Raw genomic sequence first — 60948 nt, 5'->3', positions numbered from 1 at the left:
GAGCTGCCAGAGTGGCCCGTCTGCCCGGATCAGCCAGAGTGGCCCGTCTGCCCGGATCAGCCAGAGTGGCCCGTCTGCCCGGATCAGCCAGAGTGGCCCGTCTACCCGGATCAGCCAGAGTGGCCCGTCTGCCCGGATCAGCCAGAGTGGCCCGTCTGCCCGGATCAGCCAGAGTGGCCCGTCTGCCCGGATCAGCCAGAGTGGCCCGTCTGCCCGGATCAGCCAGAGTGGCCCGCCAGCCGGGCACAACAAGGGTCGGCCGCCAGCCGGGCGACGCCAGGGTCGCCCACCAGACCTTCGGCGCGGCCAGGTGCGCCACCTAAGAGGGCGACGCCAAGGGTGGGGCAGAGGCCACGTCCCGCACCTGAGCCGCCACCGTAAGAGGGCCCACCCAGACCCTCCCCTTCAGTGTCAGGTTTTGCGGCCGGAGTCCGCACCTGGGGGGGGGGGGTACTGTAACGCCCTGGCCATAGAGAGGGGTTTTTGTTCTTTATTTTGGTTAGGCCAGGGTGTTACATTGGGTGGGTGTTCTATGTTCCGTTTCTATGTGTTTGTATTTCTTTGTTTTGGGCCGTGTGTGGCTCCCAAGTCAGGCACAGCTGCAGTTCGTTGCTGTTGATTGGGAGTCACACATAAGTTCATGTTTTTCCGTTGGGGTTTGTGGGTAATTGTTTCTGTTTCTGTTTAGTGTGTTTCACCTGACAGGACTGTTTGGCTGTCTGTTTATTGTTTTTGTAATTGTATAGTGTTCCGTTTCATTAAATATATCATGAACACTAACTCCGCAGCATTTTGGTCCACTCTCTCTACATTTAACATTTACATTTAAGTCATTTAGCAGATGCTCTTATCCAGAGCGACTTACAAATTGATGCATTCACCTTATGATATCCAGTGGAACAACCACTTTACAATAGTGCATCTCTAAAGGCAGCCGTTACAGTTGTAATCAGAGGGGCTAATATCAATACTATGCATGCCAATGAATGTGTTGGAAATTCCAAATTGTTTGGATAGTTAACTTACACACAGCACTGACACACACACTTACCCCAACATACATACCACCAGGGGTATGTTCACAGTCCCCAGGTCCAGAACAAAATCAAGGAAATGTACAGTATTGTACAGAACCATGATTGCATGGAACTGATTGCTTCTAGTGTGATTTTTTTCAAGTCCTTTTCTTTTATTGATGATTATGTTCTTTTCTGTTACCTGCTGTGTCTGAAACACACATTCCATGAGGAGGATTCCAACCAACAAACCCAGGATTCCATACAGTAGGCTACTGAGAAGGAGGAGGACCAGGGACATAAAGCAATTTAGACCATGATTAGATTAATCAGACATGGGAATTGTTAAAAGTAGTCATTACGCATAGATTTCTATGGTTTGTTAAACTTTGAAATCTTTTTTTACTTTTGGTATAATATATTGTAAAAAGAATATCTGTATCTCAGCATAATTCTGTTACCGTGGAAATGCCCCATCTGTCTTTCTCTGTCTCTTTCTCTGCCTCTCCCTTTCTTCCTTCCTTCCTTCCCCTCTTTCTCTCTCTCTGATAACATTCAAATGAGGGCCTGTGTGTCAATGGCGATTATGACATCATATAGTGTATCTGCACATTGAAAGTTAAATTAATCTGTACAGTTTTGACTTTGGTTGCATAGATACAATCTCCCTCTCACGAACATAGACACGCACAAAAGTACATTACTGTCCACCACACCTGAATGAATCGTGATGTCACTCTGTTTTCCTCGCTGCGTCAGACTAAGTAGTTCCCTCCCAGTACTGCATAGAGACAAACACTAACAAAGTAATGATAGTGATTCATGTGATGTACAATCAAATCAATCTGATTGGTCGTCTTATCAGGTAGGTTCTCCCTCTAATTACACTCTCAGTCATTACAGTAGATGACACACTCGAGTGCGCACACACAAAGTAACAGATGCCATTTAGAGGTAGTTGTAAAACCTAATTGCCTCATGAGAGAGAAATGTAACTTCAGACTGTAGTGCCTGTGGTTAGTTGTGTGTTGAGTTCTGTGTATGTGTGTGTGTGTGTGTGTGTGTGTGTGTGTGTGTGTGTGGAGTGGAGAACATCCATCAGTGACAGATTGGACACAGGGCAGATCCAAGACACACATTCTTCTGTGAGGGGTCTGGGCCTACACATTCCTACAGACCATGGTATTAATAAACACACACACAAACACATACACATACACATACACACACACACATATCTACAGATTGACAGTGCACATGAGCACAATATTTGGCTTGTGTGATGAATGGGGTGGGAGGCTATAAGGATTGTGGGACAGGAAAGAGAAGAGCGAACCCCACCCTTAATATGAGGATCAAGTTGCTTTACCTTACCTTCCCGAAATATAACATCACCTGTAGTAAAAATACAGTGAGTGGGTCTGCTTTCCACATGAAGTTTGTTTGGAAGTTTACAGTACACGTGCCAGTGTGATGTTTTTACTGTGAAGACGTATGGCAGTTTGAATTGAGATGAAGACCATACAGAAGTATCCAATATTTAGATTGTAGGGCAAGAGTGTAGTAGTTGTATAGGTATAGTTGGGTCTATCCATGCAATGAAAGTCATGAAAAGAATAAGATTGCCTTCTATTTATAAATATTATAGAGTAGTTACAGTTCTATTTATAAATATTATAGAGTAGTTACAGTTCTATTTATAAATATTATAGAGTAGTTACAGTTCTATTTATAAATATTATAGAGTAGTTACAGTTCTATTTATAAATATTATAGAGTAGTTACAGTTCTATTTATAAATATTATAGAGTAGTTACAGTTCTATCTATAAATATTATAGAGTAGTTACAGTTCTATTTATAAATATTATAGAGTAGTTACAGTTCTATCTATAAATATTATAGAGTAGTTACAGTTCTATTTATAAATATTATAGAGTAGTTACAGTTGGTGAAAGTAGTGAGAAGAAAGGAGATGGGGGAGGGAAAGGAGGAGAGGGGAGAAGGGGGAGACAACAGGATAAGTGGAGGGAAAGGAGGAGAGGGGAGAAGGAGGGAGACAACAGGATAAGTGGACGGAAAGGAGGAGAGGGGAGAAGGGGGAGACAGCAGGATAAGTGGAGGGAAAGGAGGAGAGGGGAGAAGGGGGAGATGCACGTGGGAGAGAGGAGGGGTGTGCTGGCCAGATGGGCAAACCCAAAATGTGGCCATGCCAGGTAACTGGGTCACAGAGATGGAACTCCATGGTCCCTTAATCTCTTCCTCCATCCCTCCCTGCCACATTTTTACATTTACATTTGAGTCATTTAGCAGACGCTTTTATCCAGCGCGACTTTCAGTAGTGAGTGCATACATTTTCCATACTGGTCTCTCTCTCTCTTCCATACTGGTCCCAATCCTTGCGTTGCAACTGCCACGCCCTACCAACTGAGCAATACGGAACCTGAGCTGCAACCCATTCACACCATCCATCCCTTTATCCGTCTCGTGCTGCAGGATCTGACAGAGAGAGAGAGAAGAAGAGGTAGGAGAGAGATAAAAACATCCCTTGTGTGTTTGTTTACCCTGATCCCAGAGCTGGTGTCTGACGTGAGCCCTGCTACTGAGTCAGACCAGAAGCTCTCTCTCTCTCGTACACATGCAGGCTCCCACAACAGAGCATGGTACTGTTTACACATCTCTCTCTCTCTCTCTTAGAGACCTAAGACAACAACATAGCAAGGCAGCAACACATGACAACACAGCATGCTAGCAACACAACATGACAACAACATGGTAGCAAAACATGGTACAAACATTATTGGTCACAGACAACAGCACAAAGGGCAAGAAGGTAGAGACAACAATACATCACGCAAAGCAGGGTACTAGCAGGGTACTAGCAGGGTACTAGGAACAGAGCCTTAAAAACATATTTGCTTCTGGGTATGCAGGAGTGTACCGGTATCTTTACGCAACTAACTCATGCCATGTCGGTATATTGGTTATATGATATATCCAATAATGTAGTAGTTTCTGCGTATGCACCCTGCTGCCATCCTCATGTAACTGATCCTGAGGACAGAGAGAAACATCAACAGACTCGAACAGAGAGAAATGAGCAATGAACGGAGAGAAGAAGACTCTTATATAAGACTTGGCATGTCTGTTTCATTCCAGAAGTTAGGGCAAGGACACACATCATGATCCTGATAATGACTCAGATATCACTTTACTGTAGCCTAGACGGCTTGTTCCACAAAACGTGTGCCTTTAGTGTTCCTTCAATATTTTAAGTGGAAATTGTACACAAATATTGCATTATTAAAAGCCTGTTATATTACGTGAAGTGCCCTTTAATATAGACTACATGGAAAATTCTATAAATCATCTTTTCAATAAGAATAAAGACTTGCTAAAGTGTCAAAATCCAGCATTTTGACATGTCCCTCTGCACCCAGATTTTACCCCACTCAACCCCAAAAAGTTGTCACCATCTTTGTAAAACCCTAATTATTTTGTTGCTTGACAAAGTCATTTCTGAAAAGCATTATTTATTTAATTTGATTATTGATTAAGTTGAAGGTAAAAACTTTTTTTTTTTAATTTAAAGGGGCATTTGCGACATCCATTTTGGGACTTTAAAAGTAATGATATACAGTTGAAGTGGGAAGATTACATACACCTCAGCCAAATACATTTAAACTCAGTTTTTCACAATTCCTGACATTTAATCCTAGTATAAATTCTCTGTCTTAGGTCAGTTAGGATCGCCACTTTATTTTAAGAATGTGACATGTCAGAATAATCATAGAGAGAATGATTTATTTCAGGTTTTATTTCTTTCATCACATTCCCAGTGGGTTGGAAGTTTACATACACTTAATTAGTATTTGGTAGCATTGCCGTTACATTGTTTAACTTGAGTCAAACATTTCGGGTAGCCTTCCACAAGCTTCCCACAATAAGTTGGGTGAATTTTGGCCCATTCCTCCTGACAGAGCTGGTGTAACTGAGTCAAGTTTGTAGGCCTCCTTGCTTGCACACGCTTTTTCAGTTCTGCCCACAAATTTTCCAATGGGATTGAGGTCAGGGCTTTGTGATGGCCACTCCAATACCTTGACTTTGTTGTCCTTAAGCCATTTTGCCACAACTTTGGAAGTATGCTTGGGGTCATTGTTCATTTGGAAGACCCATTTGCGACCAATCTTTAACTTCCTGACTGATGTCTTGAGATGTTGCTTCAATATATCCACATAATTTTCCTTTCCTCATGATGCCATCTATTTTGTGAAGTGCACCAGTCCCTCCTGCAGCAATGCACCCCCACAACATGATGCTGCCACCCCCGTGCTTCACGGTTGGGATGGTGTTCTTCGGCTTGCAAGCGTCCCCCTTTTTCCTCCAAACATAACGATGGTCATTATGGCCAAAACTATGTTTGTTTCATCAGACTAGAGGACATTTTTCCAAAAAGTACGATCTTTGTCCCCATGTGCAGTTGCAAACCATAGTCTGGCCTTTTTTTGGTGGTTTTGGAGTAGTGGCTTCTTCTTTGCTGAGCGGCCTTTCAGGTTATGTCGATATAGGAATTGTTTTACTGTGGATATAGATACTATTGTACCCATGTGCTCCTCCAGCATCTTCACAAGATCCTTTGCTGTTGTTCTGGGATTGATTTGCCCTTTTCGCACCAAAGTACGTTCATCTCTAGGAGACAGAACGCATCTCCTTCCTGAGCGGTATGACGGCTGCTTGGTCCCATGGTGTTTATACTTGCATACTATTGTTTGTACAGATGACGTGGTACCTTCAGACGTTTGGAAATTGCTCCCAAGGATAAACCAGACTTGTGGAGGTCCACAATTTTTTCTGAGGTCTTGGCTGATTTCTTATGATTTTCCCATGATGTCAAGCGAAGAGGCACTGAGTTTGAAGGTAGGCCTTGAAATACATCTACAGGTACACCTCCAATTGACTCAAATTATGTCAATTAGCCAATCAGAAGCTTCTAAAGCCATGACATCATTTTCTGGTATTTTCCAAGCTGTTTAAAAGCACAGTCAACTTAGTGTATGTAAACTTCTGACCCACTGGAATTGTGATACAGTGAATTATAAGTGAAATAATCTGTCTGTAAACAATAGTTGGAAAAAGTACTTGTGTCATGCACAAAGTAGATGTCCTAACTGACTTGCCAAAACTGTAGTTTGTTAACAATACATTTGTGGAGTGGTTGAAAACGAGTTTGAATGACTCCAACCTAAGTGTATGTAAACTTCCGACTTCAACTGTATAGCCATTGATTCTAGAAGAATTCCTCTCGATTACCCAGAAGTTAGATTATTTCGCAGAAATGTGTCATTTCCTGTTTGACTTCTGGTGGGAATGCCATTAACAATTGTGATTACCTTTATGCAAATAATCAATGACAAAAACCCAAAACAAGGAACTACTGCTGCTTGTAATCACATAACTCTACGTGAACCTTGACAGATTCTCGCCATTTTATGTCCACGAGAATCTGTCCATGAGAGATTATAGAAGAATATAACTGCTTCATGAGCTTAGTTCAACTGTTTTACCCCATCAGAAACCAAAATATGAGCTTGTTTTACACCAATGTTTGTAAACAATGTAATTGTCAAAACATGGTTCAAATGATCATGTTGATGTCATGGATGGTCAGTGCTTGCATCCAGAGTGCAATGAATGTTTTGTTTTTTTACCAAGATACACTACTCAAAAACCACATAATTGGTGGAACGGCCCAGACCTGTTTTCTATCCCCCTGGGCTGAGTTCCATTTCAATGACCCTGATTTTCTGTTCCCTTAACCTCTGACTAGGGCCGGGCCTCAACCTTCTCCCTGGCTGTTTGCAGTAAAACACTCAATTATATGAATATTGTGTTGCGCCACAATGAGATATGTGTGTGTGTTTGTGCATTGCCTTGCGTGCCACAGGCCGGTGCTGTGAGATGCTGGCTGTGTGTGATTGTGTATCCTAACCTCCTTAACCACATTCTTTCCAAAACAAAAGCAGCCAGGTTGGTATTTAGGAAACACTTTGTGGTTTTCCAAGTCCACTCACACCACACACTGAAATCTGTCATGGCCAGGGTCAGAAGGCCTGTTTGGGGGTACACAGAGACAGCGTAAACATTTACAGTATAATAGAGTGTATATGCGAGTGTGAGTGTTTGAGAGTTTTTGTGGTTATGATTATTATATGAGGAGAGAGAGGCGAGGCAGTTATGAAACATAGTGTAGGTAAGTAAATGTCTGTGTATATGTGTGTGCACTGTGTATGTATGGAGTAACAGAGAGAGTACATGTGTTTGTACGTGGTGGTTATGAAACAGAGAGATTTATAGTTCTAATTACACAACAGAAGACTCTGACCGTCTGACACAAGTACAACCATACTGCCCGTCTAAACTAGATAAAACCAGATAGAAAGATAGATTGCGAGGGAGAAAACAAAATATTAAGAGAAGGTAAAAATATAAAGAAAAAGACAGTGAGAGAAAGAGAAAGCAAAACAGAGAGTGGTAGAAGAAGGAAAATAGAAAGAGAAATTGAAGGAAATAGAAGGGAAAAGCAAACTAGCGAGGGAGGGAGGGAGCGAGAGAGAGAGAGGGAGAAAGAGAGTGCTGTCTGGAATGTTGAAAGAGCCATTCATTTTGTGACGGCCCTGAATGTTTCTGAACCGTCTCAGTGCTTCTCCTTCAAATAGGGCGCTATCCCTTTAATTCTCAATTAATTAGTGCTTCTCCTTCCAATAGGGCGCTTCCCCTTTTAATTCCCAATTAAATAGCCAGCATCAGCTGCGCAAAAGTGGAGTTGTGATGGAAACATGAATGAGGATGTGTTCGACCCTCAGTTCTGAAGCTTCTCTCTTCCGTTTGTTGTGTTGCTTTAAAAGTGTGCTTTGTGTAGCCTAATAGAAAATCTACCCAGGATCGGATCCACTCTTTGCGTCTGTGGACTACACCTCTCTGTTGGTTTTCGTGGCCTTTCTCCGCTGGAGATCTGTCGGCGGATTGGCTTCTCTGACTGACCGACTGACTACAACCTTTTTTGTATACGGTATTTCATTTGTTTTGGGTGTGATGTATACTGTGATGATTTATGTAGTTAGTTGTAGTTGAGGATTTATTGAAATGTGTGGTAAAATATTTGTTCTTTTCATTGTATGATGGACACTGGGTTTACGCTACACTGTATGACGGACAAACATTGCATGACTAAGGTCACTTGAGTTCCCTGAACTTGTTTACCGGGCTGGACTCTTTTTAGGCCCGAGGTACAGGACATTTCTGAAGTAACCAGAGCTGTTTAAAGCTCCTTATTGTTGTGTGTGATCATTTATGTTAATACATCCACGCAAAAGAATACAGTTGTTTTGAAGTTATTTCCATTGTTTTAAGGGTTCATGAAAAGTGTATTTCCATCCTGACATTTACATGAGTCCTTTGTATTGGTGTAGACTTGACGGACCAGATGGGACTCATTCCCTATCAAACTAAAAGGAGAAACTAATATTTTCTCTGGTAGGCACAACCTACCTGGCACCCCTATAAATTATAACCTCAAGTCAAAACAGTTACATAAAAAATGGCACCCCAGATGGGACCTCAACATTGAGAAATAACCAAAGCAAATCTTTTGTGTGGAATTAAAACAATGGATTCACCCCAAGAAAATGTGCTCATCCATATCATACCTGTCAATGGGAATACACAGGGCCATTCTGACCATCGAGCCGACAATACAAATCATAATGTTAATGGAGTTGATTTGGGCCAGAGCCCTGGGAATCTGAATGCTCTGTCTGGACCACAGGCCACAGGAGGTCTAACCAGCTACTCCCTTATTGACATGGATCTGTGTGGAAGTACTGAGCTAGCCCTCCCTCTGACGCCCAACCTTCCTCCATTGTCTGGTTTATCTCCAGAGGTGGTAGTCTTACAACTTCAAGGTGACATCCTTGATATTTGTCGGACTCAACAACATCTCCAAACTTTAATCCACCATAAATTCAAATGTCTGAGTGAAGAGCAACAACAGAGTGCCATGGAATTCAGAAATTCACTGAGCACTCTAACCCACACGCTGACAGAGCTCAGTGAGAGTGGAAGACGAGATGTTACTGGTGCCATGGACAAGCAGTTTGACTACCAACAAACCCAACTCACTGCCACTCTCCAGTGGCGCTTGCAACATCATCACACTGAGGTCCTCAAGGACGTTAATTCTGTTTTTTCTTCTCTGGTTAACACTGTAGACCACTTGCAGAAAGAGCTCTCTAATTGTGTTAAAATGTTGGCTGACGTGTCTGTTGACTTGGCCTCCATTAGGCACAACTCCTTGCACAGAGCTTCTCTGGTGTCCACTTCTGTTCAGACCACTGAGGGCCAAGCTGGCACCTCAGAACAGCTAAGACAAGGCCATGCTGCAGCCACCCCTTACAGGATGCAATCCACCATGCATCCTGGTGTTCATTTTCATGGTCCGATAACTCCCTCACCCTCTACTTCCTCAATCCCTCCTAGCTCTTTTGTTCATGGTGATTTGATTAGACGTCGTGGGGGCGATGCCCATTAAATTGCAATTTCCCACCTTTGGGAAAAAGGATGACAGTCCTGATCCGCTAATGTATCTGGAAAGATGTCGTGACTTTCTTGCCCTCAATCCCCTTGCTGACGAAGAACTCCTTGCCACATTGAGGAATGTGTTGCATGGGACAGCTCGAGACTGGTGGGATGTGGCACGTCTCACCACTACCTCCTGGGCTGACTTTGAGGCCAAGTTTTCCTCTGCATTTCTGTCTGAGGACTACACAGATGAGCTGGCAGACAGAGTCAGGAATCGAGTGCAAAGAGAGAAAGAGAGTATCCGTGACTTTGCATATGGTTACCACACCCTGTGCAGAAGGTGGAAACCTGGTATTGAGGAGGAAGAGGTCATTAAATTGATCTTGAAGAACATCAACCCACTACTAGCCAGTCAACTCAGAGAAAGAGTCACCACTGTTGATGGACTGGTTCGCCTGGGACAGCAGTTTGAGAAGGACAGAGAATGCCAACAGCAATATGAACAGAGAAAGAAACAGACACCCAAACCGTTACCCAAGCCAGACCATCAACAACAGCCAGAGTATCCAGCCAAGACACCTCCCATGTTCTGTTGGAGATGTAGCCAAAAGGGACATTCTTCAGCTACATGTCCAAGACCATATCAAGTAAACCCTTCCAGAAACCACAAATCACAACAACACACCTAACTCCCTTCGCAGGAACAACCATCCTACTCTGGGTGCTTTGACCAGAGCTGAAACCCCAAGAGTCACTGCCTACGCCCCCCCATCGACATCTCCTTCCTTTCAGTTAATACCGCACCAACTGGTGGTACCCCTGTCCATAGGTCCATGGACAGGAAGAGCCATCCTGGACACCGGGTCATCCTACACACTGCTCAATGAGAAACTGTGGAAGGAGGTTAAAGGTCCACACTACAACTTGAAGCCGTGGACAGAAGGTCCACTCTATTTGGCTGATGGTGAAGCTAAACGACCACTTGGATGGAGTGAGGTAGAGTTCCGCCTGTGTAACCACTCCTATATGATTCCTTCTGTTATCCTACAAACCAAGAACCTTGCTTTTCCTGTCGTGTTGGGAATTGATTTCATGTACTTCAGTGGTGTCCAGATTGATATCGCACACAATTGCTACTGGTTTCCATACAATCCGAGCAAGAAGCATTTCTTCCAGTCAGAAGCTACAAAGTTACATGATTGGGGTCCAAATGTGGCAGTCTTCTCTGCCATTGCTCCGGTACCACTAACCCTTGATAATCCTTCTGATGATCTCCTTTTACAGGCTGTGAAAAGAGCTCAGCTGGAACAGCCAGAGGAGTTAAGGCTGTTGGAACAACTGCAGAATAACGCTGATGTATGTACTTCAAAGCTGGGACGTACTGGGCTCCTGAAGCACAAAATATTCCTTACACAGGAAATGCCGATCAAGCAGAAGCCATATCGTTTGTCCCCAGCAAAGCTAATCATCCAAAAGGGACTCATTAATGATATGTTGACACAAAATATAATTGAACGTTCATCCTCTCCCTGGGCTGCTCCTGTTGTCCTCATCCCAAAAAAGACCGGTGGTCTTAGATTTTGTGTGGACTATAGGAAGACCAACAAGATTTCCCAGACTGATGCCTATCCTCTTCCCACCATCCAAGAGATCCTGGAGTCATTGTCTGGTGCGGTTGTGTTCACTACCCTTGACCTCAATAGTGGCTATTGGCAGGTTGAGATGGACCAGGAAAGCAAGGATAAGACTGCTTTTGTCTGTGCCGAGGGCTTGTTTTCCTTTTAAGGTGATGCCTTTTGGATTAAAGAATGCACCTGCCACTTTCCAAAGACTGATGGAGATTGCGTTAGGTGAGCTCAGAGGGAAGATCTGTTTCGTCTACCTGGACGATATAATTATCTACTCCCAGACCAGAGAACAACACTTTCAAGATCTTCAAGCAGTGTTGGACAAGCTAAGGGAAGCTGGTCTGACATTGAACATGAAGAAGAGCAACTTCTGCCAAACCTCCCTGAAGTTCCTTGGCCATATTGTGTCTTTTGACGGCACGCATGTGGATCCTGAAAAGACCAAGGCGGTACAAGATTTCCCTGTCCCAACCACACTCAAGGCCCTTCAACGGTTCCTTGGGATGGCTGGATGGTACCATCGGTTTGTGTTGAACTTCTCCCAGGTGGCAGAACCCCTCAACGCATTGAAGCGAAAAGGTGCGAAATTCCGATGGACGGCAGAGTGCCAGACCTCTTTTGAAACCCTGAAACGACACCTCGTCACACCTCCCATTTTGGGTCATCCCAACTTTGATTACCCCTTTGTTGTTTACACTGATGCAAGTGATGTTGGACTTGGTGCTGTTCTAGTCCAACAGACTGGACTTGGCACTGAAGAAGTGCTAGTGTTCGCCAGTCGAACATTGAATGGAGCAGAACGGAACTACTCCACAACCGAGCAAGAGTGCCTTGCAGTTGTCTGGGCTTTGGAAAAGTGGAGGTACTACCTGGAGGGAAGACACTTCACTGTGGTCACTGACCATTCCTCCCTTGTGTGGGTGTTCAAGACCAACAAACCAAGCACCAGACTCATCAGATGGGCTCTACGGTTGCAAGAGTTCACCTTTGCAGTAGAATACAGGAAAGGAAAATACAACACTGTTCCAGATGCCTTATCCAGAGCTCCTGCTGGTGGTAATGGTGGCCCTCATCTTACATGTGCTACTGTCCTGTCAAGCAGGCGAGACTCACCCAAAACTGACTTTCCCATCTCTGATGAGGCCATTTGGAAAGCCCAACAGGATGATCCAGAAGTACAGGCTTTGTACCAGACTATCCTTGAAGATGGAGAAAAGATGGTCAATCCTACCACCAAGCTGACCATCATTGAAGACAAAGTCTACCGAGTTGTACAACTACCTCACAAAACACTATACCAAATGTACATACCTGAAACTCTACGCCTTCAACTGCTTCAACATTTCCATGAAGACCCGTTAGCTGGTCATTTGGTCAGGTTCAAAACCTACAAGCGGTTGCAAGCATTACTGTACTGGCCACATTTGAGCATGGATGTGAAGTCACACATCCGAAACTGTCAGGTTTGTCAAATGTACAAACCAGAAGGTAGAAAGCCTGCTGGCAAGTTGCAGCAAACTGTGGTTACCCGACCTTGGGAAATGTTAGGAGTGGATTTGATGGGTCCATTTCCTAGAAGCTCCAATCAGAATGTGTACATGCTTGTTTTTGTTGATTACTATTCCAAGTGGGTGGAGCTCTTTGCCCTGCGTCAGGCCACAGCAAGGACAGTCTCTAACATCCTTACGAAAGAGATCCTGACTCGCTGGGGAGTGCCTGATTACATCCTGTCTGATCGAGGTTCCCAATTCGTCTCTGATCTCTTTGAGGAGACCTGTCAAAGATGGAACCTGAGACAGAAGTTGACCACGGCCTATCACCCACAGACCAACCTCACTGAGAGAGTTAATCGAACCTTGAAGACAATGGTTGCTTCCTATGTAGGGACCCAGCACAAACACTGGGACAAGCACCTTCACGAGTTTCGATTTGCCCTGAATTCTGCTGTGCAAGAGTCCACTGGAGTCACACCTGCAGAGCTGAACCTGAGTCGTCCCCTCCGAGGACCCTTGGAGATGGTGCTACAGCCCCAGCAGGTTACTCCAGACGCTGCTTGCTATGACCAGGTAGTCCATCTCCACAACTTGAGAGCTCTTGTCTCAAAGAACATGATCCGGGCTCGACTCAAGCAGAAGAGAAATTATGATAAGAAGAGACGAGACATGCAGTTCCAGCTTCGTGATCGGGTGTGGCTTCGCTCTCATCCTTATTCAAAAGCTGAACAATTCTTCTCGGCCAAGCTCGCTCCTAAATGGCAAGGACCATATAGGATTGTGGAGCAGAGCGGCCCTTTGAACTACCGAGTGGTGAAAGAGGACACAGGTGAAGATATGCGCATTGTCCATGTCTCACGCCTTAAGGCCTGTTACCCCTCGGCTGAGGAATTGGAGGAGATTGAGCGCCGCAAGGTCCTGGAGATCTTTGAAGAGGAAAGTGAGGAGACTTTTCTCGGATTCCCAGACCCAGAAGTCTCACGTCTTAAGGCCTGTGACCCCTCGGCTGAGGAGCATGAGCGCCAAAAAGTAATGAATATTTTTGTAGAGGAAAGTGATGAGACCTTTCTCAGTTTCCCCGACCAAGATGTGCCTTCCAGGGCAATGGTCGGCTTTTTCCAGGGGAGGGGGTGTGTGACGGCCCTGAATGTTTCTGAACCGTCTCAGTGCTTCTCCTTCAAATAGGGCGCTATCCCTTTAATTCTCAATTAATTAGTGCTTCTCCTTCCAATAGGGCGCTTCCCCTTTTAATTCCCAATTAAATAGCCAGCATCAGCTGCGCAAAAGTGGAGTTGTGATGGAAACATGAATGAGGATGTGTTCGACCCTCAGTTCTGAAGCTTCTCTCTTACGTTTGTTGTGTTGCTTTAAAAGTGTGCTTTGTGTAGCCTAATAGAAAATCTACCCAGGATCGGATCCACTCTTTGCGTCTGTGGACTACACCTCTCCGTTGGTTTTCGTGGCCTTTCTCCGCTGGAGATCTGTCGGCGGATTGGCTTCTCTGACTGACCGACTGACTACAACCTTTTTTGTATACGGTATTTCATTTGTTTTGGGTGTGATGTATACTGTGATGATTTATGTAGTTAGTTGTAGTTGAGGATTTATTGAAATGTGTGGTAAAATATTTGTTCTTTTCATTGTATGATGGACACTGGGTTTACGCTACACTGTATGACGGACAAACATTGCATGACTAAGGTCACTTGAGTTCCCTGAACTTGTTTACCGGGCTGGACTCTTTTTAGGCCCGAGGTACAGGACATTTCTGAAGTAACCAGAGCTGTTTAAAGCTCCATATTGTTGTGTGTGATCATTTATGTTAATACATCCACGCAAAAGAATACAGTTGTTTTGAAGTTATTTCCATTGTTTTAAGGGTTCATGAAAAGTGTATTTCCATCCTGACATTTACATGAGTCCTTTGTATTGGTGTAGACTTGACGGACCAGATGGGACTCATTCCCTATCAAACTAAAAGGAGAAACTAATATTTTCTCTGGTAGGCACAACCTACCTGGCACCCCTATAAATTATAACCTCAAGTCAAAACCGTTACAATTTGCAGACACAACAACCTGGTGATTAGTTTCGGAGTTGTCTTGAACTTGCTGCTCTCTGGCTGTGACTAGACTGAGACTGATCATTCAGACTGACTGTGTTAGATTATCAATCAAATCAAAAGTGATTAGAAGTGGTATTTATACAGTTCCTAGTCCCCCTCTCTCCTCTCCTCTTCCCTCCTCCCCTCCTTTTGCATTTCCTCCTCCTCCTTCTCAATTCTATATCTGCTCTCCTTTCTTTCCCCTGCCCTCCTCGTCACGTGTGACAGCCAGAGACAGTTTCCCTCAGTCTCATGATGATCTGCAGACCCAGAGGAACAGAGAGAAACAGAGAAATCTGCAGACAGAGAGAGAGACCCAAAACACCCTAGATCATAGACGGAACATTTTTACAGCTAGTTCATTTCTCAGAACTGTTTTTTACAGACAGACAAAGTAGTGAGGTCAGGTGTATATCCTCACTCTCACATGTGATGTGACATCTTTAATAAACAGAGAAAACAGTTGTTTTGTTGCTGGATCAAATTGGACAAAATCTTTGTATCAAAACAATTTACATTTATGTAATTTAGCAGACACTCTTATCCAGAGCGATTTACAGTAGGGATTAGGGTTAAGTGCCTTGATCAGGGGACACACAGATTTGTCACCAAATTGGCTCGGGGATTATGAACCAGAAACCTTTCGGTTACTGGCCCATCCTGGCCTTCCCTGCCACCCCCCCAAAAACAATGCTTTCATTTGTAGGTCAGGGCTTGTTTCCTACGTACTATTGGGAGGGTAAGTTCAGTCAGAAGGAAAAAGATTGGGGACACAAGGACAGGGGAATCCTGACAGTGTCTCTCCTAACAGAGGCTTCCATTAATTTGAATGCAAACAATAAAACATGCAACACCGATATCTGCAAAGTACTGCAGTAATGTGTTTATTCCTATGGTACTGACGCGTTCACATACACATGCAACACACATACATGTCACAACAGTCCAGTCAGTCAGACAGAGGTGATGCAGTCAGTAATTACACTGACAGATGAATGATTAAAGATCTCGACAGGTCCTATTACACCACAGGTGCTAAAACCTGATCGGGTCACACAGACACACCAGTTGATCCCAGGAAGGGTTTATATGTCTCACCCTCTCAGGCCGTGGCTTCCTGTGCTGCTCTGGCAGGATGATGGTGTGAAGGACTCCAATATCATTTACACTGACACACCCAAACTCACACTGTCATCTGAGATCTGCCAGCTCCACTATGTGTGAGTGTGTATGTGTACTTTCAGAGACTGTTAGAGATCCCTTGGCACTTACCACACAGTGCTAACCCTGGATGTTGTCCTGGCTAAACTCTTCACCTGGCCACTCGCACTCAAACTCTCAACCTTACATAGATCAGTCCAACACCTAAGCCATTAAGACCAGAGTTCTGAACCTGTTCATAGGGTTGCTGGTATTGTGAGGACACTACCATGTTTAGAGGCCTGTATCCCCTTGTCTTGACTCATTCTCCCAGCAAAACATACCTACTGCTTATAACATAGCTAATACTGCCCCCTAGCGCCCAATGTCTGCAACACTACCTATATCTATACTGCATTCCGTCCACTCTCTCTCTCTCTCTCTCTCTCTCTCTCTCTCTCTCTCTCTCTCTCTCTCCCCCTCTCTGTGTCTGTCTCCCCCCTCTCTGTCTGTCTCTCCCCTCTCTCTGTCTCTCCCCCCTCTCTCTGTCTCTCTCTCCCCCTCTCTGTCTGTCTCCCCCTCTGTGTCTGTCTCCCCTCTCTCTCCCCCTGTGTCTGTCTCCCCCCTCTCTCTCCCCCTCTCTGTGTGGTTAGGTTATTATATTAGGACAGATTAAGCACAGCTGTTGGTCTTAATTAGTCAGGTTTAATTAAAGTAGCTGGTGTGGAACTTATACAATGCAGTGAAGACGTGTTTAACGGTAGCTTTAATAGACCATGGCCTCATAAAACACTAAAATACAAGATCATACAAGATAGAGACTTTATATGCCTTGCCATGGAGTTTCTTTTAATCAAACTTTCTATATTGGGTTTTCATTTATGTGCACCCCACATGGCCTATTCATACAGACGTGATTCCTGAGATCTTTAAAATAAAGAGATTGAGACAAAGATAAACAAACAATGCATTATTGTATTTGTGTGAGGATACAGTATTATTTTGGTGGTGCTATCGCCACCTTCTGATATATCAGATTTCCTGCTACTGTATTTCTGTGGAACCAAAATAATGGAACCAAAATAATACTGTATCCTCACACAAACACAATAATGCATTGTGTATGAATAAGTGTTTGCATATGAAGTGAATATTCATGGGAAGATTAATCATATCTGGAATGTACCGCTTTTATTCTGCATGCAACTTTACCACAGACAGATATGGCTACACGTGCATTTAATATACAGTACCAATCAAATGTTTGGACACACCTACTCCTTCAAGGGTTTTTTTTTTATTTTGACTATTTTCTACAGTGTAGAATAATAGTGAACACATCAAAACGATGAAATAACACATGGAGTCATGTAGTAACCAAAAAAGTGTTAAACAAATCAAAATATGTTATATGTAAGATTCTTCAAAGTAGCCACCCTTTGCCTAGATGACAGCTTTAAACACTCTTGGCATTCTCTCAACCAGCTTCATGAGGTAGTCACCTGGAATTCATTTCAATTAACAGGTGTGCCTTGTTAAAAGTTCATTTGTGGGACTATCATTCCTCATGAAGCTGGTTGAGAGAATGCCAAGAGTGTGCAAAGCTGTCATCAAGCCAAAGGTTTTTTACTTTGAAGAATCTCAAATAAAAAATATATTAAACACTTTTTTGATTACTACATGATTCCATGTGTTATTTCATAGGTTTGATGTATTCACTATTATTCTACAATGTAGAAAATAGTCCAAATAAAGAAAAACCCTGAAATGAGTAGGTGTTCTAAAACCTTTGACTGGTAATGTACATAAATTAATTCAGTGTTCTGAACTACTGAAACAGTCAGTAGTTCCTGTTTCGTCCATCCACAGGAAGCCCATCTGTGTTCCGAAGTCAAGCCCGTCCCTGACGTGGGAGAAGAAGGCCTCAGGGTGACAGGAGGTGCACAGGGTCACGCTCGGCCTGTCAGTCACTGTGTCATCATGGATATGCTCAGGCAGGACCCCTTCCCTCTGGAGAAGTATTCTGGAATGGAGAACGTGGAAGTTTAAAAACACAGGAAAAGAAGAGACGCTGATCTAAACAATGTAGATTATTCTACTTTAATTATTCCATGGTCAGCATGCACCTAGGATGAAATATGTGTTCAGAAGAAATACTGCCCCTTTAGTTTGACTCGCCATCATTCTGCTGGTTAGATTGGTAATCCATTATCCTGATGGGACTAATGATCATTTCAATAGTATCACCCTACACAACCAGTATCCAATCACAGAGATCACTCCCAGGGCATGACCTTTGTCTTTGCAATCAGATGAGTGGCTGGGGGGAACTGCCTCTATGGTAATAAATCAGGGAGAGCGGTAACCCGGTAACACCCTATAGGAAATCATTCAGGCGACTCTCCAGCCTAGCAGCACCTATCATAAAAACCACATCATAGTTTGACCTCATTATTGACCCTGAGAAGTTATTTCAACTGGGAGTCAATGCTTTTCTTTTTTATTATCAGTGATTTAAGGACATTACGTCAGAGAAAGAGTGGTAAGGCTCAAGCAACTGAATGTTTATTTTATTTATTTATTTATTTCACCTTTATTTAACCAGGTAGGCAAGTTGAGAACAAGTTCTCATTTACAATTGCGACCTGGCCAAGATAAAGCAAAGCAGTTCGACAACATACAAAAACACAGAGTTACACATGAAGTAAAACAACATACAATCAATGATGCAGTAGAAAAAAATAAGACTATATACAATGTGAGCAAATGATGTGAGATAAGGGAGGTAAAGGCAAAAAAGGCCATGGTGGCAAAGTAAATAAAGTATAGCAAATAAAACACTGGAATGGTAGATTTGTAGTTTGAAGAAAGTTCAAAGTTAAAATATAAATAATATGGTGCAAAGGAGCAAAATAAATAAAATAAATAAATACAGTAGGGGAAGAGGTAGTAGTTTGGGCTAAATTATAGATGGGCTATGTACAGGTGCAGTGATCTGGAAGCTGCTCTGATAGCTGGTGCTTAAAGCTAGTGAGGGAGATAAGTGTTTCCAGTTTCAGAGATATTTGTAGTTCGTTCCAGTCATTGGCAGCAGAGAACTGGAAGGAGAAGTGACCGAAGGAGGAATTAGCTTTGGGGGTGACCGGAGAGATATACCTGCTGGAGCGCGTGCTGCAGGTGGGTGCTGCTATGGTGACTAGTGAGCGGAGATAAGGGGGGACTTTACCTAGCAGGGTCTTGTAGATGACCTGGAGCCAATGTGTTTGGCGACGATTATGAAGCGAAGGCCAGCCAACGAGAGGGTACAGGTCGCAGTGGTGGGTAGTATATGGGGCTTTGGTGACAAAACGGATGGCACTGTGATAGACTACATCCAGCTTGTTGAGTAGGGTATTGGAGGCTATTTTGTAAATGACATCGCCGAAGTTGAGGATTGGTAGGATGGTAAGTTTTACGAGGGTATGTTTGGCAGCATGAGTGAAGGATGCTTTGTTGCGAAATAGGAAGCCAATTCTAGATTTAATTTTGGATTGGAGATGATTGATGTGAGTCTGGAAGGAGAGTTTACAGTCTAACCAGACACCTAGGTATTTGTAGTTGTCCACAAATTCTAAGTCAGAACCGTCCAGAGAAGTGATGCTGGACAGGTGCAGGCAGCGATCGGTTAAAGAGCATGCATTTAGTTTTACTTGTGTTTAGGAGCAGTTGGAGACCACGGAAGGAGAGTTGAATGGCATTGAAGCTTGTCTGGAGGGTTGTTAACACAGTGTTCAAAGAAGGGCCAGATGTTTACAGAATGGTGTCGTCTGCGTAGAGGTGGATCAGAGATTCACCAGCAGCAAGAGCGACATCATTGATGTATACAGAGAAAAGAGTTGGCCCAAGAATTGAACCCTGTGGTACCCCCATAGAGACTGCCAGAGGTCCGGACAGCAGGCCCTCCGATTTGACACACTGAACTCTGTCAGAGAAGTAGTTGGTGAACCAGGCGACGCAATCGTTTGAGAAACCAAGGCTACTGAGTCTGCCGATGAGGATGTGGTGATTAACAGAGTCAAAAGCTTTGGCCAGGCCAATGAATACGGCAGCACAGTATTGTTTCTTATCGATGGCGGTTACGATGTCGTTTAGGACCTTGAGCGTGGCTGAGGTGCACCCATGACCAGCTCTGAAACCAGATTGCATAGCGGAGAGGGTGCGGTGGGATTCGAAATGGTCGGTAATCTGTTTGTTGACTTGGCTTTCGAAGACCTTAGAAAGGCAGGGTAGGATGGATATAGGTCTGTAGCAATTTGGGTCAAGAGTGTCACCTCCTTTGAAGAGGGGGATGACAGCAGCTGCTTTCCAATCTATGGGAATCTCAGACGACACGAAAGAGAGGTTGAACAGGCTAGTAATAGGGTTTAGATCAGGTTACATCGCGACGGAGGGGCCAGTTGGATAACTCCCTCGGGCAGATAACGTCGGTGGTCCAGTCGTGAAGGCCCGATGGGGCTCCGCATCGGCAGTAAAACGGGTCAGGATAGGTGATTGTAGCCCAGGAGACACTTCAGCTGGCTAGCTCAGGAAAAGCCCACGAGTGGCTGACGGAACTCTTCAGCTGGCTAGCTCCGGAATAATGTGTGTTAATTCCGGGACCGACGTTGCCAATGTAGACGAAAGTCGAGGAGCGAAGTCGGGTGAAGTGCAACTGCGACAGCCAGAAGTCTGATATTTATAGACTTTTGTAAATTCTTTTTTTTACCACTTTTTCTCCCCAATTTTCTGATACCCAATTGGTAGTTACAGTCTTGTCCCATCGCTGCAACTCCCGTATGGGAGGTCGAGAGCCATGCGTCCTCCGAAACACGACCCTGCTAAGTCGCACTGCTTCTTGACATACTGCTCGCTTAACCCGGAAGCCAGCCGCACCAATGTGTCGGAGGAAACACTGTACAACTGGCGACCGTGTCAGGGTGCATGCGCCGGTCCGCCACAGGAGTCACTAGAGAGCGATGGGACAAGGACATCCTGGCTGGCCAAACCCTCCCCTAACCCGGACGATGCTGGGCCCATTGTGCGTCGCCTTATGGGTTTTCCGGTCGCGGCCGACTGCGACACGGCCTGGGATCGAACCTGGATATGTAGTGCCTTAGACCGCTGCGCCACTCGGGAGGCCCGGAAGTCAGATATTAATGTGGTTTTCCAACAGCAAGGCTTAGATCAACATGGCAGTGTTGCCATTGTTTAAAAAAGTTTTTCTTTCTGTCTCCAACCCCCATATCGCACACTCACAAACTGGCATACTATATGTGTGTACATTGTACAATCAATTTGTGACAGAGGGACTCAAATATCACATTAATTTGTATATATCCAGTGTATACACGAATCGCGGCAAAGATGGTTCCTGTTTCAGTCATGTCTTTGATCACGTTTGCGTGGGTAAAAAAAACGAATGATTGGTTGACAATAGAACCTCCCACAATGCAGGCGATGGCTGCAGGATGAAGTTGGTGAAGAGCAACTGCAGAAACTTGGTCACAAGATTTTTGTAAAGTTCATGCAGTCGACATATAGGCACAAGTCGGACAACTTTTATCCCCATAATGCAACACTTTGAAAGGCAGTGACCAACGATGTTCACCGGCTTGAGAAAAGGGACCCGCTTGAATGCGCTATTTGTCTATGTGTTGTATAGTTGGCCAAACTAACCTGGTGGCTAGTCGTATGTTGACATGAGGCCTGGTCTCGGCCATGTCAGGAACACAATCAGGGTGGATAGAGAAGAAGTCTGCAGCCTGCTCTCTCTCCAGTGTAAAGCAACAGGCCCCCACCGACGGCCCAATCACCACGGTGACGTCACACGCCCTGCTGCCAAATCCCATCGCCATGGCGTTGACTGTAGCCATGGCAACACCCATCAGGGTTCCTTTCCATCCTGAGAGAGGGAAACAAAGGAACACTTTATAATGATGCACCAGCAGACATCTTTCTATGGAATATTAATCCTGTCTTGTACTTAAAGTGTATGTCTCACCAGCGTGAGCTACTCCGATGACCCTGGCCACGGGGTCAGTGAAGAGGAGGGGCATGCAATCAGCTCCTGGCGCAGCTATGACAACACCTCTCTGATTGGTTACGATGCCATCATAGTCGTGTGGCTCCTCTTCCTTTCCCATCACCCATACGTCACTGCCGTGGTTCACCTCGCAGAGACAGATATTCAGCATTAACCACTTAATGATGTCAGTGATGTTTTCTACAACCCACTGGAGTGAGTGTTACACGATGTACAGGACATGTGCACTACCTCCCTGTGCCATAACGGTCTAGACCTCAATCAATCAAATGTATTTTATAAAGCCCTTTTTACATCAGCAGTTGTCACAAAGTGCTTTACAGATACCCAGCTTAAAACCCCAAAGAGCAAGCAATGCAGAGGCAGAAGCACAGAAACACTCCCCAAAAGGCAGAAACCTAAGAAAAAACCTAGAGGAACCAGGTTAAGAGGCGTGGCCTGTCAGAGTGCAAATTATGGGGGGCCCAGGGGTCTCAGACCCTCTGAATGAGACATGAATGCCCCTAAATGCAACAAAGTCAACTTTGGGGGGGTCGATAATTAATTCTAATTGAACCATTCTCCTATTTATTTAAAATGCATTTTTTTCTGCTACAGTGGTAAATATTAAAGGAGAATTTTCCTATGTCTGAAGTAAATCTAATTTTTGAATGTAAATAGCCCGTTATAGAAGGGTCCAGACCAATGTTTCCTCTCATTTTTGTTCATCGTCAGCAAATTTCAGGTCTGCTGAGTGCAAACTTGAACGTTGTGAAAATTCTGTGCAACTTCCTGCGCGTGTTTACTGTGAACACAGGCTGTACCTGTTTTAAGTTAAAACTAACAGTGGTCAAGTAGGCTACTGTGGCTATTTGATCATAATGTAGGCCTACCAGAGTGGCCTACCATTAAAAAAAACTATGGAGAAAATGCATCCTATGTTGTTTATGAGAAACGTACCCCAGCCGCGATTCACTTCCTCATTGCTTGTTGTGCAGTATCAGGGCACGCAAAATACATGAACAAAATCTCAAAAACACCCAGATATGTCTTTTTAGAAACAGACACATTCTCAGTATAGTGATGCAGGTCTTTAGATGTTGTACTGTTCACATGAAACTGTGTCATTCTGAACTTTATCCACAACGTTATATTCCCTTTTGTGCAACTCGAGACGTTTACTATAGCGACACGCTCGGCCTGCACCGCTGTGTGCGGGAAACTTGACCAAAAGGGATTATAACTTTAGAGATAAAGTTAAGCGTGTGCACACATATGAAGTTCCGTGAAAAAAATAGAGACCCTCTGAATGTCACAGTATAATTCACACTCTGTAGCCAGTCTTCTTCTGGTTGACCTCTTGAGGCTGTGTTACACTTACATTCAGGGAGGCTACATTCATGTTATTTTCTGTGCTGTGGTACCTTCACCAGGTGCAGGAGTCGGGGGAAGAACCCAGCCTTTTGGGCTAGTCGGCGGATGTTCTCGGCTACGAGGGTCCTGGGGTCTCTGCGTCTGGAGCTACTGAACAGGTTGAGAGAGGAGAGGGTGGAGATGGAGGAAATACCTCCTGTACGTGTGGTGAACCCATGGGAGAAACAGTCTACACACACACACACACACACACACACAGAGAGAGAGACAAAGTGGAGAGAGAGAAAGAAAGAGAGAGAGAACGCAAGTATTTCCCGTGACTGTGCCTCAAAACCAAATGTTTACCTGGCCCACCACTCCACCCTGGAATTGAACAGCCTTCATGACCAGGTCCACCTAAATCAGCTCAATGTAATTGAAGAATCCAAAAAAATCTAACCACTTCTGGGAAAATTAGAAACCTCTAAACAAACAACAAAGAGTTATCTATTTAAAACGGAGATGTATGGATAAACCTCTTCTCCAATCTTTTTGTCTCTATAACAAACAGCAAAACATATACATGATCAAATACAAATCTTAGAATCAACTATTAAAGTCTTCTAGAACCCACTGGATTCTCCAATTACATTGAATGAACTACAGGACAAAATACAAACCCTCCAACCCAAAAAGGCCTGTGGTGTTGATGGTATCCTCAATGAAATGATTAAATATACAGACCACAAACTCCAATTGGCTATACTTAAACTCTTTAACATCATCCTTGGCTCTGGCATATTCCCAAATATTTGGAACCAAGGACTGATCACCCTAATCCACAAAAGTGGACACAAATTTGACCTCAATAACTACCGTGAGATATGCGCCAACAGCAACCTTGGGAAAATCCTCTGCATTATCATTAACAGCAGACTAGTACATTTCCTCAGTGAAAGCAATGTACGAAGCAAATGTCAAATTGGCTTTTTACCAAATTACCATACGACAGACCACGTATTCACCCTGCACACCCTAATTGACAAACAAACAAACCAAAACAAAGACAAAGTCTTCTCATGCTTTGTTGATTTCAAAAAAGCTTTTGACTCAATTTGGCAGGTGGGTCTGCTATACAAATTGATGGAAAGTGGTGTTGGGGGAAAAACATACGACATTATGAAATCCATGTACACAAACAAAATTGGCAAACAACACACACATTCTTTCCACAGGGCCGTGGGTTGAGACAGGGATGCAGCTTAAGCCCCACCCTCTTCAACATATATATCAACGAATTGGTGAGGGCACTAGAACATTACCCAGCACCCGGCCTCACCCTACTAGAATCTGAAGTCAAATGTCACTGTTTGCTGATGATCTGGTGCTTCTGTCCCCAACCAAGGAAGGCCTACAGCAGCACCTAGATCTTCTGCACAGATTCTGTCAGACCTGAGCCCTGACAGTAAATCTCAATAAGACAAAAATAATAGTGTTCCAAAAAGGGTCCAGTTGCCAGGACCACAAATACAAATTCCATCTAGACACCGTTGCCCTAGAGCACACAAAAAACGATACATACCTCGGCCTAAACATCAGCGCCACAGGTAACTTCCACAAAGCTGTGAACGAGCCTAGAGACAAGGCAAGAAGGGCCTTCTATGCCAACAAAAGGAACATAAAATTTGACATACCAATTAGGATCTGGCTAAAAATACTTGAATCAATATCATTGCCCTTTATGGTTGTGAGGTCTGGGATTCGCTCACCAACCAAGAATTCACAAAATGTGACAAACACCAAATTGAAACTCTTCATGCAGAAGAATTCACAAAATGTGACAAACACCAAATTGAAACTCTTCATGCAGAAGAATTCACAAAATGTGACAAACACCAAATTGAAACTCTTCATGCAGAAGAATTCACAAAATGGTCATGTTAATCCCAATCAAATCATGAGAAAACAAAAAAGAGAATTACTTGACACATTGGAAAGAATTAACAAACAAAAAAAGAGCAAACTACAGTGCTATTTGGCCCTAAACAGAGAGTACACAGTGGCAGAATACCCGATCACAAAGAAAGCTTTGACTATGTACAGACTCAGTGAGCATAGCCTTGCTATTGAGAAAGGCTGCTGTAAGCAGACCTGGCTCTCAAGAGAAGACAGGCTATGTGCACACTGCCCACAAAATGAGGTGGAAACTGAGCTGCACTTCCTAACCTCCTGCCAAATGTATGACCATATTAGAGACACATATTTCCCTCAGACTACACAGATCCACAAAGAATTGGAAAACAAACCCAATTTTGATTAACTCCCATATCTATTGAGTGAAATACCACAGTGTGCCATCACAGCAGCAAGATTTGTGACCTGTTGCCACAAGAAAAGGGCAACCAGTGAAGAACAACACTATTATAAATACAACCCATATTTATGTTTATTGATTTTCCCTTTTATACTTTAACTATTTGCACATAATGACTTTTGAAATGTCTTTATTATTTTGCAACTTTTGTGAGTGTAATGTTTCCTGTTTATTTCACTTGTGTTTATTATCTAGTTCACTTGCATTGGCAATGTTAACATGTTTCCTATGCCAATAAAGCCCTTACATTGAATTGAGAGAGAAGAGAGGTGTATAGAGGGAGGGGAGAGGGGTGAAGAGGAAAGAAGGGAGGGACTGTTCACTGGTTGCTGAATGATAGTCCTCAGATAATTCAGCCTAATATTACACTACAGTAATAGATACTGTATTACACACACACCTACCTGAAATGAAAGTGGACCTCAGTATGGTGACGTCTCCTTTAGCAGGTAACTGCTGCAGAAAGCTTCTGACCTCCTCTCTGACCTCACTGACAGGTGGAGCTAAAGGTGAGTCGCATTGCACATGACCAGGGCACGGGAGGTCATTGGATGTGACGTACTCAAATGTATACACCTCCGTGAAAAGTTGCACAATGTATGCTTCAAACATCGGTCTCCTGTTTTTTGAGGTGAACACCCGAACCGTTCGCAAGTCCAGTTGGTCCACTGCTAGTTTGAAACGGTACCAAGACTCCGTAACAGTGGTGTAGTCCAATACGTGGACGTTTGCCTTCTGACTGAAAAAAGTTTCCAGCAAAGACACCTTGTTCTCGCCGTTTGCATTACAACGTTGACCGTGTGGTCCGAATAGTAGATATATTTGAAAGCCGACATCTCTCCTACCTGTGACGCTTTTTACTTGCCTCTCCACGCACGAGCTGTGCTGCGGACACCGACAGTGAATTAGATCTATAATGAAGACTTCTGACATGTTGTCAAGTAAATGCAATAATGATATCCAATAAACGGAAATAACTTAACTACTATATAAAAGCTTCTCTGCAAGTGTGTTATGAATGCTGTATTTCCAGAGGCGATGTGCCTTTTTACGCAAAGAGGAACATATTTTCATGCGTCAACACGCCGCTTTCAGAAACTCCAGAGTTTGAACTTCCTCCTTGAATAGCACTGTTCCCGCCCTCCGGGTTTGTCACTCGTTACCACCGCCACAAAGTCAAAATTGTCTCTATCGTACAAATTCATGAAAACAAAAATGTGCTTTTTGGTCTTAATTTAATGTCAGGGTCAGGCATAATGTTAGCAGTGTGGTTAGGGTTAGGTTTCAAATCAGATTTTAAGAAGATAAATTGTAGAAATAGGCGGGGGTTTTGCCATAATTATAACTTTGTAGCTGTGGTAACTAGTGACGTCCGCCCTCCGCGGAAATTCCAGCGCGGGGTTTCAGCGACGGACTGTACACCGGTAAACAGCGGTAACCCAATATAATCTTTGACCTTTCTGACTGTTCCTCTTCAATCCCTTTTATTGTTTTGAAGACGCATAACTTCCTCATAGCCATATCATATCATTCATACTGTATCAATAATGTCTGGCCATGTTTGTGCTGGTCTGGTTTAGATGAAGAGGAAGTAGGCTACTGTAAATACAAACAAGACAACAGACAAGTACAGCAGGTGTGCTGCGTCAGGTGATTATGACTCAGCTCATCTGTCTTCTCCAGGTCTCAATTGCAGGATTTCAAATTTAATGGAAAAGTAGTGTACAAGGCCTATGGAAAGTCTACACCCCCCAGGATTTCTACACCTTTTATTGTGTTACAAAGTGGGATTGATTTAATTTTCAGTTTTTCCCAACAATCTACACAAAATATGCAAAGTGGAAGAGAAATTATATTTAAAAAAAATTGTATTAATGAAAAATAAAACACTAATATACCTTGATTAGATAAGTATCCACCCCCCTGAATCAATACATGTTAAAAACACCTTTGGCTGTGATTACAGCTGTGAGTCTTCTTGGGCAAGTTTCATAAGACCTTTACACACTTGCATTGAGCAATATTTGCCCATTATTCTTTTCAAATTTCTTCAAGCTCTGTCAAGGTGTTGGGGATCATGGCGAGACAGCAATTTTCAAGTCTTGCCACAGATTTTCAAGCAGATTTAAGTCAAAACTGTAACTTGTCTACGAAGGAACGTAGGAACATTCACTGTGTAGATTTGGCTTTGTGTTGTAGGTTAAAAAGATGCTATAAGATGAATTCCTCTCCCAGCGTCTGTTGTAAGCAGGCTGAAACAGGTTTTCCTCTAGGATTTTGCCTGTGCTTAGGTCTATCCTCTTTCTTTTCATCCGGACTAACTACCCATACCATGATGCAGCCACCACCGTGCTTAAAAATAATGAGGCAGTTACTCAGTGATGTGTTTAGTGTTTATTTTTTGTATTACTTTAGTACCTGCATGTTTTGGACTATTTTAATTCTGTATATTTCTATTCTTCTTTTCATTCTGTCATTTAGGCCATAATTGTGGAGCCACTACAATGTTGTTGATCCATCCTCAGTTTTCTACCATCACAGCCATTGAACTAGCTGTTATAAAATCAATTCATTGTGACATCCCTAAGTAGTTTCCTTCTTATCCTGCAGCTCAGTGCAGAAGGAAGATGGCATCTTTGATGTGTCTGGATGGTTTAATACGAAATGTTTCAGTCTGGTTTTAGACCCCATCATAGCACTGAGACTGCACTTGTGAAGGTGGTAAGTGACCTTTTAATGGCGTCAGACCGAGGCTCTGCATCTGTTCTCGTGCTCCTAGACCTTAGTGCTGCTTTTGATACCATCGATCACCACATTCTTTTGGAGAGATTGGAAACCCAAATTGGTCAACACGGACAAGTTCTGGCCTGGTTTAGATCTTATCTGTCTGGAAGATATCAGTTTGTCTCAGTGAATGGTTTGTCCTCTGACAAATCAACTGTACATTTCGGTGTTCCTCAAGGTTCAGTTTTAGGACCACTATTGTTTTCACTATATATTTTACCTCTTGGTCATTCAAAAACATAATGTTAACTTTCACTGCTATGCGGATGACACAGCTGTACATTTCAATGAAACATGGTGAAGCCCCAAAATTGCCCTCGCTGGAAGCCTGTGTATCAGACATAAGGAAGTGGATGGCTGCAAACTTCCTACTTTAAACTCGGACGAAACAGAGATGCTTGTTCTAGGTCCCAAGAAACAAAGAGATCTTCTGTTGAATCTGACAATTAATCTGGATGGTTGTACAGTTGTCTCAAATAAAACTGTGAAGGACCTCGGCGTTACTCTGGACCTTGATCTCTCTTTTGACGAACATATCAAGACTGTTTCAAGGACAGCTTTTTTCCATTTACGTAACATTGCAAAAATCTGAAATTTTCTGTCCAAAAATGATGCAGAAAAATTAATCCATGCGTTTGTTACTTCTAGGTTAGACTACTGCAATGCTCTACTTTCCGGCTACCCGGATAAAGCACTAAATAAACTTAAGTTAGTGCTAAATACGGCTGCTAGAATCCTGACTAGAACCAACATTTTTTATCAAATTACTCCAGTGCTAGCCTTCCTATACTGGCTTCCTGTTAAGGCAAGGGCTGATTTCAAGGTTTTACTGCTAACCTACAAAGCATTACATGGGCTTGCTCCTACCTATCTTTCCGATTTGGTCCTGCCGTACATACCTACACGTACGCTACGGTCACCAGACGCAGGCCTCCTAATTGTCCCTAGAATTTCTAAGCAAACAGCTGGAGGCAGGGCTTTCTCCTACAGAGCTCCATTTTTATGGAATGGTCTGCCTACCCATGTGAGAGACGCAGACTCGGTCTCAACCTTTAAGTCTTTATTGAAGACTCATCTCTTCAGTAGGTCCTATGATTGAGTGTAGTCTGGCCCAGGAGTGTGAAGGTGAATGGAAAGGCACTGGAGCAACGAACTGCCCTTGCTGTCTCTGCCTGGCCGGTTACCCTCTCTCCACTGGGATTCTCTGCCTCTAACCCTATTACAGGGGCTGAGTCACTGGCTTACTGGTGCTCTTCCATGCCATCCCTAGGAGGGGTGCGTCACTTGAGTGGGTTCAGTCACTGACGTGGTCTTCCTGTCTGGGTTGGCGCCCCCCCTTGATTGTGCTGTGGTGGAGATTTTTGTGGGCTATACTTGGCCTTGTCTCAGGATGGTAAGTTGGTGATTGAAGATATCCCTCTAGAGGTGTGGGGGCTGTGCTTCGGCAAAGTGGGTGGGGTTATATCCTGCCTGTTTGGCCCTGTCCGGGGGTATCATCGGATGGGGTCACAGTGTCTCCTGACCCCTCCTGTCTCAGCCTCCAGTATTTATGCTGCACTAGTTTATGTGTCGGGGGGCAAGGGTCAGTCTGTTGTATCTGGAGTATTTCTCCAATCTTATCCGGTGTCCTGTGTGAATTTAAGTATGCTCTCTCTCATTCTTTCTTTCTTTCTTCCTCTCGGAGGACCTGAGCCTCAGGACTATCTGGCATGATGACACCTTGTTGTCCCCAGTCCACCTGGCCATGCTGCTGCTCCAGTTTCAACTGTTCTGCCTGCGGCTATGGAACACTGACCTGTTCACTGTGATTACTATTATTTGACCATGCTGGTCATTTATGAACATTTGAACATCTTGGCCATGTTCTGTTATAATCTTCACCTGGCACAGCCAGAAGAGGACTGGCCACCCCTCATAGCCTGGTTCCTCTCTAGGTTTCTTCCTAGGTTTTGGCCTTTCTATGGAGTTTTTCCTAGCCACCGTGCTTCTACACCTGCATTGCTTGCTGTTTGGGGTTTTAGGCTGGGTTTCTGTACAGCACTTTGATATATCAGCTGATGTAAGAAGGGCGATATAAATACATTTGATTTGATTTGATTTAATACATCCAATCATCCATAGCCTAATTATTAACTTGACCATGCTTAAAGATAATATTCAATGTCTGATTTGTTATTGTTATCCATCTACCAATCACTGCCCTTCTTTATGAGGCTTTCGAAAACCTCCCTGGTCTTTGTAGTTGAACCTGTGCTTGACTGAGGGACCTTTCAGATGTTGTATGTATGGGGGACAGAGGAAGATAATTAAAAAAGAATGCCAACCCCTATTATTTAGAGTCCATATAACTTATTAGGAGATCGAGATGAAGAATAGCTGCCCCACCCTGGTGCCTGATCTACCTGCGCCTACATCACTGGGACTGCCTGTGTCTGCTTTGTCGTCGAGTTTGGCTCCTTTCCCTTTCTCTGGATCTAACGGGGCTCTGCCTTCTGTGGGAGGTTTGGACCTATCGCTGGGAGCTGCGGGCGTACGCTATCCTGCTTCTTGTGGCCATTGTATCGGGCAGTTCAATGGTGAGAAATGTCTCAGTACCTAGAGAAAAAACTTTGTGCTATCCATGAGCGTGAGTACACAACAAAATTAAGAAGAACTGATTGGGTCTCTGCTTGACACCAACAAACGCCCCATAATATCTGGCCATGTGCCCTCCTTAAATCATGGCATTGAACAGTTCAGCAGATTTTTAGCCCTCCATAACTGGCTACGTGACTATTGCAGCTCTGTGTGTGCAAAATGTATTAACAATTTTGATACACTCTGGAAACAAAGCTCATTTTATAAGGAAGATGGGATCCACCCAAATCATTTGGGTTCCTGGATCCTTTACCAGCATTATAAGGCTGCGTTGAGACAATGACTTATCAATGACCCAAGCCCAGCTCAGTTAATCCCTACCATTGTGTCGCCGAGTTGTCAAAATGCTTCAGCAAATTAACATTATCCTAGGGTCATTGGTAGACAATGTAAGTAACCTATTTTATGTCCCTCTAACTGCCCTGAATGCCTCTGCTGATCCTACAGCTATTGTATGCTGTAATCATGTGCCTATGAACCAGAGTTATACTATTACCACTGAGGCGGTGTGCCCTAGTAGGTAGTCCACTGTGTGCAGCTCACCCTACACTAACATAAATAACATGAGCATGTCTACTTCTGCTAAACTTTCCAGTTAAGCAATGAGAACAATCAAGCATCCCAGAAAAGTGCTGAAAATAGCCCACATTATCATGTGTAGCTTAAGAAACAAGGTTCATGAAATCAATAACTTACTTGCTAGTAACAGATGACATTCATATTCTGAAAATATCTGAAACGTACTTTATATTACCTTTGATGATACAGTGGTAACAATACATGGTTATAACATCTACAGAAAATACAGAAATGCCAATGGTGGAGGTGTTGCTGTTTATATTCAGAACCACATTCCTTTAAAGCTTAGAGAGGATCTCATGTTAAATACTGTTGATATGTAATATGGTAATATGGCTACAGGTTCATCTGCCTTACCTAAAGTCCATTATTGTGGGAAGCTGCTATAGACCACCAAGTAGTAACAGTCAGTATTTGGATAACATGTGTGAAATGCTTGATAATGTACAGTGCATTCTGAAAGTATTCAGACCCCTTGACCTTTTCCACATTTTGTTACGTTACAGCCTTATTCTAAAATTGATAAAATACATTTTTTTCCTTAGCTATCTACACACAATAATGTGAAAACAGGTTTTTAGAAATTATAAAAATGTATTAAAAATAAAAAACAGAAATACCTTATTTACATAGGTATTCAGCCTCTTTGCTATGAGACTCTGAATTGAGCTCAGGAGCATCCTGTTTCCATTGATCATCCGTGAGATGTTTCTACAACTTGATCAATTTGTAAGTCGCTCTGGATAAGAGAGTCTGCTAAATGACTTAAATGTAAATGTAAATGATTGGAATCCACCTGTGGTAAATTCAATTGATTGGACATGATTTGGAAAGGCACACACCTGTCTATATAAGGTCCCACATTTGACAGTGCATGTCAGAGCAAAAACCAAGCCATGAGGTTGAAGGAATTGTACATAGACCCCCGAGACAGGATTGTGTTGAGGCACAGATCTGGGGAACATTTCTGTAGCATTGAAGGTCCCCAAGAACACAGTGACATCCATCATTCTTAAAAGGAAGATGTTTGGAACCACCAAGGCTCTTCCTAGAGCTGGCCGCCCGGCCAAACTGAGCAATCGGGGAGAAGGGCCTCTTGGTCAAGGAGGTAACCAAGAACCTGATGGTCACTCTGACAGAGCTCTAGAGTTCCTTTGTGGACAACCATCTCTGCAGCACTCCACCAATCAGGCCTTTATGGTAGAGTGGCCGGACGGAAGCCACTCAGTAAAAGGCACATGACAGCATGATTCTCTGGTTTGATGAAACCAAGATTGAACTCTCTGGCCTGAATGCTCTGGAAACCTGGCACCATCCCTACGGTGAAGCATGGTGGTGGCAGCATCATGCTGTGTGGATGTTTTTCAGTGGCAGGGACTGGGAGACTAGTCAGGATCGAGGCAAAGATGAACGGAGCATAGTACAGGGAGATCCTTGATGAAAACCTACTCCAGCTCAGGACCTCAGACTGGGGCGATGGTTCACCTTCCAACAGGACAATGACCCTAAGCACACAGCCAAGACAACGCAGGAGTGGTTTCGGGACAAGTATCTGAATGTACTTGAGTAGCCCAGCCAGAGACCGGACTTGAATCCGATTGAACATCTCTGGAGAGACCGGAAAATTGCTGTACAGCAACGCTCCCCATCCAACCTGACAGAATTTGAGAGGATCTGCGGAGAAGATTGGGAGAAGCTCCCCAAATACAGGTGTGCCAAGCTTGTAGCGTCATACCTAAAAGTAATCAATGCTGTAATCGCTGCCAAAGGTGCTTCAACAAAGTGTGAGTAAAGGGTTTGAATACTTACGTAAATGGGAGATTTTATAAATTAGCAAAAATGTTTAAAAAACTATTTTTGCTTTGTCATTATGGGGGATTGTGTTTCGATTGAGGGGGGGGGGGAACAATTGAATCCATTTTAGAATAAGGCTGTAATGTAACAAAATGTGGAAAAAGTCAAGGGGTTTGAATACTTTCCGAATCCACTGTATATGATATCAAGAGAGAGGTATAGTTTCTGGGTGATTTAAATATTGACTTGCTTTCATCAAGCTGCCCACTCAAGAAAAAGCTTCAAACTGTAACCAGTGCCTGCAACCTGGTTCAGGTTATCAGTCAACCTACCAGGGTAGTTACAAACAGCACAGGAATGAAATCATGTATTGAGCACATCTTTACTAATGCTGCAGAAATGTGCTTTAATGCAGTATCCAAATCCATTGGTTGTAGTGATCACCATATAGTACACATATCTAGGAATACTAAAGTTCCAAAGGCTGGGCCTAATACAGTGTATAAGAGGTCATACAATACATTTTGTAGTGATTCATATGTTGTTGATGTAAAGAATGTTTGTTGGTCTGTGGTGTGTAATGAGGAGCAACCAGACACTGCACTTGACACATTTATGAAATTGCCTTTTCCAGTTACTAACAAGCATGCACCCATTAAGAAAATGACTGTAAAAACTGTTAAATCCCTGTGGATTGATGAGGAATGGAAAAATTGTATGATGGAGAGGGATGAGGCAAAAGGAATTGAAAATAAGTCACATAAATCCTGTGACTAAACTGGATGAAAGAAGAAGAAACTATACTATGAAACAAAGATAAATTACATAAAGAATGGTGGTAAATAGCTTTGGAGCACCTTAAATGAAATTCTGGGCAAAAAGGCAAACTCAGCTCAATCATTAATTGAATCAGATGGCTCATTCATCACGAAACCCACTGATATTGGCAATTACTTTAATGATTTTTTTCATTGGCAAGATTAGCGAACTTAGGCATGAAATACCAGTAACAAACGCTGACACCACACATCCAAGTATAACTGATCAAGTTATGAAAGACAAGCATTGTAATTTTGAATTCCGTAAAGTGAGTGTGGAAGAGGTGGAAAATTATTGTTGTCTATCAACAATGACAAGCCACTGGGGTCTGACAACTTTGATGGACAATTTCTGAGGGTAATAGGGGACGATTTTGCCACTCTTATTTGCCATATCTTCAATCTAAGCCTACTAGAAAGTGTGTGCCCTCAGGGCTGGAGGGAAGCAAAAGTAGCCAACCAATCAGCCTGTTACCAACCCTTAGTAAACCTTTGGAAAAAATGGTGTTTGACCAGCTACAATGCTATTTTACTGTAAACAAATTGACAATAGACATTCAGCACACTTATAGGGAAGGACATTTAACAAGCATGGCACTTGACTTCAGTTCAGCCTTTGACATTATCGATCATAGCCTGCTGATGGAAAAATGTATGTGTTAGGGCTTTACACCCACTGCTATATTGTGGATAAAGAGTTACTTGTCTAACAAAACACAGAGGGTGTTATTTAATGGAAGCCTCTCCAACATAATCCAAGTAGAATCAGGAATTCCCCAGGGCAGCTGTCTAATCATCCACTAAACCCTAAAACTCAACTAAATCTTGTAATAAATAATGTGGACATTTAGCAAGTTGAGGTGACTGAACTGCTTGGAGTAACCCTGGATTGTAAACTGTCATGGCCAAAACATGTTGATACAATAGTAGCTAAGATGGGGAGAAGTATGTCCATAATAAAGTGTTTATCTGAATTTTAACAACACTATCAACAAGGCAGGTCCTACAGGCCCTAGTATTGTCACACCTGGACTACTGTTCAGTCGTGTGGTCAAGTGCCACAAAGAGGGACATCGGAAAATTACAATTGGCTTATAACAGGGCAGCATGGCTGGCCCTTAAATGTACACGGAGAGCTAACATTAATAATAGGCATGTAAATCTCTCATTGCTCAAAGTGGTGGAGAGATTGACTTCATCACTACTTGTTTTTGTAAGAAGTTTTGAGAAGCTGAATGCACTGAGCTGTCTGTTTTAAACTACTAGCAGACTGCTTAGACACCCATGCATACCCCACAAGACATGTCACCAGAGGTCTCTTCACAGTCCCCAAGTCAAGAACAGACTATGGGAGGCGCACAGTACTACATAGAGCCATGACTACATGGAACTCTCTTCCGCATCAAGTAACTGATGCAAGCAGTAGAATCAGATTTAAAAAACAGATACAAATATGGAACAGCAGGGACTGTTAAGAGACACACACAGGCACAGACACACATACACATGATAAGACACGCACTCTACACACACATACACATGATAAGACACGCACTCTACACACACATACACATGATAAGACACGCACTCTACACACACGTACACATGATAAGACACGCACTCTACACACACGTACACATGGCTTTTTTATTGTAGATATGTGGTAGTAGAGTAGTGGTCTAAGGGAATACACTTAATGTGTTGTGAAAAGTGTTATGAAATGTAATGTTATGTAATATTTTAAATTGTATATAACTGCCTTAATGTTGCTGGACCCCCGGAAGACAAGCTGATGCCTTGGCCACATCTAATTGGGATCCTTAATAAATACAAATACACATTATGTGATTTGTTAAGCCACATTTGACTTCTGCACTCATTTAGGCTTATCTAAACAAATGGGGTGAATACTTATGCAACAACTATATTTATAGTTATAAATGTTTTATTAATTTGTAAACATTTGTAGAATTTTCTTTCCACTTCGACATTATGGAGTATTTTGTCTAGATTAATTACAAAAAATGACAATTCAATCTATTTCAATCCCACTTTATAACGCAACAATTTGTGAAAAAAGTTCAAGAGGGTGTAGACTTTCTATAGGCACTGTATGTATCTAGCTTATGTAATTACATCTAGCTTATATCTTAGCTCATGTATTTGTATTTTAGCCAATTCTTCTGGATCTTCATTTTTTCCCTCCCATTTCTAATTGTGGCAGCAGATTTAGTTATATGGAAATGTGTGGCTCCATCTAACGTCTGCTTCCAACTCACACCCTCAAACACCTAGATCTCCTGAACGCAGCTCACTCTCCTGTCCACACCCTCAAACACCTAGATCCCCTGAACGCAGCTCACTCTCCAGCCCACACCCTCAAACACCTAGATCCCCTGAACGCAGCTCACTCTCCAGCCCACACCCTCAAACACCTAGATCCCCTGAACGTAGCTCACTCTCCTGCCCACACCCTCAACACCTAGATCCCCTGAACGCAGCTCTCTCCTGCCCACACCCTCAAACACCTAGATCCCCTGAACGCAGCTCTCTCCTGCCCACACCCTCAAACACCTAGATCCCCTGAACGCAGCTCACTCTCCAGCCCACACCCTCAAACACCTAGATCCCCTGAACGCAGCTCACTCTCCTGCCCACACCCTCAAACACCTAGATCCCCTGAACGCAGCTCTCTCCTGCCCACACCCTCAAACACCTAGATCCCCTGAACGCAGCTCTCTCCTGCCCACACCCTCAAACACCTAGATCCCCTGAACACAGCTCACTCTCCAGATCCCTATCACCTGAATTCTAATCACCTGTTCACACACCTGTATGTCATTATCACACACTATTTAGTTCAGTTCTTTGCACCCCATCACTGTGAGGTATTGTTTGTTTTGTGACACGTCTTTCAGAGCTCTGGTTTTCCCGTGAGTTAATAGTTTTTGCCTGCCTCACTAATTATGTCTTTTGCCTATTCCCTGCCTATACTTTAGCCTATTGGATTTCCTGTTATCAACCTATTGCCTGATCTCCCGGACTATGATACTAGCCTTTTCTCTGTCGGTACCGTTGCCCTTTTGGACCCCCTGTGTATGACCTTCTGCCTGCCCCTGGACCCAGCTATCTGCCTCCTCCTGTGGTCCTTTGCAATCAACACCTGCTGCGCCCTGCGCTTGAAACCAGCTCTCTGTCTCCCCTCGTGTTCCTTACACCATCCCTATGGTCCTAGATGACTTGGCTGTGGAATGAGAGTGTGTGTTGGTCCACAGGTCCAGTTGAAAAAGAATAGGAGAGCCTCACACTCTAGGTGCTCAGATGCAATCATTTAACCTAATAACAAGCTGTCTTCATCAGGGTATAATGACAAACACTGCCTGTCACTAGTTTATATAGTGTCAAAGGACACACACAGGTGTCTGTAATCATGGATGGATTTGGCTTGATTCCATTGGTTGATCTATAGATAAATAGAACATTTAAAAAAGCATGAATGAATAACATATGGTTATAGATACAATTTGGCTACATAGGCCTATAAATATTTTACAATGGATAGCAAAATCACAGTAATCACAAGAATGGCTTCAGATCAAAGTCTACGTTGAGACTGAAGGGAGCAAGGGTTTTTAAAGATCCAGGCAGCCTCTCGTTTTAACAATACATTGTCAAGATCACCCCCTCTCCTAGACAGGGTGATTTGTTCGATGCTGAAATAGCGAAGGGACGAAATAGAGTGGTTCACTTCCAAAAAGTGGGCCGCAGGTCCAGGACTTGATCACATTGGCTGTGTTGTCTGGGCTGATGCATATCTCTGAGCCACAGTTATTATGAAGGACCCAAGGTCAGGTGGTGTTGTACCTTTTGTGCATGTGTGAGCGATGGATGTAGCCAGCTGACAGCATCATTTTGTGTAGAGATTGTGTGTGCTTGCATTTATGTGTGTGTGTGTGTGTGTGTGTGTGTGTGCGTGCGTGCGTGTGTGTGTGTGTGTGCGCCTGTGTGTGTGTGAGAAATAGCGGTAGCTAGCTCCTGAGAGCATCTCTCTCCCTTCTCTCTTCCAGCCCCTCCCCCAGTCTCCTGTGTAACGACATTGAATAGGTACAATAAGATACAATGAGATCCTCAATGGAATGACGGTGTGCATGAAGGTGTCAGATTAGATTATAGAGTTTAATAGTCACATGTACAGGGTTGCAGATGTAATTACAAGGTACAGTGAAATGATGCAGGACAATGCAGGACAAACTGAAATAAAACAAATCAAATATAATAAAAATATAAATAATAATATAAACATATTAACAACTGTGGCAATGTTAAATGTCCTTTGGGGTGGGGGCAGGGTAAATGTCCTATAGCTGGAGTAGCATGGGGGGATGGGGTAGGAAGACCAGGGGAGCAGGTGGTGGGACAGGGGGATTAGGTAGTTAACTAGTGGTGGCTATTCAGCATGATAATGTCCATTGGAGTGGGGGCAGGAAGTTCGGGGAGGCCGGGGGAAGGCAGGGGGAGTAGGTAGCTGACTAGTGGTGGCTGTTCAGCAGCCTGATGGTCTGGGCGTAGAAGCTATTGGCCAGTTTTACAGTCGTTTGCCATGATGCTCCTATACTGCCCACATCTGACTGATGGAAACAGGGAGAACAGGCCATGGCACAGGTGGCCGAGTTTCCTGATGATCTTCTTGGCCTTCCTGTTACACCTGGTGTTATAGGTGTCCTGGAGGGCAGTGTACCCAATGGTGCGTTCGGCTGAGCGTACCACCCTCTGTAGCACCTTTCGGTCCGCGGCGATGGAGTTGCCGTATCAGGCTGTGATGCAACCCAACAGTATGCTCTCGATGGTGCTCCTGTAGAACACTGTGAAGGCCCTCGTGGGACAGGCCAAATTTCTTCAGCATCCTGAAGTTGAAGAGTCGCTGTCATGCCTTCTTCACCACAGTGTCCAGTAGAGGGTTGTGTGTGTGTGTGTGTGTGTGTGTGTGTGTGTGTGTGTGTGTGTGTGTGTGTGTGTGTGTGTGCGCGCGTGCACACATACACGTGCAAGACTTGTGCACATGGTTTTGTATGAGTGTGCGTGCAAATAGGAGTGTGTGCACAAGTGTATGAGTGTAATACATGTTATTTGATGTGTATTTCGAGTGCATACATGTTGTGTGTAAGTATGTACAGAAATGAAATGAATACAAATATTTCAATAAGGAAACAACAAAAGAGATAAGAAACATAACACAACGAAACAAAACAAAAACACTAACAGCTGCAAAGTCTATCTCATGTGTCTCTGGTTGTGGCGCAGGGTGACACATTTAGCTGCTGCTCCTCTCCGAGAGGATGGGGGGTTTATGTTCATCAGGGATCTGTTTATATTTGCTATATATTTTAAGAAAATCTGGATAGTATGTTTCCATTATGTTGTCATATCGTGGGTTGGAACACAGGAAGTGCATCTCAGTTTCTACTTGGTGTAAATCGAAATAGACCCCTTTCTATGTTTGCAAACATTGTTGCACGAGGGCGATGCGCACAAGTTGGTGGCAGAACAAGGGGAGTTCTTACAGCACGCTAGCAAAAACCCCATCTATTTACATGTTGGTTATGAGTGGATTATAATTGGATTTTGAAACGTATGAATCTCCTGCTTAACATAATATTTGTGTCACTTGAACTTGAACACTTGAACTTCAACCAGTAAAATGACTCTTCGGCTATATTTTGCTACAAGCTATATCAATGAGCGTTAGCATTCTAGCTAACAACTGCTGCATCCAAAATAGTTATTTTGCAAAGATCACAACTGTTAGGGTTTGACCAACTAATTGTGTGCATATCCTATATAATATAACAATTTGTTTGCATAACCTATATAATATAACACAGATGCTATAATAATATGTTTATTAACTATAAGATAATTGAGTACTGCTATATGTTAAGAGGAAGTGGCTCATGTGATGGTGGGTCATGTGGAAAGAATGCTGATGATGTAGAAACAGGATTTTCTGTAGAATAACAGCAATAACAGGATATGAAATGTATATGCAGGGGGGTGTAAGGGTTTTAGAGAACTGTGCATTGTGCAGTCACAAGATGAGACATCCGCCAGGAAGCTGGAGTGCGTCTAGAGGTTGGGACCAACCGGCACGCCAACGATAGGCTGGAATAAGTCTAAACCATATTCTAGCCTCTACTATGACAGGCCCTCAAGGAGAGGGAACTAAGTCTGTCAAAGTATTTAAAAGACGAACTTGTAATGTCATTCCAGTTCTCTGTCTGCCCTGCGTGGTGTTACAGGGAGCCCGTATATACGAACCACATATTTACCATTCAAGTGTTTGCATTAATTAAAGTACAAAGAAATCAGAAGTTACCATGTGCTGACTATTTTGTTCTGATACCAGATTCAAATTGACGCGACCTAACACAACCAAACATAATCTTAGTGACTGTTCAAGCAATAATCAAACATCTTTGTAAGCGTTAAGAAACCCCAAAAGTTATTTTGTTTAGAAGTAATAAAAATGTAAATCAAGGCTAAGTTGAATGGGCGCAAATGGTGATGGCTTTCTTACTGCTGCCAAGAGTCGCGCGCATCTGTACGTGGCGTCAGTGTGTCGTGTACTGGAAAAGGATCTATACCTACATATTCTCTGATGTCTTGGCAGCCAAGATTTACCATGTCTTCCTCTTTTAATTTCCAGACTGTATTCTGAGAGGGTTTTTCTTCCTTTTACGTCATGGAGGTTAAAATATTCTGCCAATGTACATTTTTGATTTAGGGAGAGATAATCAAGTTTAGTTTGTAATTTCATTGGAATTTTTTCCAATTTTCATTGTAGTTGTTTTTCAATTTAGTGTCAATTTGTTTGATTTTGATTTTAGAAATGAAACTTTTTTTGTTTGATTGGTCTTTAGTTTCAATGTTCTTAGTGAGCTGCAGAGCAAGCTGACCTAGAGGATCATCCTCTTGGGAGAAGTGGTTAATCAGAAAATATGTATTTAATGGAGTTCTCTCTCTCTCTCTACCCTTGGTGGATGTGTCTAATGTTACAGTTGATTTAAGGCTAGTGTTTTAAGACGCCATTCTTAGTGCACTGATTAAAGGAAAGAAGGGAGTGTCATTTTGTTAGCCACAAATGGACAAACAGACAAACACATCGATGAACAGAAAACCACAACAAAAGAGCAATATGAAACAAGAGTTTGAAGCAATATCAACAACACTGTTCTGCTCTATGTTTGGGGTTTGTAGAACCTACTATCCACATACAACCTTTTAATAGGTTCACACCACTGCTGGAAATAAAGATGACAGAGGAATAGTTTTTATTTGGTTAGTCATAGTATTATTCATTGTCTGCCTTTTTTTTTGAGTGTTTTCCTACTGACCAAAGAGCACATTTTACTGGACATGTGAAAGCTGCTCTCAAAGCTACCACCAGGTGGGGCAAGTCATCAGATGATGTTTTCACATTTAGCAGGTGGCTGTAATTAATTCATAGAATTGATTTATTTATCTATTATCTGTCATGATATAAAACATCCCAAGCAGAGTCAAGATTTCATCCACATTGAACTAATTACATCACCTGCTGTGCCATTTTACCTTGTAATATCCTGCAGACACAGATTCTAAAGCTACAGTACCCTGTGGTGTGTGTGTGTGTGTGTGTGTGTGTGTGTGTGTGTGTGTGTGTGTGTGTGTGTGTGTGTGTGTGTGTGTGTGTGTATCTGTAATGTCAAGGCTACTGGAGGTGTGGAGGAATCTATTTACTGTTTTCCTCATTCATAGGTATTAGATCATGTTTCATGTATATTCCATTAGATTTTAATGTTAGAGTTGTTGGTTATTATATTGCAGAACTGATGTGATATGTATTTGCTTTTTCAGGTATTGAGTCATTTCAGTTACAGCATAAATGTAAGTGAACTTTTCTAAACAGAAATACAAATGGACTTAAATTGTTTGAGGTCAAATGGAAGACCAGCCATTGTCATCCCCAATCTTCTTCCTTCTGACTGAACTTACCCTCCCAATGGTACGTAGGCGCTGACCTACAAATTAAACCATTGTTTTTACCTACAAATTAAACCAAGACAGCAACTGAAAGGTCGCTGGTTCGAATCCCCAAGGTCACTAGATGAACAATCTGTCGATGTGCCCCTGAGCAAGGACCTTAACATACAGTTGAAGTGGGAAGTTTACATACACCTTAGCAAAATACATTTAAACTCAGTTTTTCACAATTCCTGACATTTAATCCTAGTAAAAATTCCCTGTCTTAGGTCAGTTAGGATGACCACTTTTAAGAATGTGAAATGTCAGACTAATAGTAGAGAGAATGGTTTATTTCAGCTTTTATTTCTTTCATCACATTCCCAGTGGGTCAGAAGTGTACATAGTATTTGGTAGCATTGCCTTTACATTATTTAACTTGGGTCAAACGTTTCGGGTAGCCTTCCACAAGCTTCCCACAATAAGTTGGGTGAATTTTGGCCCATTCCTCCTGAGAGAGCTGGTGTAACTGAGTCAGGTGTGTAGGCCTCCTTGCTCGCACATGCTTTTTCAGTTCTGCCAACAAATTTTCTATGGGTTTGAGGTCAGGGCTTTGTGATGGCCACTCCAATACCTTGACTTCGTTGTCCTTAAGCCATTTTGCCACAACTTTGGAAGTATGCTTGGGGTCATTGTCCATTTGGAAGACCCATTTGCGACCAAGCTTTAACTTCCTGACTGATGTCTTGAGATGTTGCTTCAATATATCCACATAATTTTCCTTTCCTCATGATGCCATCTATTTTGTGAAGTGCACCAGTCCCTCCTGCAGCAAAGCACCCCCACAACATGATGCTGCTACCCCCGTGCTTCACGGTTGGGATTGTGTTCTTCAGCTTGCAAGCCTCCCCCTTTTTCCTCCAAACATAACGATGGTCATTATGGCCAAACAGTTCTATTTTTGTTTCATCAGACCAGAGGACATTTCTCCAAAAAGTACAATCTTTGTCCCAATGTGCAGTTGCAAACCGTAGTCTGGCTTTTTAATGGTGGTTTTGGAGCAGTGGCTTCTTCCTTGCTGAGCGGCCTTTCAGGTTATGTCGATATAGGACTAATTTTACTGTGTATATAGATACTTTTGTACCTGTTTCCTCCAGCATCTTCACAAGGTCCTTTGCTGTTGTTCTGGGATTGACTTGCACTTTTTGCACCAAAGTACGTTCATTTCTAGGAGACAGAATGCATCTCCTTCCTGAGCGGTATGACGGCTGCGTGGTCCCATGGTGTTTATACTTGCGTACTATTGTTTGTACATATGAACGTGGTACCTTCAGGCATTTGGAAATTGCTCCCAAGGATGAACCAGACTTGTGGAGGTCTACAATTTTTTTTCTGAGGTCTTGGCTGATTTCTTTTTATTTTCCTATTATGTCAAGCAAAGAGGCACTGAGTTTGAAGGTAGGGCTTGAAATACATCCACAGGTACAACTCCAATTGACTCAAACGACTCAACTAGCCTATCAGAAGCTTCTAAAGCCATGACATCATTTTCTGGAATTTTCCAAGCTCTTTAAAGGCACAGTCAACTTAGTGAATGTAAATTTCTGACCCACTGGAATTCTGATACAGTGAATTATAAGTGAAATAATCTGTCTGTAAACAATTGTTGGAAAAATTACTTGTGTCATGCACAAAGTAGACATCCTAACCAACTTGCCAAAACTATAGTTTGTTAACAAGAAATTTGTTGAGTGGTTGAAAAACGAGTTTTAATGACTCCAACCTAAGTGTATGTAAACTTCCGACTTCAACTGTAATTGATGCTGTAAATCGCTCTGGATAAGTCTGCTAAATGATTTAAAAAAAAATGTTTTAAACCAATACAAATAATGATGTAAATATGTCATTGTGTAGAGAGATCTAAGTCTCCAGTGGCCAGATTAGCGTCGGTAGGCCTATTATCTAATTATGATAAACACAGAGCGCACTGTAAAGTATCTGATGGGAAGCCTCAGGAAGAAGATCGATTTGGCTGCTGCATTATCTGCAGTTATCTGTTATACATCCCTATACGTTATGCATCATCTATCCGACTGACTTTTTTAAGTCAAGCGACCGCAGCTTTCCTTTTCCTTTTTCTGTTCCCTGGCTGTAAACCGATTTTCCGCAACAGAAAACGTCCTTGCTAGTTTCAGAGGCAGTCAACCCGCCTGTCGAGTCTTGCACAGCGAACCGTAGATGGCGCGCGCCCAACTCGGTGTTTTTATCCGGTGGACAGTAGGAAACAGGGGCTCGCAGGGTGTCCCCACCACTCCTCCGTGAGATGCGCCAGAGAGCTCGCGGGAGGAGAGAGAGAGAAGAGGGTTGACAGTGGCTTTGCATCCGTCATTCTTCTCCTCCATAATCCCTGAAAACTTAAAACGGTAAGAAACAGGCTGGTTTCCTTGTGAAATTCCCCTGTTTTATGCGCGGCGATTTCTGTTTCTGACATTGTGTGATTGTGCTACATCTGCATTGCTTTCTGTTTGGGATTTTATGCTGGGTTTCTGTATAGCACTTTCTGACATCAGCTGATGTAAAAGGGCTTTATAAATACATTTGATTTGATTTGGTAGACAGGCTATCCAACGAGAGGTTTCGCTTGCTGGTAATCCCTCTTCATTTGAAGGCAGCGGTTTCACCTCTTATCCCCATCACTGCATGGCTACTACCATTAATAACCTATTGAGATATTAATAGCTGGACATGCTAGATGTGGTGTAATTATGTATTGAGATAAACTGATAGAGAGAGATAATGCCTCGAGCACCCTAATAGAATGGTGTCATGCCATATCAGACATGTTGAATGTTTCCATTTATTCCAGGCTATGTATTTGTTGATTGAAAACGTATATATTTTTTTATTGATTTAGATACGTGAATATTATTCTATTCAGTTAGCCTATATAAAATACAGACTTGATAAAGGGTACGCAAGTTGATGGAAACACAAGCATCAATTCCTAATTGCCTACTATTCAACGTAGACCCATTTCAAACGGCGTTGTTTTACAAAGAAGTTAGTTGCCACTGTTTAGATCAAATCCCCTATTCTGAATAGGCTACTTCTGTTTTCAAAAACAGGAAGATAGAAAATTGTTGGCTAAATGTCGGGTCTTTCTGGGTTCAAATCAGCCTCTATTTTCAGTTCGCATATAGTATTTGTTTGTCAATGAGTGAATAGCTAGCCTACTTGAGAATGGCGTCCTTGAGAGAAAGTGGATGTTAAAGTGAATACTGGCAGTCAGCGATGCTTTGCTCTGCTGCGGTGACGGTGAGTCAAACACAACAGCTCGCTGCCTGGCGGATGCACTTGATCATACGTCACCTGGGCAACCGGTTCAGCACCATGGAGAGCGGAGAGAGAGTGGTGGGGTGGATCCTTGGGAGAACATTACTGTGGTTAGATTGGTGACGCTCATAGTTCTGTATGTAGGCTGAATGTAGTGAATATAACTCAGCATTAATTATACAAATTGTCATTTGCGTAATGGAACCTCTAATAAGAGCCTTGTTTAAGTAACATCTTATTCCATATCTTTAGTTAGCCCCACTGTAGCTATGTGTGTCTGTCTGATTCCTCTATAGCTTCTATTATGTTAGGTGTGACATCTAATGAAGGCAATTAGCATGAAGCCAGTGCAGCTGATAACGAAGGACTGATAGAAAGGTGTGAGCTTGAAGTCTATATTATAGTCATAGATATAGACAAGCTGTTGAATTGAAAAACACATTTTCCACTGAGAAATACAGTAGAGGGAGAGTGTAGGGTCTGGTGGTTGAGCTAGTCTTAATTGAAAAAGCAAGTAAAAATGTCCTACCAATAATTGAAGTGTTGCAGGCTGCAATATGGCTGTGAACAGTTTCAATGACATTTATTAAAGACAAAATGCAATGTTTGATTACAGAGTAATTTCAGATAATATTATTATTATTGCGATATGTCTAAATAGATGGGTGAATTATGAAAGCAGAGAAGGTCTTATCATTTCAGTGTGCCATCAAACATCCTCTACTGAAGGTCTGTGAGTGATGTTACATTAACGTGATTCAGACAACTAAATATTTACTCACAGATTGGAAGAGAGAGAGAAAGGAGGGGAGAGAGGGAACGAAGGGAGAAAAAACAGGAGAGAAGAAACAGGGATTCATTTAACACCATAACAGCAACAACCATATTTCCCAGGGGGCATTGTTTTTTGGGGGGAAACATATAAGTTCAGAGAACAGAACTGAAGTCTGTAAACAACAGCTTCAACCCTTAAAACAATCACCACTGAGCAGAGAGAGAGAGAGATTGAGAGAGAGATGGGAAGAGAGACTGAGGGAGTAGAAAGGGAGATTGTTGTGTCAATTTTTTTACATTCACACCTCTCTTTATTGAATGAGTATAGTGACTGTACCATGCTGTATTTATGGTATAATATAAAACCCACCATGGAGTTAACAGGATTACACTGCTATTCATGTTGTACACACAAGCACAGCTCTGCCTCTACTGACCCGACACCGCTCCTCACACACACAACCACTGGCACTGATTACTGTGGCAGTTACTGATGAGCTGTTACATTATAGCCTGGTTCTGCTCCTTTAAATTGGTTCAATACATAATCAGTCTACAAGTACAGGCAGACCTGATTCAGGATTTGTGTTTAAAATAAACACCAGCTGTGTTTGCCATCGATCCCCAGGCCAAGGGAATTAGACCTGCTCCTCTCTCTCTCTCTCATCTTGTTTTCTAGTAACACTAACAGCTGGGTACTGTAGTCAAACACAAACTGTGAGTTTTAACGGGACAGAATACACAGCTGCTGTGTGTGTGTGAGTGCGTTAGCTGTATGTCGGTATCTTGCTATTGATATGGAGTGGGATGGAGATGGACAATGCAGAGCCTAAGGAGGGGATGATGATGGTGTTAGCCATGGCATGCCTCTCCACTCCACACACGGACACACACACACACCCACAGTGGTCCTCATTGAATTAGAAAGCTCTTCAGTCACAGCGTTTCATTCCCTCAGGGCTCTGGCTGCTGTTTCCTCCCTGGCTGTCTCACACGGTGGTGGGAGAATCTCATGTGTGACCACTCCGAGATGGCCTGTGTGATGGAGTCTGTCCGTGTGTGTGTGTGCCTGATTGCTTGCCTGTGTGTGTGAGAGCTGAACCCAGTTAGTCAAGCTGAGGCTTGGCAGCAGATCAGACCAGGCATATCTAATTGGGATTGAAGCCCATGGAAGAACAGGCAGGAAATACAATTAGCTGCCTCTCTGCCCGCCTGCCTCTCTGAACAGGAGAAAGAGGGAGAGAGAATGGGAGAGAGAGAAAAGGATAGAGAAAGAGTGAGGCAGAGGGAGAGAAAAAAGAGAGACGGAGAGAGAGAGAGAAAGAGACAATTTCCCTCTTGAGGCTTTTAAGGCAGTGGGGGTTAGTTCTCCCAGCTATCCACCTATCAGGGTGTTTTCGTCTTCTGTGTGTGAGTGTGTGAGTGTGTTGAAACAGAAATGTAATCTGTCTTTCATCTCTCTAACACAATCCTTTTTTATATCTGTAAAAGAGGGACTTCAGTATTGACACGGTATGCATGTTCATGAAATATATTGATGCACCCGTGAATCAATTTAATGAACATAATACAAAAATCCCCATTCAAATCTGTCAGTTTAAGCTAGAGATATAAAACAACGTTTTGCCTGTCGGCCGTCCGCATCTGCTGTGGAAAGTGGCAGCGCAACAGCACTGTTTGTCAGGCCAGGAGACATTCCAAAAATCGGACTTCTCACAAAAACATCTGTAGCCTCCGAACGGTTTGGCCTACTAATATGACCTCTATGGAAAAATGAGACTCTCAGGAACATGATGGTGTTCTCCGTTTTGCTCTACGACCCCCACAACTGTCACAGGACTCTCTGAAGGTAACCCGGTACCGGTTTAAAAAATGAATGGAATTATGGAGGTAGATTTGTTTCAACAAAAAAAGAGGTTAAATATGTGTCCAGAAAACATAAATATTTAAGAATATCTAAGAAAACATGAGCTTTCTTAGATCTCCTGGATATAGGACAGACACTTCAAAACCTTATTCCTCATGATTTTTTGGGGGGTCTGTTTTTCCATGTATGAATGTGTTTCTATGGGCTTTAGTAGCAAGGCCCAAATTCAATATTTTATCAAATAATTAGTGGATATATTTTTTGATACCTATAGGGGTCCTAAAATTCAAAATGAAATAGCTAAATGATCCATGGTATGACTATCTTAAAACAATTCCATATGTTAGCTCAGTCACATTTTCCTTTGGTTGAAGTTGTTTTTATTTCTGTAGAGTAGAGCAGTAATTTCTGTAGAATAGAGCAGTTATTTCTGTAGATTAGACCAGTTATTTCTGTAGAGTAGAGCAGTTATTTCTATAGAATAGAGCAGTTATTTCTGTAGAGTAGAGCAGTTATTTCTGTAGAATAGAGCAGTTATTTCTGTAGATTAGACCAGTTATTTCTGTAGAGTAGAGCAGTTATTTCTGTAGAGTAGAGCAGTTATTTCTGTAGAGTAGAGCAGTTATTTCTGTAGAATAGAGCAGTTATTTCTGTAGAGTAGAGCAGTTATTTCTGTAGAATAAAGCAGTTATTTCTGTAGATTAGACCAGTTATTTCTGTAGAGTAGATAGAGTAGAGCAGTTATTTCTGTAGAGTAGAGCAGTTATTTCTGTAGAGTAGAGCAGTTATTTCTGTAGAGTAGAGCAGTTATTTCTGTAGAGTAGAGCAGTTATTTCTGTAGAGTAGAGCAGTTATTTCTGTAGAGTAGAGCAGTTATTTCTGTAGAGCAGAGCAGTTATTTCTGTAGAGTAGAGCAGTTATTTCTGTAGAGTAGAGCAGTTATTTCTGTAGAGTAGAGCAGTTATTTCTGTAGAGTAGAGCAGTTATTTCTGTAGATTAGAGCAGTTATTTCTGTAGAGTAGAGCAGTTATTTCTGTAGAGTAGAGCAGTTATTTCTGTAGAGTAGAGCAGTTATTTCTGTAGAGCAGAGCAGTTATTTCTGTAGAGCAGAGCAGTTATTTCTGTAGAGTAGAGCAGTTATTTCTGTAGAGTAGAGCAGTTATTTCTGTAGAGTAGAGCAGTTATTTCAGTAGAGTAGAGCAGTTATTTCTGTAGAGTAGAGCAGTTATTTCTGTAGATTAGAGCAGTTATTTCTGTAGAGTAGAGCAGTTATTTCTGTAGATTAGAGCAGTTATTTCTGTAGAGCAGTTATTTATGTAGAGTAGAGCAGTTATTTCTGTGGAGTAGAGCAGTTATTTCTGTAGAGTAGAGCAGTTATTTCTGTAGAGCAGAGCAGTTATTTATGTAGAGTAGAGCAATTATTTCTGTGGAGTAGAGCAGTTATTTCTGTAGAGAGCAGTTATTTCTGTAGAGTAGAGCAGTTATAGTTAATTGGCTGTGGTCTAGCACAGTGCCTTTTCAATCCGGTTTAAATCCTATTTTCCTTTAAAATGGAGAGAATACTGTGGCAAAAGACTGAGGCGGATCTTTTGAGGCGTAATTTTCCACTTCTCCCGTGATATTTAATTCCTTTAACTAGGCTAGGGTCTGGCTGGCTGTTTGTATGTGTGTGTTTGTGTGTGGTGTGTTTTGTGAGTCATGCTTTCCTGTTTCAGTAAGTGCACCAATGCCTGGACTCTGTTCATTTGTCTTTGGAGAGAGGTGTGTGTGCAATGCAGTGTTTAAAGTTTAAATCTTTTTTTGTCACGTACACAGGATACAACAGGTGTAAATCTGTATAGTGAAATCCTTACTTGCAAGCTCTTTCCCAATAATGCCATATTCAATATCAAGTTAAGAAGAAAAAATATACTGCTCAAAAAAATAAAGGGAACACTAAAATAACACATCCTAGATCTGAATGAAAGAAATAATCTTATTAAATACTTTTTTCTTTACATAGTTGAATGTGCTGACAACAGAATCACACAAAAATAATCAATGGAAATCCAATTTATCAACCCATGGAGGTCTGGATTTAGAGTTACACTCAAAATTAAAGTGGAAAACCACACTACAGGCTGATCCAACTTTGATGTAATGTCCTTAAAACAAGTCAAAATGAAGCTCAGTAGTGTGTGTGGCCTCCACGTGCCTGTATGACCTCCCTACAACGCCTGGGCATGCTCCTGATGAGGTGCGGATGGTCTCCTGAGGGATCTCCTCCCAGACCTGGACTAAAGCATCCGCCAACTCCTGGACAGTCTGTGGTGCAACGTGGCGTTGGTGGATGGAGCGAGACATGATGTCCCAGATGTGCTCAATTGGACTCAGGTCTGGGGAACGGGCGGGCCAGTCCATAGCATCAATGCCTTCCTCTTGCAGGAACTGCTGACACACTCCAGCCACATGAGGTCTAGCATTGTCTTGCATTAGGAGGAACCCAAGGCCAACCGCACCAGCATATGGTCTCACAAGGGGTCTGAGGATCTCATCTCGGTACCTAATGGCAGTCAGGCTACCTCTGGCAAGCACATGGAGGGCTGTGCGGCCCCCCAAAGAAATGCCACCCCACACCATGACTGACCCACCGCCAAACCGGTCATGCTGGAGGATGTTGCAGGCAGCAGAACGTTCTCCACGGCGTCTCCAGACTCTGTCACGTCTGTCACGTGCTCAGTGTGAACCTGCTTTCATCTGTGAAGAGCACAGGGCGCCAGTGGCGAATTTGCCAATCTTGGTGTTCTCTGGCAAATGCCAAACGTCCTGCACGGTGTTGGGCTGTAAGCACAACCCCCACCTGTGGACGTCGGGCCCTCATACCACCCTCATGGAGTCTGTTTCTGACCGTTTGAGCAGACACATGCACATTTGTGGCCTGCTGGAGGTCATTTTGCAGGGCTCTGGCAGTGCTCCTTCTGCTCCTCCTTGCACAAAGGTGGAGGTAGCGGTCCTGCTGCTGGGTTGTTGCCCTCCTACGGCCTCCTCCACGTCTCCTGATGTACTGGCCTGTCTCCTGGTAGCGCCTCCATGCTCTGGACACTACGCTGACAGACACAGCAAACCTTCTTGCCACAGCTCGCATTGATGTGCCATCCTGGATGAGCTGCACTACCTGAGCCACTTGTGTGGGTTGTAGACTCCGTCTCATGCTACCACTAGAGTGAAAGCACCGCCAGCATTCAAAAGTGACCAAAACATCAGCCAGGAAGCATAGGAACTGAGAAGTGGTCTGTGGTCCCCACCTGCAGAACCACTCCTTTATTGGGGGTGTCTTGCTAATTGCCGATAATTTCCACCTGTTGTCTATTCCATTTGCACAACAGCATTTGAAATTTATTGTCAATCAGTGTTGCTTCCTAAGTGGACAGTTTGATTTCACAGAAGTGTGATTGACTTGGAGTTACATTGTGTTGTTTAAGTGTTCCCTTTATTTTTTTGAGCAGTGTATAAAGTAAGAAAACACGAGAAATAAGAAAAACACAATAATGCAAGCTACAAACAGTGCCAGTACCAGTACCATAATTAAAACATTTCGGGTCTTCCTCAGACACCGCCTGGTATGAATGTCCTGAATAGCTGGGAGCTCGCCCCCAGTGATTGTGGTGGGCCATTCACACCTCCCTCAGTAGAGCCTTGCGGTCGAGGGTGGTGCAGTTGACAAACCAGGCAGTGATGCAGCCGGTCAAGATGCTCTCGATAGTGCATCTGCACTCACTGTGTGTATGTGACATATTAGAGGGGTTAAACAGGGGTTTCGTAGATAAGGACCGGATTCTTGCTCTTCCTCGTACTGGAGAAGAATAGAGAACGACTGTTGGATACAGACAGATGTTAGGAGATAGGGGACTGCTCATCTCCCTCCTCTATCAACTACCGTTAGGTGATGTGCTTCCTCTCTCACAGTCATCCTCCAGGACACACACACACACTCCCCCTGTGGTCATCTTATGCTACAGCAGAAGCCATCATGAGTGGGGTTTGATACGTATCTATGTAACATTCATCTTGGGTGTAGCACACACATCTATTTCACCAGTCAGATTAGCCTTGGTGCTGTTTTTTCTCTCCCTTTGATTCTTTGCTAGAAATAGAAATACAATATTCTGGGTTGTTCCGTGGGAATCCTTATAAGAACATTCAGTGCCAGATGTTTTTAACATTTCTATCTTCAAGGCATGCATTTTGTTGTTAGAAAAAGGGAGCGATGAGGGTTTGCAATGGTTTTACTGGTCTGTGGTAGTGTTATTAGTATGGAAGATGTTTAGAAATATTTCACAAGTTGTTGGACAGAATAAGTACCATGAATACAGTGGACTATATTTTCAGTTAATTAAAGAAAGGACCTTAGTTGTCTCTCTACTGGCTAGACAGGGACTGCCATAGATACTGCAGCGCATCTGAGGGTATCACACTGTTGGGATAACTCAAAGTTGTGTGTGTGTGCATGTACAGTACCAGTCAAAAGTTTTAGAACACCTACTCTTTCAAGGGTTTTTATTTTTTACTATTTTCTACATTGTAGAATAATAGGGAAGACATAAAAACTATGAAATAACACATGGAATGATGTAGTAACCAAAAAAGTGTTAAACAAATCAAAATATATTTTATCTACCGTTTGCCTTGATGACACTTTTGCACACTCGTGGCATTCCCTCAACCAGCTTCATGAGGTAGTGACCTGGAATGCATTTCAATTAACAGGTGTACCTTGTTAAAAGTTCATTTGTGGAATTTCTTTCCTTCTTAATGCGTTTGAGCCAATCAGTTGTGTTGTGACAAGGTAAGGGTTGTATACAGAAGATAGTCCTATTTGGTAAAAGACCAAGTCCATATTGTGGCAAGAACTGCTCAAATAAGCAAAGAGAAATGACAGTCCATCATTACATTAAGACATGAAGGTCAGTCAAGTTTCTTCAAGTGCAGTCGCAAAAACCATGAAGCGCTATGATGAAACTGGCTCTCATGAGGACCGCCACAGGAAAGGAAATCCCAAAGTTACTTCTGCTGCAGAGGATAAGTTAATTAGAATTACCAGCCTCAGAAATTGCAGCCCAAATAAATTATTTACAGAGTTCAAGTAACAGACATTTCAACATCAACTGTTCAGAGGACACGGCGTGAATCAGGCCTTCATGGTCGAATTGCTGCAAAGAAACCACTACTAAAGGACACCAATAATAATAAGAAACTTGCTTGGGCCAAGAAACACGAGCAATGGACATCAGACCAGTGGAAATCTGTCCTTTGGTCTGATGAGTCCAAATTTTCGAATTTTGGTTCCAACCACCCTGTCTTTGTGAGACGCAGAGTAGGTGAACGGATGATCTCCGCATGTGTGGTTCCCACCATGAAACATGGAGGAGAAGGTGTGATGGTGTGGGGGTGCTTTGCTGGTGACACTGTCTGTGATTTATTTACAATTCAAGGCACACTTAACCTGCATGGCAACCATAACATTCTGCAGTGATACCCCATCCCATCTAGTTTGCGCTTAGTGGTACTATAATTTGTTTTTCAACAGGACAATGACCCAACACCTCCAGGCTTTGTAAGGGATATTTGACCAAGAAGGAGAGTGATGGAGTGCTGCATCAGATGACCTGGCCTCCACAATCACCCAACCTCAACCCAAATGGTATGAGTTGGACCGCAGAGTGAAGGAAAAGCAGCCAAGAAGTTCTCAGCATATGTGGGAACTCCTTCAAGAATGATGGAAAAGCATTCCAGGTGAAGCTGGTTGAGAGAATGCCAAGAGTGTGCAAAGCTGTCATCAAGGCAAAGGGTGGCTACTTTGAACAATCTGAAATATATTTTAATTTGTTGAACACTTTTTTGGTTACTACATGATTTCATTTGTGTTATTTCATAGTTTTGATGTGTTCATTATTATTCTACAATGTAGAAAATAGTACAAATAAATAAAAACACTTGAATGAGTAGGTGTGTCCAAACTTTTGAATGGTACTGTATGTATGTGTGTTTGTGTGCATGTGAGTGTGTGTGTATAGGTGCGTGCATGTTTGTGTGTTTTGGGTTCACTCCAAGGTTTGGTTAGTGTAGCATCATGTAAAACGTCCCGATCAGTAAAGATCCATGTTAGACTGAGCCCAGAACATTTAGTGATGTTCATGATGTTATGATAAGTCAGGACTGTGGTATGGAGAGTGCAGTGTGTGAGTAAAAATATCAACAAATTCAGACAAAGACAGTCCAACAGTCCAACCGTCCTACAACTACTTATGGAAAGAATGATTCCACTGCTACAGTGTGTGTGTGTGTGTGTGTGTGTGTGTGCACAGCGGTAGTACATTGAGCCAGTATAGAGACAGTGAGGGATGTGTCCTTATTACAGGCCAGTCTACCAGTGGGAACAAAGAGTGATCATTGCAGTCAGTCTGTAACACTGGGAACAAGCTGCCTCTCTCTGCTAGCCTGACAGAGACACACACTGCTGCTGTCACTACACTGACTGGGCTTGACTGCTGGAATAGCCTCACAATCTTTCTCTTTTCATCCCATACAAATGTTGAATCGAAAGAGATTGAAGTACTGCAGCATGCCTGTATTGTGAGAGGTGTCGGTTTTTATTGAAACAATTATTGAGGGAGGAAGATGAGAACAGTTGCATTAGCATGGTGCTATCCAGGATTAGGGCAATCATCCTGAGAAACAGACTGACTACCTGAAGCAGCCACATTGATCTGCTCTCCTCTCTCGGATCCTCTCTGTCTCTGCAACCCATCCCCCATCCCCTCTCCTTCCTCATCCCCCATCCCCCCCTCTCTCTTCTCTCCCCATCCTCTCTCCCACTCCATCCTCTCTCCTATCCTCATCCCTCTGTCCTCTGTGTCCTTGGGTGGAGAGGGACTGGCTGGGAGAAGGCACTGAGATATTTAGGTGGGGAGCAGGTTGAAGCTCAGTGTTAAATTCAAATCTCCCTACCATATCAAAGGCAATATGACACCAATCTCGATGAAATTTGCAAATGAACTTGATTGGCTAGCAACTCGGTCGATCAGCAACTCAACAACACAAACAGTGCACCGCCTGCACCAGCAGCCAGTGATGATAAGAAGTGGTTGAGGACAAACCTAGGCTATAGATATCTATATCTTGCTACTCAAGCTGAGGTTAATCAATAAATGCATACAGATAAATTGTTCGACATGAAAATGTTGTTGGTTATTATTAGTGAGCTGAACGTGGTTTTGTTTTGATTAGCTAACTAGCTAGCCAGCAGCTGTAACGTTAGCTAACTAGCTAGCTAACGTAGCATTATACCACAGATAGAATACCAGTCAGATGAGAGCTAACGTTGGCTAGCTAGCTAACCAACAAACGAGGAAAGCTAGCTAGGTATATTTTGCCAAGGAAGGTTTTTTATATAATGCTGAAGTCATCTGTGTAAACAAACAAGTAAGCTAGAGAACGTCCTTGCCTGCTATAGCCAGTTAGCTAGCCAACTAGTTAACCAGTAACAACCCAATGTTGACAATAACTTATATCCCACATTCTTCCAAAGCATAGGTACTATAGCTAGCTAGCTAAGTAAAGTTCATAGTCAACACCAAACTTCGGGAAATTGCCACGCTGCTAATTTATAATACATCATGCAATGGGCATTGCTCATTTAACGTTAGCTACTCCATACAGTCAAATTGGCTTGCTTGCTAACGTTACGTGTGCAACCAGATTTCAGCATTTAACATTACAGCTGCTAGCTAACTAGCCTCGACCAAGATCAGCCGTGCATCTCCCAACACAAACTGTTGCTGATAAAAATAAGAAGCAGTTAGCTAGCTAGCACACCAGACAGACGTGTATTCGACGGTCCAAAGCTAACGTTACTAACCTTACCTTATGCATTAATTCAGTACTCTCCCTCCTCTCTAAATGCAATTTTCATCTTGTCATTATAATCCAAATTTGCACTGACTGATCAATACAGTGTCAAGTTAGTTTTTAGTGTGTTCCCAAAAATCGAAATTCGCACTTTGTGTGAGTGCACACGTGCACCCAGTTAAAACAAAAACATAATTTCTTGCTAGCACAACCGCACCTGTGCACAGTCAAAATAAATGCCATACTTGCTAACCTGGTTAGAACTAACTCTATAAATGAGACAGTTTTCAACATATCAACTGTTGTAGATAATTCCTTTTTAACCAAGCAAGAGAAATAAATGTTCAGTCAGTACTGAGTGAATAAACAACTAAAACATTGTCCAACAAAAGCTTCCTGTCATCACCAGACTGTCCATGTAACTAGTTTCAAATTATTATGTGTAAAACAAGGTTCATAGCGTGACAGTTAGTACCACTGCCCTGGGAACTGCAGGTCTTGAGTTCCCCTCTCGGAGGATACATTTTGACCATTCTCTTTAGTGTATGGTTTTGACACACAGTGCTTATTCACATTTATTACATGGCTCTTAGAAGGGCCTTTAGGTTCGTGGAGTGGTAGGCAAGTGGCAGGCAAGTGGCAGTGAGTGTGGTTGTGTGTACAACTGAGTGCGTCTTGCCAGAACGAAGGAGAGACCAGCTCTCAGACCCTCAAGGAAGAAAGAGGTCGTTGTCCTCATCCGTGAGATGCACGCCATCCCTACAGTACTGCCCAGGGACACAGTGCTTTGTGGCAGCATGGCGGATTGTGGGCATGCGCCTGTCACAGAGAAATGCAACTGGCCCATGTGGAACCGACAAACAACTTATGCCAATTCAAATGCACGCAGTAAACATGGTACTTCGAACACTATCAATACTTAAAATATTTGTTCTGTTCCAAATCTGTGAGTACTCCCAAATGTTTTCATATTTATACTGATATTTATAAAGGAGGACATGTGTGCTCGTTTACTGGAGTTGGATAACTGTGTACAGCATTACTTAGGACATTTGTAGCTGAAGTTTTGTCTTCAAGGAGCACCTATTCAATTTCAGATTTGTAAATATGTCTATACATTTTCTTAAGAGTTTTGTACTTGTCTAATGACTGTACTTGTCTAATTACAGACACACAAATATCATACCCCCAAGACATGCTAACCTCTCACCATTACAATAACAGGGAGGTTAGCTTTTTGGGGGGGGTATGCGTCTGTAACTTTCTCACTCATCATTATTCACAATTCATTCAGGATTATCCGTAATCATAGTAGCATCCACATGAATCTATTTTTAACCTTTATTGAACTAGACAAGTTAGTTAAGAACAAATTTACAATGCCGGCCTACCTTGCCAAACCCGGACAATGCTGGGCCAATTGTGCGCCACCCTATGGGACTCCCAATCACGGCCAGATGTGATACAGCCTGGATTAAAACCAGGGACTGTAGTGACACCTCTTGCACTGAGATGCAGTGCCTTAGACCGCTGATCCATTCAGGAGCCAAGAAGAAAGAAGAAAAACTGCTTCACTGTCCCAATAATTACAGAGAGCATGGTATATATATCCTTTGTATATATAATTTTTATATATTTTTAGATAGACATAGTGTAAATTTGTATTAGTGTTGCGTCACCATATTTATTGCAAAAATAAATACAAGTACAAACATAACTTTAAGCAACATCATTATTTTGACAGAGGTAATGAACTGTCCATTGATCAGCACAGCAACTGATAAAACAGAACCATGTTTGAAACACAAGTGGTTTTGAGTTTATGTCAATATTACACAGATAGGCTAACAGTTAGAGAAATCAGGTATGCTGACAGGCTCTAGCTGAGCTACTGTGTCCAACACACCACCACCCGTTGTTATGTTGGGCACCTACTGAACAAAAAATGATGTAATTATGTTTTGCTAAAATAAAGGTTTAAGGAAATAGAGGCATGAACCACATTACTACAAGACAAAACAGCTCAACCAAGCCGGATGGTCTTGTAAGTATAAAAGTAAAGCTTGCTTCCATTTAATAATGATAATGTCTTACTGTGGTGTGTGAAGAATCCAATATTTGACCTTGTATTCAGTACAAATCAATGGTTGTGGAAGCACCTCCTCTTAGAGTATGAATGAGGCTGCTTGAGAAGGGTTGAAACCTAAGCAACCTGCCTACACATAGTCTGAAGTACAATAGCAACATAGCTACTGTAGTAGGTCAAAGCTGTGGGCTGGAAAACCTTGCTAGGGCATGGGTGGAATAGGCATTGTGGTGCTTGTGAATTTCCTTTCTTTTTTGGCTTCAGACCAATGCCTATTCTCACTTAAACATTGTTTTTTTGTTTTTAATATGCTATATAGCGTAAGATGGGGACAGGGGCAGCCAAAGATTGTGTGTGTGTGTGTGTGTGCAGAGCCCTGCTTGCTGCTGTGGGTTGATGGGATGTCTCTGGACAGTAATGGACGTGAGAAAGGAAGGAATCATCGTGGCTGTCTGTCTTTTCTATGACTGTGTGTGTGTGTGTGTGTGTGTGTGTGTGTGTGTGTGTGTGTGTGTGTGTGTGTGTGTGTGTGTGTGTGTGTGTGTGTGTGTGTGTGTGGCAATAATAGTTTCTGTGAGCCTAAATAATCTGTGGCTGTCTTTCCAACCAGCGTGCATGAACAGGGCAAACTGAAGATGAAGAACAGTCAGCATCTCTCCAACAATAGAGGACAATAGACTTGTCTTCAAAAATATATATTTACTTTTTAGAACCAATGCGTTTCACCTTTATCAGTGAAACAGGTTTTTGTTACTGTTAAATTCCCTGCTACCACCATCCTTCATCTTAACCCGTATTAGAGTAGAGGGAAGTTGTGACCAGAGGGGATGAAAGGATAAAAGAGGTATGACCCAAAACTGGTGATGGACTAAAATAGGTCATCTTTCTATAGCTCTCTGTTTTTCTGTTTTAGTCTAGATACTTCCTCTTTCTTCGTTTTTCTGATGGCTACACTATCCTTTTAACTGTAATTGTGTTTTCAGGATTCACACACACATACACACATGAACGCAGGCAGGCACACACACACACACACACAAACACACACACACAAACACACACACACACACACACACACACACACACACACACACACACACACACACACACACACACACACACACACACACACACACACACACTTTGCTTGGGCAGGCTGTTTCAGTGGTCCAGTGGGATGCTAGCATCAGGTGAGTCAATATTTTGAATTTATTCAACCAATACGTGGATGAGACTATAACGATCAGTCATCTGGAGCAGGTTAGCTACAGATACATGTGTTTAACATAATAATCTGACAACATCATTTTATTACTATAAACAACTATTTTATAGCATCATAAATTAGTAATATATATGCCTTCATGTGAAAGGCTATTTAGCTAGTGAACTGAACATTTATTTTGAGTTGATAATATGAAAACCTAATTCTATGTCCATTAAAAAAGCAATTTATTAGTATCGTAAATTGTACTCAAGCATAAGTATTGTTGCCTGTAAAATGTTCCCAGCCAGCCTCTCGTCGCTAAGCGGGGCGATCAGCAGGCAGAGGGAGGTGATGTTACCTGTCACAACTCACACTCCTTTCTCTGAAATTCTGAATTAATGTTGCTTAGCAACAGGAGGAGACGGTCATGTGCTGTGTGTGACGGTTGACTTTGTAATTCGATTGATCTTTGCCTTCACCAACTTATCTTATTAAGACACTATAGTAAGGGTAGAGGCTAGAGGTGGACGTGGTATTGAGCTGTTCTCCAGGTACATGGTGTTTCTAGGAATCCAAGCCAGTCAGTATTAGCTGAGTTGTAGTGTTGCTGTGAGAGGAGAGATAAGGACTGTTTGATATAGACAGGAGATAGGGGACCAATCATCTCCCTCTTCTATCCACTATCGTTAGATGATGTGCCTACTCTCTCACAGTCCGCCCCCAGGACACACACACTGAGTGTTTAGTTTTATTTCACCTCCCTCCCTCCCTCCGTCTCTCTCTCTCTCTCCCTCCATCCCCCCTCTCTCTGTCTCCATCTCTCTCTCTCTCTCTCTCCCTCCCCCTCTCTCTCAACCTTTAAGGGAAGCTCCAGGTAGCTACTAAACTCACTCTCTGGCTAATTTCTCTGACATTTAGAATAATTACTCGTCGTCAGAGCTTATCAGCGTGTTAAAATGTTTACTGGTCTAGTTAGAGCTGTTTTTCATGGGGTTGACACGATTACTCAAGGCTTTTAACATGAACTATAAAAACAATAAAATGCAGCCATTTGAAAGAAAGCTCCTCTCTTAGCCAAAGTGATTTAAATGTAGTGTTTAGACGTGCCAGTTTTGTAATCACTAACAGTTCAGTATGATTTGAGTTGACAAAGGTGAACAGAGGTGAGAGTGTTGTTTCGTAATTATTTGTTTGAATGGTTTCTTACTGTTTGTGCGTGTGTGTGTTAATGTGCCAAACTCCTCTCAGTTAGTGTGTGTGTGTGTTTTTTTCTCTTCGGTGAATGTGGTGTATGTGTTTGTGTGTGTGTGACCTCTCCAGTGAGTGTGGTGTCTCCTCATTAATGTTGCATCAGTCTCCTGTGAAGTGCTAAGGGTTGAACTGTAACATTATCCTCTTTCCCTTCCCAGCAGCTCCACAGTACTGTGTGTGTGTGTGTGTGTGTGTGTGTGTGTGTGTGT

The 60948-nt window shown here is 42.7% G+C and overlaps 2 protein-coding genes across 7 annotated transcripts in view; one reads left to right on the top strand and one right to left on the bottom strand.

Moving 5' to 3' along the window:
• Positions 1–17691: 17691 nt before the first annotated feature.
• Positions 17692–26854, bottom strand: lacc1 (laccase (multicopper oxidoreductase) domain containing 1). Its single transcript, XM_029711749.1, has 5 exons — positions 26129–26854; positions 23422–23600; positions 21977–22145; positions 21652–21877; positions 17692–17980 (listed from the first exon to the last, which is right to left on the bottom strand). Exons 1-5 carry the CDS (start codon positions 26655–26657, stop codon positions 17773–17775), a joined length of 1311 nt encoding a protein of 436 aa, XP_029567609.1. The 5' UTR covers positions 26658–26854; the 3' UTR covers positions 17692–17772.
• Positions 26855–44337: 17483 nt separating this feature from the next.
• Positions 44338–60948, top strand: part of LOC115161054 (ecto-NOX disulfide-thiol exchanger 1) — a 115390-nt gene continuing 98779 nt past the window's right edge. For 3 of the 6 annotated variants that reach the window (XM_029711744.1, XM_029711745.1, XM_029711743.1), the window contains exon 1: positions 44338–44757. The gene's annotated coding sequence lies outside the window, so the exon portion shown is untranslated. The remainder of the gene's footprint in view (positions 44758–60948) is intronic. The other 3 variants (XR_003869168.1, XR_003869167.1, XM_029711746.1) reach the window with 2 other exon arrangements.

Source organism: Salmo trutta, chromosome 24 (genome assembly GCF_901001165.1).
Source record: "Salmo trutta chromosome 24, fSalTru1.1, whole genome shotgun sequence".
Lineage (NCBI taxonomy): Eukaryota > Metazoa > Chordata > Actinopteri > Salmoniformes > Salmonidae > Salmo > Salmo trutta.
The sequence above is the reverse complement of the archived record's forward strand: the minus strand, read 5'-3'. Positions and strand labels throughout refer to the sequence as shown.

What these genes read in the sequence shown, in the direction of transcription:
- lacc1 (XM_029711749.1), bottom strand. Translation starts at nt 26,657, where the DNA reads ATGTCAGAAGTCTTCATTATAGATCTAATTCACTGTCGGTGTCCGCAG. An exon ending in GAGGTCCACTTTCATTTCAG is followed by an intron (nt 23,601 to 26,128) that starts GTAGGTGTGTGT and finishes GTGTGTGTGTAG; the next exon opens with ACTGTTTCTCCCATGGGTTC. An exon ending in GACTCCTGCACCTGGTGAAG is followed by an intron (nt 22,146 to 23,421) that starts GTACCACAGCAC and finishes TGTCTCTGCGAG; the next exon opens with GTGAACCACGGCAGTGACGT.